The following is a 70,053-nucleotide window of genomic DNA, read 5'->3' as shown; positions in this document are numbered from 1 at the left end:
ATATATCTGAAGATGATTTCTGAGCTTAAGCTTAAAAAGACAAGGAATGCAGTTTGCAAACTGTGGCTATAAAAGTTCATGAACCGATTCAAGTGAATCAAATCATCTTTGCTTCAATTGTGTCTTGTGTAGTACATGAGATTTCCTTGCAATTGAACAACTCTCTAACTAGTTCATCTTGAAGTCATTTTAACTAGTTATGGTGAAGAAGAACGTGGTTGATATGGAATGCTCATTTGTATAACCTTTTGGTTAACTATTGTTGAACCAACAAGTGCATATGTTTGGGTACGGCTAACAAACCTAGAAGCATTGTCAAGTGTGTGTAACAATCTAAGTTTACGATCTAACGGTTGAGATATATTAGCTTGAATCTAAATAAGGTTTTCATCTAACGGTGGATATTGATTGCTTTGTTACCAAGATAACTTAATTGCAAACCCTGATTTGAAATACTATATAAAGGGGACATCTAGTATTGTGCAAAACTAGTCCCCACACCTCACGTGTGATACTAGTTTGCATACTAGAGTCGGTTCCCATTAACCTTTGGTTTTCTTCTTTTAAAACCAGGTTAACGACTTAAAAACTTCATTAGGATTGTGAAGCCAAACCGATACTACTTTTATCGTAGTTGTGTGATCTGATCTTGCATTTTCTATCGTACGAGTACAATCAGATTAATTGGATTGAGATAAATATCTCCGATAGGCAAGATATAAAAAGTAATCACAAACATTTTCGTCTCATTGTTTGTGATTCCGCAACATCTTGTTTCGCTACCATATGATTAAGATTGTTGTGAGGTGATTGATAACTCTAGGCTGTTCTTCGGGAACATATGACCGGATTATCAATTGGTTCCTGTTCACCTTGATTATTATCAAAAGACGTAACAAAACCTTTTAGGTTTTATCTGTGGGAGACAGATTGATCCTTTGATAGACTTGTCTGTGTGAGATAGATTTGTTTATTGTCAAAGCCTGCGATTTTGGGTCGTAGCAAGTCTTAGTTGTGGGCGAGATAAGCTAAGGGAATCAAGTGCGCAGTATCATGCTGGGATCAGATGCGTAGGGAGTACAACTGTACCTTGGATCAGTGGGAGACTGATTGGGGTTCAACTACAGTCCAGTCCGAAGTTAGCTTGGAGTAGGCTAGTGTCTGTAGCAGCTTAATACAGTGTATGTTCAATCTGGACTAGGTCCCGAGGTTTTTCTGCATTTGCGGTTTCCTCGTTAACAAAATTTCTGGTGTTTGTATTATTTCTCTTTCTGAATTATATTGGTTTATCTTTATAGTTGAAATAATACAGGTTATGTGTTAGATCATCAATTAGAGTAATTCAACCTTTGGTTGTTGATTTTCATTGATTGATCCTTGGATATTGGACTTTGGTACCATCCAAGTTATTCCTTGTATTTGATTAGAACTCGCAGTTCTTGCTTGAGTAAATAAAATCAAGAAGAGAGATATGAACTCATTGATATATTTTTAATTGATTGAGTCTTGTTGATTCTCTTAAAAGTATATTCGAGTTTGTCCATACAGATTGCTAAGCGAAATATTGGATGGTGTTGTTAGACCCACGCTTTTTCAGAATGTTCTTGGATACCAAAACTGCACTACCAGCATACGCGAACAATTTTAAAGTAATGTCGTAACCTAATACCGGCATAATATTCAACTTAATTTGAGTGCCGGTATAGAACATTCAGCTTCATGAGACTCCGAGTTTGAAAAGGCATTGTATTCATACTAAAATTAATGTCGTAACCCAATACCGGCACTGCCTTCATTCTAGATTGAATGACGTAATTGAGTACCGGCGTGGTATTCATACAAATTTCAATGTCGGTACTCAATGAAACTCAATTGTTTTAGTTAGGGTTTGCGATTCTAACCAAAACCCATTGTTATAAATCGATTTAAACACTCATAAAGTAGTTCAAAATCACTTACCTTCTCACAGAAGCCATGTTTACGAGAGGTTGATTGTCCGAGTTGGATACTTCCTTTTCTTATTGCTCTTGAGCAATCAAAGCAAGCCTTTCCTATAATTTCTGTTGAGCAATCGAGTTTGATTTCGATTGGGCATTTGGTTTCTTTCGTGGAGGCATTGTTATGATTCGGGTAGGTTAATCGACGAAGAAATTTTTGAATCGACGATTAATCGTCGATGAAGAACGGATGACGAAGAAGATAGAAGGAAAAAAATTCAAAAACCTAAACCTAGAAGAGTGCCGGTACTGATTTGAGAATGGGGATATATGAATTTGGTTTTTGATTTTAAATTTTAGTGTAAAGGGTATTGTGGTCTTTTCATAATGTTTTTTGATTAACCAAAGGGTATTTTGGTATTTTCATACCCAAAAATCATCCCTTAACAGACACTACTGGTTGGGGGAAGTAATCTACATCCCTCAATTATTTTTATATCTCCCAATCACGTGTTCTTTTTTAACCAGCTAAATACCATAATTGTTTAAATTAAAGTTCACTGATCAAAACCAAAAACAGAGTTCACGTCTACTATCGCCAAACTAAACAAACTCTACATATTCCTAAAAGGAAAATCATTTAGTAGATAAGCTAACATATGCACCATCCAATAACAACGAGATCAAGACTTTGATCAATTTGATTATCACCATCAACACCAAAGACAAACACACCGTATTGTTTTGAATGAGTATTAATCGGTGGTTGTGTTGATCCAAATATTCCTAAATATTTGATTATTTTCTTCCTGCTCAAATTCCTTTCAAATCCTAAGTTAAATAGGTCGTAGCTTTTTCTCTTTAAGAGCGTCCACAGTGGTGCGAGTATAACTAAAGACCAAAGACTAAAAAAAAGATCAAATTTGGATTTAATCCGTCCTGTGGTGTAGCGGGTGACGAGTAAATTTGGTCGCGCGTTGATATAAAGTCCGCTTCATCGTCCAGCGTAGATAAAGATTACGTCTGGCATGGGGCGTTGATAAAGATAACGCCTGGTATGGGGCGTTGATAAAGATAACGCCTGGTATGGGACGTGAACTATAGCAACGCCTGGTGTGTGGGACGGAGATTATACGTTCGCCCGGGTTCAAAAAAAAAAAATGGGGCGTTGATAAAGACAACGCCCCAAGCAAATTTCCTAAAGTTTTAAAACTTTAGGCGTTGACTATATAAACGCCTCTCTTTAGGCGTTAAGAATATAAACGCCTGTTGCCCGCGTTAACTTTACGTACGCCCGACGGGGCGTACATTTAACCAACGTCCCATCCAGGCGTACATTTTACCAACGCCTGTTCGTTGGGCGTTAACTGTACGAGTGCCTGATGAGTGGCGTAGACTATATCAACGTCCGTGGTGTAGGCGGAGATTATATAAACGCCTGACTATATTTTGGTTTGGTCTTGGTCCCCGACCAAATTTGGTCTGATTTTTACTCTTTGATCAAATTTTGATCGATAGTCCATCCCACTGCGCCAACCCACTGGACCAAATAATTGGGTTTACTCGTCCACTGCAGTTGCTCTAACGAGAATAAACGTGAGTTACAACCTACAACCTATAATAGATATAAACTTGCGTTGGGTTCCAAAATTTAGTTAAATTCATATGGTAAGGAAGTGGATTTCTTTAAGAATATTAATTTTAATATCCTTTTGAGATTGACTTTGGCCATTTAGTTTTCTTGTTATCTTTTTTTCTTACCGCCATTGTATTTCACAAAGTGGAGATTAAAGATTGAGGGGTTTTAGAGAGAGAGCGAGGGAGACCCAAATATGATATGTGAGAACTAGGTAGAATTTTGGGTCATGGTGTTTAATTGTTTATAAATAAATGGGTAACAAACGTAATAACAAGAAAGAGTTGGGATCGATTTGAACCAACGATTTCGTTTAAGTTTTAGAGGTAATACCTAACCAAACCAAAAGATAAGATCAATTTGTTAACTTCCTCTTCTATAAGTAGGTTCTCAACCTATGATACAGATAACTTATGATAACATATCGTTATTACACAAGGAAGTCTTCTCTCGATCTAACATAGAGAAGTCTGCTTTAAAGCAATTCAACACATTTCCAATCCAATCCATTGATCTCGATACATTCTTAGCTTCCCTCCCTATAGATCGACCATTTTCTTTCCATTGTGACCGAAATGAATCTGGAACGACCATTTCTTGGATTAGACCAAAGTCTTACAGATTGGTCTCTCGAACTCAAAACACTCCCTTGCAATGCATCTGTTAACAGTTTTAGACGATCTGCTTCATCTAACATCTGCATACTCCACCACTTTACATTTTTAACCAATAAATCGTTTTTATCCATCAACACCAGTGTATTAAATTTTTGTAATAGAAATCGTCTGGAAATAACATAGTCATGGATGAAGTCGAGAAGGGCCGCGGAAACTTATGATGGTCCTAACTCCAAATACCATATTGAAATTTTCACATGGGTAAAATATTTCTCAATTTACAATACTACTTAGTTTAGATGTTGAGTCCATATAGAAGAACAAATTTTGTCCTCACTTGAGATACTTGTTAAAGCACTACCACGATATATTTATTGTTTGTGCAAGTTGTACTTTTGTGACATCCGGTGCATGTAGATTTTAAACATTGGTGAAGTCTTGATTTAATATTTATCTCAACAAGGCTTATAATATTGTGTACTAAGTACTAACCAATCATATTTTTTATTTAGTAGTTTCGGATTCAATATATGGACTGCATCATTGAATGGGCCTATATTTGTGCCCGATCTAAGGTAAACTTCTCGGTTCTCATTAGGGTTTGTAACCTCTCTGTGATGTACACATATTGCAACATGTGGTAAAGAATCTGTATGATAGATGTTGTCATACCCATCATCATCTTCTACGAGGGGTGGTGTTGGCAGCAAATAACCTTAATGTGCAGAAGTTGTCTAAGGCATCATGTCACTAGGAGGAAGCTCGTAAAATTTGCTTTAGTAGATCCTCAGCCTCTTCTTGGTTTTACGAAGACCAACGAAGAAGAAGATGGACCAGGATTTCTTGGTTTAGGATGGTAACCTGGAGTATTTGCTTTTGAAATATAAAAAAAAAGGGATGTTCTTACGAGTTGTTTATTTTGAGATTTGAGATACCACAAAATCAATCAAAGGGAATCCACTAGGTTTTTTAGGTTTAAGAAAGGGATAAAGACGATGAAGTTCAAGAAATAATAAAGAAAAAGGCATTTATGAATTAATATTTAGAGCATGTTTGGCAATCAGAAGCAGAAGTTTTCTATACATACGTATAGTCCTCAAAAGTAAGAAGTGGGTTTTTTTTCTCTACAAATACCTTTGTTTTTGCTTAAAGTCATTTTGAAATTTAGTTTCCAGACTAACTTTCGACCTTTTCTTTTTTTTAACAAAATCATGCAACTAAAAGTAACAAAACCGTCCAACAAATAAAAGTAACATAACTGATAAAACTTTAACTTTGTTTCGAACTCTGAAACTTTGTCTTGAGGAATTAAAAGAAATAATCTTCAAGAATTAAAAGAAAAAGTTCCACAGAATTGGTCGGCCGGAGATTAACAGATGACACGTTTGAGAACCACCAACGAACAAAATTGCAACATGATCAATTAGCTGGAGCCGCTGCTGCTTGATTGCAGCTTTGTAAGATTTGGCAAAGTTGCACAGACGGTTGATTAGGACTTTAGGCAAGTGTCCATTGCTTCCGGGGGCACCTACAACATCATCTAGGAAATCATGGAAGTGCTAAACAGTTTCCACATTCTGAACTTGCATATTGTGATTAGATATAAAATTGGTGTAGCCCTGGATATTGTGAACACGTAAATCACGTAGGCATCTATATGTTCACAAACAATATTCAAATTCTAGGTACCAACTCGTGCTGATAATACAATGGCATTGATCCCTTGACTCAAAACTTTCGAGTTTATCATAGCCTCATCTAATAATACTGCGAGTGGCGTTTACGCAAGGGGAGATAAAGAAAACGAAGCATAAACGTAAAGCTCATGAAGCGTTAGACAAAAATAAAGTGTTGAAGTGTAAATGAGACCGGGATTTACGTGGTTCAGCACTAAGGCCTATATCCACGGGGTTGTTGTTTCACTATGTACTTGATGGTTACAAAGATAGTCGAGTGACTTTGTAGTTTACATAGGTCTATCTATTGTAAAGGACTAACTTACACTTACAATCTTTTCTCTCTCTCCTTCCCCAGTTTTTTCGATCCCTTTACTCTTGGTGGAGAGGGGGTATTTATAGGGTTAGAGTGTGGGACCCATCTATGAAGGCCGTTGGAACCTTATGTTCTTGTGTTTTGTGTCCATCACGCATGGGTCTTCGTTCGTAACTTCATCACGCAGAGTCATCCTCGTTCGTTCCACGGGTTGATCGACATGTACGCTGCTCAAAGTGTTTAATGCGGGTAGTTGAGGCGCATGCTCATGTCAGGCAAGTGTTCTCTGCCTCTGTCGCGTCTATGTCATTATATCTTCTCTCCATCGTTGATCTTGGCTTCTTTTGGGGATGAGATAAAGTAACTCTTTGGGAGTTATTTGGTGCTCCGCAGCACCGCGTGTTACCGGAACATCCTTTAACTTCTGCCCTTAGATTTGTTTGGGCAACGATCCAACGTCGGCGGGATGGGCATCTTGGTTGTGGGCACATGTCATCATGCTTTGATGACTTTGTCCGCATGCTCTCCACGTATGTTCCTATATACACGTGTTTGATGATGAAATATGTGCACACAATTTGCCCCTTTTCTTCGGGCTTGAGTGTTTAGCGGGAGCATTGAAGAAAATAGTCGTTACATATTCTTCCTCTCTCCTAATAACTTATCCTAGATACTTGGACATGTTTCTTTATTCGTGCATTAATTGCTCATTTAAAGGGCACGTTTCCCATTCCTCTCTTAACTTCCTCCTCTTTCTTTCAAGTATATTAAGGAAGAGAGAAAATTAATTTCATTCTCTCCGTCTTCATTCCTTGCTCTTCATTCCTTGTTCTTCAGCCCTTAAATTCTCTGTCATTCTTCATTTAAATTCTATGTCAGTCTTCATTCTTTAGTCCTTAAATTCTCTCCGCCTTAGCATTAATCACACTTGCCTCCTCTTTATTTCTGATTTGTTCTTTCTGCTGCTGTTTTTGCTGGTAAGTTTTTTATTTTCTTTGTTTCCACTGTTTTACGCTATGTTGATTTGTAAATTTTCTGCTACTGTTGTCCCTTGTTTGTGATGAAGAACTTCTTTTAATGCTTGCATGCTAGTTTTCCCCTGTTCTTCGTCTTAAATCAAGGAGGCCATTGTTTTGCTTGAGTCTTTCAGGGTAGTGATTTAGGGAGTTTCGAGCATGTATGCTAATTTTAGGGTTTCTGCGTTATCGTGTGTGGATTTCTATTTATGTGGATTTTTTGATCTTATGACGTCCTTGTGTTTGTTTTTGACTTGTTTATGATTAATCTTTTCGCAGCCATGTCTGACCGTCCGCGGCTTCCTTATCAGACTCCTGGTTCTGGTCTATCGAGATCTCCTCCGCGTAGAGAGTCTCAAGATGATGTTCGTAGAAATCGAGTTTCTTCTGGGGCGAAGGCCTCATCTTCTAGGGAAGAGGTTCCTTCGACAAATCCTTCTGGGTCTCGAAAGTTGTCGATCGCGCGGTGTCTCGTCCTCGTGATGATGTTAGGAGTACGCAGCCACCGACTCGTGCTGTCGCTTTTGATGTTCCTCCTCTACGTTCTGTAGAGCCCGAGCGTCATCTGCCGCCCCCTCCTATAAGTTCTTTTAAAGGGAAGAATACCAAAGGTGGTGTTCCGAGGGCTGAGTCTTCAAAAAATCCTTCTTTGAAGAGAAAGGCTTCCGAGGCTTTCATTGGTTCATCCGGTCCCGCCGAGGAGGATGAGGCTGCCCCATTGATACGCAGCGTTTCGGTCAGCAGCAAAAAAAGTAACGTTCAAGCATATTGATCTCGAAATATTCAAGGAAAAGCATGAGCTTCAAGCCTTCGAGGTTCGTTTCTATGCCCCTGAGGATGATATTACTTATGAGCTTATCTCAAGGTATGAGTTCGATGAATTTCATTTGTTGACTACGGTTGGAGCGTTCGAAGCTGGTCTTATGCTGCCGTTATACAAGTCAGGTGATTCCTTCTACTATGATGTGCTTGCTAGTCGTGAAGGCTCTTCCACCAATACTCACAGCCGTTCTGTATCGCAACTATCGGGGAATTATCTCCGTGCACTGAGGGAGTGCTATCTGCGGAGTAAGGGAGAGACGACAATGACTTGTTACGTTCCCAATCCCGCGGAGAAGGAATGGTATACTCCTGAGAATTTCAATAACTCCTTCGGTGATTACGTCAATAGTAGGAACCGTAAGCCGTGGAGTGTTAGCCTTCGGAATTGCTGCTCCTCGGGGCGAAATTCGTCTGTTAAATGAGGTCAGCGATGCCAAGCTGAAGTATGTTCCCGGCACGGAAGGGTCTAGTCAGCGGAAACTTTTTCCGGCACGCGAGAGGATCAAGCGCGACCATGACTACGAGTGGCACGCTACCGTTATCGAAGTTGTTGGTCCTTGGGCGTACGGTTGGATTCCCGGTCCACGCGGTTGGCGTCCTACTGAGAGTAGCAGGCCACGTGAATCTCCTCCTGCTCGTTATGGAGATTTCTGTCCCTGGCGTTTAAACTTCTCAGGTATGAATTTTCCTTATGCCCTTGACGTCGTTGAGGGAGACGAGGAGGAAGGTTCTGGTGCTATACTTCCACCGAGGAGTGCCTCGACTGCCCAGGTATGCGGTTTCTAGCTGCGCTTTTCCTTCTTTAGAAATTCAACTGTTCGGGGAAAAATAACTCTTTTGTGGTGTTGGTTCAGGTGTCGAAGAAGAAAAAGATTAAGTCGAAGCAGTCTTCTACCATTGTGATGGGTGAGGCTGAGGCTCATGAAGAAGTTACCAGTCCGGTGAACGAAGAGTTTGCTGAGGATGAGGAGATTACAGATGGGGAGGAACGTACTGATACTTCCCCTCTCAATGTCGAAGAAGAGGTCCGTGCGGGTCATGATGGTGATGAAGGGAGAAACAACGCCGTGGTAGCTGATGGCGGTGTTAATGGTGATATTTCTGTCCCTGCTGGTGATGCCGCGGATACTCTCCCCACCCTTTCTCAAGAGTTTTTTTTGACCGGATGTATTCCACAGGGGAGTTCTTCGACGATGCCCTCGATTTTCCTGAGGACTTCTCTCTACTTTCCCCCAATGACGATTGGGATGTGCTCGGGGTTGCTGATAACGAAGACGCTGCTGTTCAGGATGGTGGCGCGGAGGAGCATGGTGCGCATGTTGGTGCCGACATTTGTGCTGAAGGGGCCGTATCAGAAAAGGGGAAGTCGGTGATTGATTCGCCTGCCGCGGATCTTCCTCATTCGCCGACATCTGAGGGTGAGGACGCCATAATGGATTGGCTCAAGAAAAAGGATCTGCTATTTGTCCCTCATCCCGCCCCGGTTATTACTGGTGAAAAGGATTCTGATGCGTATACCCGTCGTATGATGGAAATGTCTTCCAAGGCGCGGGTATCTGAGGCCTGGGGAAGAAATTTGAGTGTTCCCGAAGCTACCCTTGTGTCTGAGCCTCCTTCTTCCGTTGCGGATATGATGGCCATAGCCGACGGGTATCAATATGGCTTTCCTCAGCAGCGTGTCTTGGAGGTAAATTTTCGTACATATTTCTTCGTGACGATCGAATTCTTCGGTAAAATAATGTTTGTCGTCTTGATGTGTAGATGATGAGGAGTGAGCATTGTAACCACGTGCTGTATCAGTTCTTCAAAGCGAAATCTCTGAAGCTCGAGGCTAAGCTTCGTCACAGAGAAAAGGAATTATCTGCGGCTGAGGTGGAAATTGAAGAGCTGAAGAAAAACCTCAAAGAGAAAGAAAAGCTGGGTGAAGCGGAGGCTGGTCTTCGTTCAGAGCTTGCAGTCGTTCGCGCCGAGTTAGAACAAACTCGCGGCCAAGTTTCAGCTTTCACAGGTTTGGCTCTTTTTCCTCTTTTTCCCTCGCAATGTGTCATAATTCCTTCATTACTTAGGGTGTTCTGTCTGAGTCTCCCCACGCTATCTTCAGTGGGTGGCATCCCCGAGCTGATATGGCTCCGCAATGAAAGGGCACGGCAGAAATCTCGTATCAAAGAGCTTGTTGAGAAAATTAAAAGCGAAGCCAAAAAGTGGGACGCTCGGGCTGAGGTATGGCGCGCAAGGCATGTTCAGATAGTTGATATGCAGAATCTGTATAACCATGACCGTGCTTTATTCAACGGTACACTGTTGTGGACACGTGAGAATTTGCGGGAATCCCATGAGCGTACTTCCTTGTTGGAGTCTAGGATACAACTTCTGGAAGAGGAATTACAAAAGGCTCGATCCCTCCCTTTTCCAGGAGTTAAGGATAGTGTGTGTGTCTTGCCAGAGAAAGGGACAATGCCCGTGCCGAAGCCGATGCTCTAAGCAAGGCCCTTGCCGCGTCCCGCGCTGAAGTAGCTCGTCAGGCTGAGTCTGAGAGAAATCTTGAAGTGTGTATGTACAGATTGAGCAAGGGGGTATCAGAGATAAACAAAGAGGTCGACCACCTTCGTCACATGGATTCGATGAAGCAGGTAGAATTAGATGCCAGTCAATTTACTCTCACCAACCTTCAACTAGATTATAAGAAATTATCCGCGGAATATGACCATCTTGATGAAGCGCGAGATGCGGTTGTTAATGAGTATGAAGAGGCTTCGGCTTGTGTCGAAGGTATAACTCTATTTCATCGAGTGTGATTGTGTCTTTACTGTGCTAACTCCCTTGTGTTGTCTTTTTCAGAGCTCGAGGGACAACTCCGCGTTGCAAATGAAAAGCTTAAAAAGGCTCAATCTTCCTTAACGCAGCAGGAAGAACAGACTAATCATTTTAAGAGTTTGGCGGCGTCCCGCGAAGAGGCCGTTGGTGCAGCTTCTAAAGAAGTGAATCGTCTGTCTTCATTGTTATCCCAAGCCCAACAGCGGACGATAGTTATTAAGCACAAGGCTCGGTGTCAATTGGCTGAGGAGACAAACAAGATGCTGGAGAAGATTGAGCTTGGCCTTAAGACCGAGCATGGCCTTGTGAAAAGCTATCCACGTCGTCCAGTGCCTGCTTCCCTGCCTGGCTCTTCGGGACCCTCGTCTGGTGGGAGCGTCCCTTCAACTCTTCGGAACAATCCTGCTGATGTGGTGGCCTCTTCTAAGTAGAGACCGCAGCATCGTTATCCTTCCGTTGAGATTCCTTGTAAATTTTTGGTGAAAAGAGAATATTTTTGGTGTGTATTCCTTGTAAATTTTGGATGTGTATATTTACAATCCATGGCCTTGTCGCTTTTTGTAACCAACCTTTATGAAATGGATCTTTTTTTGATACCTGCAATATCAGTTTGTTGTTTTATTTTAGTCATTGTGATGAAAGACTCTAAAAATTAAGAGGATTTGAAGTGTTTGGGTGCGATCCCGAAGGGAGGTACCTTCGTGATCGGCTTGAGACCTGTCACCCCGCTGGCGAACCCTTGGCCAGAGGATTCCCAGACGGTGGGGGCCGAGGCAACGTTCTAGGATATGGGGTTAAAAAATTTACATACACCCATTCCGTCGACCCGTTGCCTTAAGATTGGTTGGGTATCTCTTTCTGCTGGGTGCCTTCCCCCTGGTCTTACACTTATGGACACTGACGGGGGAGCCCTGAGAGATTGTAGATTAACTACTTTCCCCAATATTGTCGATAGGTTTAGTTGATATATGAAAGCTTGTTTGATTGATAGGTTGAGGCCTGCAATTCCTCGTCCAGAGATAGAAACATGTAGAGTGGTCACGCTCCCTTCTTCTTCTGGTACCCTTCACGCAGTTGCAAGGCTGCGTTGCCCCTATGGGAAGTATGGTTTGAGCCACTTAGCATTCCAAGGATGTCGGAGGACTTCGCCTTTCAGATTACGAAGGTAGTAGGAACCGCTTCCCGCAATATCGTGTATTATAAAAGGTCCTCCCCACGTAGGTGCTAACTTTCCCCATCTCTTCTCTCGTTGATACTGTGGGATTGTTCTCAACACATACTGCCCCTCTACAAAATTCCGAAGCTTTACCTTTTTGTTGTACTCCCTTGCAAGTCTTCGTTGGTAATTTTCCATCTTCTGCAATGCTGCTTCCCTTCTTTCTTCTAGGTCGTCCAATCTCTCTAACATCATGTCTGTTGTGAGATTTTTCTCCCACGCTTCGGTCTTTGTGGTTGGCATGAGTATCTCTGTAGGGATGACTGCTTCAGCTCCATAAGTGAGAAGAAACGGGGATTCCCCAGTGGCAGATCTTCGCGTTGTCCTGTATGCCCATAACACATTGTGCAACTGTTCACACCACCGCCCCTTATGTTCGTCTAATTGTTTTTTGAGGATAAGGGCGAGGGTCTTGTTGGTGGCTTCCGCTTGTCCGTTGCTTTGAGGGTATATAGGGGTGGATTTGTTCTTCCTTATTTTGAAAGCATCGAAGAGCATGTCTATGTTTTCCCCTTGTAATTGCTTACCATTATCGGATACGATTTCTGCTGGTATGCCGAACCTGCAGATGATTTTATGGAATATGAAAGTAAACACATCCACGTCTCTGATCCTAGCTAAGGCTTTAGATTCCACCCATTTACTGAAGTAGTCCGTGGCTACTATAAAAAATCGTCTTTTCCCTGATCCTTTGATGAAAGGCCCGACGATATCTATGCCCCATTTTGCGAATGGCCACAGGCTATCTATAGAATTTAACATTGTTGCTGGCGCGTGTATCATTTTGGCGAAACGCTGACATTCTTCGCATCGTCGGGACATTCTTGAGGCATCCTGTATCATCGTGGGCCAGTAATTTCCTTGCGTTTTGGCTTTGTCGGCTAGTGATCTCATACCGATATGATTCCCTGCGTCCCCATAATGGATGTCATTTAGAATTTGGTGCCCCTCTTTTCGAGATAAGCAACGTAGTAACGGTCCGAGGAAGGATTTCTTGTACAGGAACCCATCCCGAAGATCATATCTTCCTGCTTTGGAGATTATTTCCGCGGGTAAACTTCCCTTTTCGAGAAACGCATGGATCACCGTTCTCCAATCATCTTCGTTGCTGAAGTCTTCGTCTTGATTTGCTCTTGACAGGATATCCTCTTCGTCGAAATCGTTATGGATGTCCTCTCCTACCTGGTCTTCGGTATTTTCTTCCACTGTATCTTGATTGGTAGCGAAGGAGAATTGAGGTTTAATCGAAGGCTCGTATACCCTTGTTATTTTAATAGCTTCGATGCTTTCGTCCTTCAGCATGGATGATATATATTCCAGGGCATCTGCGTGCCTGAGATCCCTTCTGCATAAGTGCCGGAACTTGATGTTCGGAATTTGTGACTCCAATGTTTGGACCAAGGCCATGTAAGCTGAGAGGGTGTCATCGTACACGTTGTACTCGAGCCCTATTTGTCGTATGACAAGCTGTGAATCACTTGTTAGTCTTACGCCGGCTACTCCCATCTCTATTATTATTCGGAGGGCATGTACAACTGCTTCGTATTCGACGATGTTGTTGGTATGCTCTTTGAATTCTAACCTGAGTGCCTGTACAATCCTTTCTCCGGTTGGGGTGGTGATGACAATGCCTATTCCTGCTCCTTCCTTATTTTTGGAACCGTAGACGAAGACTTCCCATTGTCTTTGACTCGAGGGTTCGAGGATATCCATTGGATCCTTGCTTTCTTCCTCGACTTCTGGTATTCCCTTAATCTCATCGTCGTTGTCCAGGGGAAGGTCTGCTAAGAAATCCGCCAAAACTTGGGATTTTCGAGAATGTTGAATTTCATGAATGATGTTGAATTGGTCCAGGTGGGTGTTCCACTTGGCTATTCTGCCCACTTTTCCCGCGCTTTTGAGGACTGCTTCCAATGGTGCTTTGCATGGGACCCGGACGAAGTGAGTTAGGAAGTAGGTTCTCAGCTTTTGAGTAGCCCATACCAATGCTAGGATAAGCTGTTCGATCTTTGTGTAGTTCCTTTCCGCAGAATTGAGGGTCTTACTGACGTAATAGATAGGTTGTTCTATCTTCGTATTGGTTTTGACCAACACTGCGCTGACTGCGTCTTCGGTTGCTGCTATGTATAATGCCAAAACCTCATCAGGATCCGGCTTCTGCAGGATCGGAATCGAAGCTAGGTGTTCTTTGATTTTTTGGAAGGCTTCTTCGCATTCTGCGGTCCATTCAAACTTGCTCCCTTTTTTGAGAATATTGAAGAAATGTCTGCATTTGTCCGAAGATAGGGCAATAAATCTGCCCAAGGCTGCTATGGACCCATTGAGCTTCTGAACTTCTTTTAAATTCTTTGGGGATGGCATTTCTACTATGGCCTGAATCTTCACTGGGTCTACCTCGATGCCCCTTTTTGTTACCAAATACCCGAGGAATTTCCCTGAGGTGACACCGAAAGTACATTTATCTGGATTTACTTTCATGCGGTGTTTCCTCATTACTTCGAAGATGTCTCTCAGATCCTTGTGGTGATCTTTGCGCAGCTTGCTTTTGACGAGCATATCGTCAACGTAGACTTCTAAGGTGCTTCCAATCCATGGCCTGAAAATAGCATCGACCATTCTTTGGTATGTTTCCCCTGCGTTTCGAAGTCCGAAAGGCATTCTAGTGTAGCAATAAAGACCATGTGGTGTGTAGAACGCTGTGTGTGGCTGATCCTCTTCTGCCAGGGCCACTTGGTTGTAGCCAGAATGTCCATCCATGAATGACAGTTCTTCATATCCTTCTACTGCTTCTACCAGCTGGTCTATGCTTGGCAATGGATAGCTATCCTTTGGACATGCCTTGTTGAGGTTAGTGAAATCGATGCATATCCTAACCCCCCCATTTTTCTTAGGAACGACGACCATATTGGAGATCCACGTAGGGTACTTGACCTCCTTTGATGAAACCTGCGTCTAGTAGTTTTCGAAGTTCTTTTTCCACTGCCTTATGATATTCCGGCGCGACTTTTCTTATTTTCTGTCTGAAAGGTGGCATGCCTGGTTTGATGCGCAGCTCATGTTGGATTATTTTTGGGTCAATCCCAGGCATATCTCCAAATTTCCAGGCGAATACATATGCGAATTCTTTAAGTAACTTGGTCAGGGAGTCTTCTCTCTTTTCGTCCATTATGGTCCCTACTTTGATCATCTTCGGGTTTTCCTCCGTTCCTATGTTGATTTCTTTTACGGGCTCTACTGGCGTGAAAACCGGCTTCGAATCCCCTAGGACTGGGGCGTTCTTTAATTGCTACTTGGTATGTTTCTGTCCAGCGTTGGCTGCTGAAGTACTTGTCTCTGTGTTCCGGACATTATCATCTTTGGTCAAATCCCTTCCTGTAGTTTCCTTGAGGAACTGGTCTATGGCCTTCTCTTTCGCAGCTTCTTTATTTTTAAGTCTTCGGGTTTTGTGTTGCTTTTCTTGTTCGTTGTTGATGCGATCCTGAGTGGCTTGGCACTCTCTTGCAGAGACCCGATCTCCCTTGATTTCCATTACTCCCTCAGGTGTAGGGAATCTGAGATATTGGTAGTACGTTGCCGCCACCCCCTTGAGTTTATGTAACCATTTTCGTCCAATGATGGCATTGTAGGGGGACGGGGCGTCCACTACGCTGAACCGTGTTTCTACTTTCATGGGTCCAGCGTCAACCTGCAACACGATGTCTCCCAAGGGCTTCGTGGGTGCTCCATTAAATCCGTAGATGGTGTAATAAGAGGTCATTAGCTGTTCTTCATGGAGCTTCATTCGTTTGAATGCATCGTAGAATAGAACGTTCACTGAGCTCCCCCCGTCTATGAGGATCTTTTTAAGGTTACATCCAGCCACGGGTAGTGTGAGGACCAAGGGGTCGTTATGGTCTTCCATATCTTCGTCGATATCTTCAGCATCGAAGATAATAGGTGAGTCCATCCACTCTTCATGTTCGTCCACCTCTATCCCATCGATCTTATACAATTCGCATCGGTCCTCGAACTGCTTCCGTAACCTCTTTCCTATCTGTTGTAAGTGAGGGCCCTGCGGTTTCAGAACATGAGATGGTGTTGATTGTGCGGTTCCCTTCTGGAAGTTGGACTGGCTTGGTTCGTTTAGATCTATCCTCTGCGACATCCTTTCGTATGTAATGTTTGAGCTCGCCCGCATCAATCAATTTCTGGATCATTATTTTGAGGTTTTTACACTTTTCGGTCTGGTGCCCGTTGAAACAGTGGTATTCACAGTAATCTTTGGATTTCTCGGTTCTTGGGGGTTGTTTTCCCTTAGACCATGGCCATTCCAGATTTTCCCTTCCTTTGACCTCTCGCAGGATCCGAGCATAGCTAGCATTGAGCTTTGTGTAAACTTGATCTTCGAACTTCCGATCGTCTTTTCGCCTTTCGTCCCTTCGTTCTTTCCTATCTTCGTGGGGTCGTTCCACCGAGCAATTCCTTTTGGTTCCAGTGGTTTGTTCTGCGGAATTGTACGGTGAGTTCTCTGTGGGTACGCCCTCGGGTTTTCACGCTGGATTTCTTCAAGACGAGCGTGTTTTTCAATAATTATTCGAAGATCCCCCTCTGTCTTGGGCACGCTTCCATGAATCTCAACAAAGAGTGGACTCATTCGGTCTAATCCCCACTTGTAGCAGTTGATACTTACCACCGGGTCCACACTTCCTATGGCTTGGCAGACCTTGTGCCATCTGTTGGTGTATTCCCTCGTGGTTTCCTTATATCCGATTGCCAGTGAAAAAGCTTATCCATTCCAGTATTAACAGCCTTGTTGTACATGTAAGTTCTTAAGAACTTTTCTGCGAGTTGGTCGTAGGAGTGGATGGAGTTTGGCGGCAGATTATCAAACCAAGACAATCGATCCCTTCAGACTCGATGGGAAGTATCTACAGAGTACTGCGTCGTTCTGGCTCCATCTAGCCAGTACACGGTTATAATACCGAATGTGTGCAGCGGGATCGCTGGATCCGTCATAGCATTCGAATGTCGGGACAGGGCATTTGAGTGGAATAGGTGTGTTGGCCAGGCGATGAGTTAAGGGTGTGGAGTTAGCCTCTCTCATGACTTCTTCCAACCTTCCTCCGCCTTGTCTACTTTTTAATTGCCTGATCTCTGCCATCATTTCATCACGCAGCTCTTCCATCGCGCGGTGGTGCCCTACATTCCTCTGCTCGTGATAGCTTGACTCTCCATCGTTATAATCTGGGTCGGATGCGCTACTTCCTCTGGCCGCGTTTCCATTGGCCGCTACGATGACTCTTCGGTCTCGGTTTGGTTCGGGTGCCTTTGAATTTGCTTCATCGAGTTGTTGGCTCGTCTTTGTGCTTAAGGCAATCCGGTCTTTTAAATCCTGGTTTTCTCTGGCCAACAAAGCCACAGCATCCGCGTAAACCTTTTGGCTTTTCTTCAATTCTTCAAGTTCGGCCATCAATCGGTCTGATTGGTTCGACCCTTGATTGGGAGTCCCAGTTCGTGCTATTACGGCCACCGTGCCGCCTTCTTCTATGGTTTGTACTAAATGCGGAGGAGGTTCAGCTTCGATTGTTGGAATTCCCAGATCGGGCGGAGTGCCCATCTGCGGTGTTAGAGACACCTGCACAGTTTGATTCAGCTCATTGGTTGATGGCATTCCGAAGGTTGGCGGGTGCGCGGGTTGGTACGTTCTGGATTCATCCACCCTTTCTTTTGGTTGGTGAAATTGATTTGTAGCAAGAGTTTTCACGGCTTCCGTAGTCTTCGGGACTGCCGCTGTCGTATTATATTTTGTTGCCGCTGCTCTGAGGGCCGCGGCTGCAACGGAATTAGCATTCATAGGCGAAGTGATTTCCGCAGTGTCCTGTCTCTGACTGGTCATTTTGGCTTTGTCTCCTTTCTGCTTGCTCCGGGTGATGACCGGGGTTGTCCTCGGTGCTTCCTTCGACGTGGCTCTGGATTTTCCTACTTCTTGCATCTTTCTGCACAAGGGAATTTCAAACAGCGGGAAACAGAAATGTCCGTGCGGATCGAGTTAGTTTGAGAAAATTCCTAATTCCACGACAGGGAGAAACTGCCCGAGGGACACAGAGAACTCTTAGGGTAGCCCATTTGATTCAAACATGAGTTAAAGTATATGGATTAAATTCTTATTAAAAGTGCGGATTCATTGAAAGTATGAGGAAACGCGAGAAAACCTCTTTTAAAACTGCACGTAAATCCTTTGAAAACTTACGAAAGCCCAACGGAAAGATAGGTCCGTACGAGATCTAGAAAAATGTAGATCCGTGGATCTAAGTAATAAATCTTTTAACCAATAAATGACGATACTGTCGGTAGTACCGAAGACAACGAGTGCGTTTTTGAACATGACAAAGTTAATAAAAGATAAATACTGTTAAAGATAATGAAGCAGAGCAATCTTACGCTAATTTAATTATGAAATCACAGGATAAGATAAATCTTTTACCGGAACGAAGTCCCTGTTTCTAGCGCCAAATTGTGAACACGTAAATCACGTAGGCATCTATATGTTCACAAACAATATTCAAAATCTAGGTACCAACTCGTGCTGATAATACAATGTCATTGATTCCTTGGCTCAAAACCTTCGGGTTTATCATAGCCTCATCTAAGAATACTGCGAGTGGCGTTTACGCAAGGGGAGATAAAGAAAACGAAGCATAAACGTAAAACTCATGAAGCGTTAGACAAAAATAAAGTGCTGAAGTGTAAATGAGACCGAGATTTACGTGGTTCAGCACTAAGGCCTACATCCACGGGGTTGTTGTTTCACTATGTACTTGATGGTTACAAAGATAGTCGAGTGACTTTGTAGTTTACATAGGTCTATCTATTGTAAAGGACTAACTTACACTTACAATCTTTTCTCTCTCTCCTTCCCCAGTTTTTTCGATCCCTTTACTCTTGGTGGAGAGGGGGTATTTATAGGGTTAGAGTGTGGGACCCATCTCTGAAGGCCGTTGGAACCTTATCTTCTTGTGTTTTGTGTCCATCACGCAGGGGTCTTCGTTCGTAACTTCATCACGCAGAGTCATCCTCGTTCGTTCCACGGGTTGATCGACACGTATGCTGCTCAGATTGTTTAATGCGGGTAGTTGAGGCGCCTGCTCATGTCAGGCAAGTGTTCTCTGCCTCTGTCGCGTCTATGTCAGTACATCTTCTCTCCATCGTTGATCTTGGCTTCTTTTGGGGATGAGATAAAGTAACTCTTTGGGAATTATTTGGTGCTCCGCAGCACAGCGTGTTTCCGGAACATCCTTTAACTTCTGTCCTTAGATTTGTTCGGGCAACAATCCAACGTCGGCGGGATGGGTATCTTGGTTGTGGGCACATATCATCATGCTTTGATGACTTTGTCCGCATGCTCTCCACGTATGTTCCTATATACACGTGTTTGATGATGAAATATGTGCAGACAGATACAAGCTATAATTTTTTGACGCAAAGGATCATTAGTCTGAGGAAGCCCTGAACCATACTTCAAGGCGTCATCATACAACTCCTTAATCTCTAAAAGAGCGGCATCCATTGTTATTACCTGGTTTTTTTGATAATACGATGCAAATCTGTATGATCATGTTGACTTTCAAACAGAAAGAGGGAGAGAGACAATAGAGGCGGTCGGAGTGAAGCCTTTTCGATTTAATTAAATCAGGAAGTCATTCATATGGGGTATCCAAAAACTCTTTTAAAAGGCATTTGACTACCAGCAATCAAGGAGAAGAAAGTCTGGTGGTAAATATCAATGCACATGATTTATAAAAACCAAATATTCAACTAGCCTTAATTTACTTTGTTGTTCTTGCTGCTAGCAAGCCAAGAAAGTAACGTTTTTCAGGAAGCAAGTAATAAACACATTTTGTTTTTCTCAAGGTACACTATTTTGGGCTCATAAGCAATTTGTAGAAGTTGTTTATTTTAAAAATTCATACCATATTTTTTATTTTTTATTTTGTTTTTAGGCAGTAACTTCTTCGGAGGTCGCCAATAGAGCGTTTGGATAGCTAGTGTTTCTCCAAAAGCAGAGTCAAAAGTAAAAATATTTTGTTTTACAAAAAATTGATTTTTTTTATTCTGAAATTTTATATCCAAACTAATTATTTGCTTTTATACTTCTAAAAATCGAAAAGCTATTTCTAAATATGTACCCAAAAAGACTAGTAACTGAACTATGAGATCTTTTTGAAATGTTTAAAACCGGGAATAATTTATTAAGTCGGTTTTCAAACTGGAAAACTTTATCAATATTCCCAAAATAAAAATAATCAAGCTATAACTTGTTCCAATGCTGGAATCTAGGTACCCAAGTGTAAATTCTGAATAAAAATTAACATTATTTTAGGTATTATTTGTGGGACTGAGGACGTGCTTTAATTTGCTTCTACTGATCCACCGGTAAGGCTATAGTTTGATGATGTCAAGTGTATTTCCTGATTAACTGTGAAATCATTTATAGTCTAGTTGGATTCATTCCTTAAACTGCGCCTAATCAGCCAACTATACTTTCGGCGGAATCGAGTTAGACATGCTTACACTTACACAATAATTAGGTTGTTGAGTCTTTTTCTTGTCACGTCACACACCCCTGGCATATTGCAATTTTACAATGAATCCTTCTACAGATTGTCCAAGGTATTACTCCTCGTCTTAATATGGAAAAAAAGAAAAAAAATCCTAAGGAAGAACAATGAGATTGATTCATTTGTTACATTACAACGTTAATTGGAGTTTGAGACAAAGACTTGTTGGCCTGGTTAGCAATGCCTATGGCATAGCATCTAAACACTACATAAAATGGAGTAGGTGTGTCTAAAACTACAAAACCTCAAGGGGTGTACTCTCTAATTTAACTCTTTTTAAGAATCTTTTTAACTCGCGGAATAACTATGGATTTGGTCCTAGTTTGAAGTTTCTTTTTGGTTTAGGTCTTTAAGAAAGAAAAAAAAAATAGACAGGGAAAGAAGAAGAACAAATCAGTGGTTCATACGGAGAATAGAAGAAACAGAATATTCACTTTCTTGCCTTCAAATCTCGGTAACTAAAAAGCATCAACCTAATTTACACAACAATTTATTTATTTTTTTGATAAAAGTAATTTTCTTTTGTTTCGAGGAATTAGAAACATCTTCTTCAAAAATTATAAACAACCTATATTTAAGCACCATAAAAACCGCTCTCACAAGAATAATGGGTCCCATGAAATTCAGGTTAGACCCACTGTCCCCAAAAGATTCTTCATTTCATAAACGGGGTATTGTTTTCTAAATTTGATTATATGGTCTTCACGGGTGCTTTTTTTTCATTTTTGGACAGTGAACTAAAATGATATAAGCTATAAATCCTTGAGATGGAAGGGGGGTTTCATATAGAGTAATTAATAACAACTTCAACAAATCTTTTAGGATGGTAGGTCAATCCTGAGCGGCATTCATTAAAATATATATTATGAATTAATATTTAAAGCATGTTTTGCAATAAGAAGTAGAAGTTTCTAGATACATATGTAGTTCCCAGAAATCAGAAATGGATTTTTTAGCTCTACGAATTTTTTTATCTATTTCTAAAAGTTATTTTAAAATTTAATGTCCAAATTAACTTTTAATTTTTTTTATCGAAAATTAATATTGTATGGCATCCAAACAATGTTTTAGAAGGCATTTGGCAGCGAGTCAACCATACTTTTTACTACTCTCTCCGTCCCCGATATATAGGCGGAGAAGTGAGTTTCTTTTATAATAAGAATTTTTTTTGATTTCCTACATTTCCATCCTCTTTCCTGTTTCACCCTTTGTACAATTTCCAACATTAGAGACATTAACTTAATTATAATGATAACTACCTATAATAAATAAGGGTAATATGTGGGAAAACGCATCTTATATCTAATGGGACTACAAATGTTTACAACTCCGTCTATATATTGGAGACGGAAGAAATACTTTCTTTTTTATAGGAAAATTAAGTCCATCGAAGAATTATAGAATTGCACGGGGTAGAGTCTTTCCCCAAATTAAGGAGAAGAAAATCTAGTAGTGAATACCAATACCTAGAATTTACATAACCAAAAATTAAACTGGTCCCGACGTACTTTGTGAAAGCATCAATATTAGAATTTGTTGTTCTTACAGCTAGTATTCCGAGAAACCAATAATTTTCTAAAGGAAAATAGTTTACACATTTTGCTTTTCTCAATTTACATTTTCTGGGCGAAGTTGTTTACTGTAAAAATCCACACTAGAATTTTGTTTTTAGTGGTTAGTAGGCACTCTCTTAATATAGGCAATAAGGGGGGCAATAACTCTTTTGGGCTCATAGCTTAACAACCCTTGGGCCAAAACGTCAAGACCATGTCCAATGAGGGATTTGTTCCTTGTAGTACAACGGAATAGCCATCTCTCATGGGATTGGGATTTTCCGTAAAGCCTTATTCCCTATCCGATATAAGACGTAGTCTTCCCCTATTATTTTACACGTCCAGTATATTTGTTGTCACGTCGGATTTTAAGAGAATTTTTTTCTTCTTATTTGAGATGATCTAAGAAGTTGGAATTTGATGCATAACGTCCCTTGACCAGTAATTGACTTTTTGTTTTCGCTAACCGATAACTTTTGTCCCTTTCGTAAATTTATTTGTCATTGCCAACTAAGTATGTTTGACTATATATCTGACCTCATTTACTTCTTTTTTTTTAAGCATAATGGTTGTTCGTTATTTACCGTTCTTTACGACAAATTCATTCCGTTTTTTTTAATAGGACGGTTTTGGTTTTTGCGAAATTTAAGGAAATTAAGAGAAATAATCATTGAAAGTGGTCCTCATGACACTTGTCAATAAAAGAAGTGAAGTGAAATGGTTCGCGTGACACTTGTTAGCAAAAGAAGTAAAGTGAAGTGGTCCACATGACACTTATCACCAAAAGAAGTTAAGAAAAAAGTGGTCCCAAAAAATTTTCTTTTCTATTTGGCTTCCAGATTAGATAATTCTCACCAGTAACAGATTTATTCATATTCAAAATAGGAGCGGCAGTTTCATGGTTAAAAAGAGAAGTAATTAGGCCAGAGTTCCAAATTCTAGTGTCTGGTAGGTCACAAACAAGATTATCAGTAACGGTGCTAGAAAGACCCATAACTGGGACAGGTGGACTATTTGAGCCTATAATCCAACAATCTAGCCAAATATAATTTTGGTATCACATTTAATAGCCCACATAGAGTATTTTTGAACTACCTTTAATCCAGAATATATACTTCTCCAAAGCCAAGAACAGTCATCTTTCATTTTAACCAAATGCAATATACTACCACTTTTACCATACTTAGCTCTAACAATTTGCATACAAAGAGAATTTTCATCAGTGCAAGCCTTCCAAGCAAGTTTAGTAAGTAAAGCAGTATTAGACATTTCAAGATTTCTAAAACCAAAACCTCCTAAAGCTTTAGAAATACTAAGTTTAGTCCAACTTATTAAGTAGGGACCTCTATATATGTTACAGGGAAAGGGTTAATCGGACTAATTATCCGTGATTTTGCAGGTAATTTTCTAGGAGTCAAAGGTTTGACAATGAAGGATGTTGTGGATGCTGAATTTGGAGTCGAACATTTTTAGTATAAAGCTTTGTTGATGGCAGTGAAATGGATGGAGTTAGTTTTTGAAATGACGTGTGAAACTATAATGAACTCACTTACCAGTGAAGAATTACAAGTGCACTGGTTCAATCATGATTACAAGTTGTTTTGTAAATTAGTTCATAGGTCTTGAAACAATGTTGCTCAAAAATCTAATAAAAAAAGCTATAGTTAAAACAATATCATATTCTCATTATGATTATTATCCTCTTAATATTGGCGAATGGATGGAGTAGGACTATGTAATCATTTTTTTTGAAAAAGGAAAAAAAAATAGAAAACTGACCGGTTGGAAGAATTGTGGCTTATGGCCTAACATCTGAATACAACATAAAACGGTGTAGGTATGTCTAAAACTGCGAAACTTCTAGGGGTGCGTCCTCTAATTTAACTCTTTCAAAAATCTTTTGGCTCGCGAAATGACTATAAATACGAGATTTGGTCATGGACTCCGGTTTGAAGATTCTTCTTGTTTTTAGGTCTTAAACAAAAATCAAAATTAAGAGACGGAGACGGAGACGAAGAATAAATCAGTGGTTCATCGGAAGCAGAAGAAACGGAATATTCACTTTCTTACCCTCAAATCTCGGTAATTAAAAAACATCTGAAACCCTAATTTACACAACAATTCTTTTTCGACAAAAGTAATTTTCTTTGTTATAAATCAAATTAAGAAAAGTAAACTTTCCATAATTGTTCTTGATTTGTGATTTTCCATAATCTGAAACCCTAATTTTGTTAAGTTTTCTGTATTATTAGGAACTGTTTTTTTTTTTTTTGCAGATTTCTTCAATTCCTAAATTTGAATGGTTCCAACATAATCAGGGGTTTTCAGGTTTGTTTTCCTCTTCCAATTTGTCTTCGTCTAAACTTCTTTGTGTGTTTTGTTGTATTGATTGAAACAAAGATGTTTGATTAAAATTCCCTTAAAGAAACCAGCAAATTATTTAGATCCATGGGTTGGGTCATACCCTACTTTAAGAGGAAGACATCTAGGGAACACCCATTAGACATGTTTGATTCGAGAAATTAGAAAATTCAGATTATTATATACTGCCGTTTGTTTTGTGCAGGAATTGTTTTGAAGACAAATTTGGCTCTAGGAAAACAAGTGGTATAGCAGTGAAGGAGAAGAGGGACTGAGATTGGAAGGAAATGGCTGTTGAAGAAGTGGAGGATACAGGAATGTGTAAGGTGAAGTTTTTGTGTAGTCATGGTGGTAAAATATTACCAAGGCCTGCTGATGGTAAGCTCAAATACATTGGAGGCGAAACTCGCCTGGTTGTGGTTCCTCGTAATATCAACTTTGCAGGTATGGACATTAGGTTTTGGATTTTTTTTCCTGTGTACCCTTTTTACCAAACCTCATATCAAATATCTTAACTGTTTACTCCATTTGTTTTCCGTATCAACTTTTTAGCATTTTGGTATCAAAATTGGTTTCTTAATGGAAATGCTTGCTTTGTTTTTAACTCCATTCTGCAGAATTGATGACCAAACTTGCTGGCATATTTGGTGGTGATACAGTTCTGAAGTACCAATTGATCCCAGAAGATTTAGATGCCCTAGTTTCAGTTACAAATGATGATGATCTGCGCTATATGCTAGATGAATATGACCGACACTCTAGAGCATCTGAAAGCAACGAAATCCCAAAACTGCGAGCGTTTCTCTTCCCATCAGATCCAACTGTAATCAAAAGTCAGATATTTCCCACCAATGAAAGTTATGCAATTGAGCAGCGATACATTGATGCCATCAACGGAGTTGTACATTCCTCCTCAACTAATAGGGTTCGTCCATGTTTCAGCATCAGCTCATCATGTGGATCATCTCCAAGGTCAACTGGGCCAGATGTTTTTCCCTCTGAAACTATCAGCCATGACATTTTTGTATCCACCGGACTGCGTCGAGACATGCATAGAGTACACAGTTCCCCCAGTGATTTATGCAACCTTAGCCGCCAACATACAGATCAACAGCAACAGCAGCATCAGCATCAACATCCTCATCCTCCTCCTCCTCATCCCAATCCCCAGCACCACCGACACTTCATTGAACCACCAAAAGGTCGCTCGCATCACCATCAACATTATTCTAGTGAACAACAGCCTTTTCATTCTCACAGGCATCACTATCAGCAACACCCCCCTCCTGATCTTGAAGAACAACATCCTCACTCTAATCACCACCAACACCAACACCGTCACTCGATTGAACAACAGTGTCATCAACCACACATGACATCAAGATTTCACGGTCAGTGCAATGGTGGGATGAGTGGACAGTTTCTATCAAGTATGTCAACAGGGAGAAGCGAGATTAGTAGGCCGCAAATTGGTCATTCTAAGACTAGGTATTATTCCCCAGGTAGGGTCCAGAATGCTGGGTGTATTGGCTGTGGCCATGTTAAAGAATGTAGAATTTGTAGAAATGGAAGGGGGTTTTAGGTTTGAAGATTGATTTCCCAAGTGGCTCATGTGTGTGGGAACAAATATATTTGGACAAACAGGATTTGAAGCATAGCTGCAAATAAAGATTAGGCACTTTTATTTTCACATCTCTCAACCTTTTCCTCTTCCTCTTTTACCTTTTTCTTTTCTTATTTTTGTAGTGGAATTTGTAGACAACAAAGATATACAGATCTCGGAAAATCAGTGAACTCAAAAACTCTTTCTAATATACTAGAAATACTCGAACACTGGGTTCACAAATATGTCGGCTTTACAACCATCTCTTCTTCTTTTTTTTCTCACTTTCTCTGATGAGGAACTTACACATGCGGTATTCAGGTAAAGAGAAGGATACAGAACTTCACACATCTCAATATCAATTATACCAGAAATACTCAAACATTAGGTTCACAAACATGTCGGGAAATTTTTATTTCCATTACGACCATCTCTCTTTTCTTCTCACTTTCTCTAAACGGAAAACTTACACATGAACAAGTTCAGCATTATATACTAACTGTTTAACGCCATGAACAAGTTCAGCTTTCTAGCATGCTCAGGAATTAGTCGACCGAGGATATGAGGTGATATGCCCGAGAGTTCTGCCAGGAAAGAAGGTCCCATGAATATAGGAACTAATAAGAACAAACCATATTTTACACAACAAACAATCATGTGTAGATTTTACCTTGTGGTTTGAAATTGAAGAGTGCAGGAAGAGGGCTACCATTTGGAAGGCGAGTGCTGGGATCTCTCAATTCATCAAAAAAAGGGTGAACACAAGCTTCCAACTATATTGAAGTGTATATACAAGTTTCAGGAACTGGTTAAGAACACTCAACTGAAACGGAGAAAAATTTGGCTGAATTACTGTACAGAATTTAAACTTACAGCAGTGCATCTCAAATTAGGGGAGTACTGCAAAAAATCTCGAGAGAGAAATAGGAAAATGAAACTCATAAGCCCCCTGCTTGTTGCTCTAAATTAGCACGAGACAGGGATATCCCTTACCGTGCATGAAAGCAAGTTATTTCCATGAATTGTGGGAGAGACTGAAGAGACTGACAGATTTACCATTAAAAAGCTAGGTCCTTCTTAGAGAGCTAATTTCCATGGAATCATATTACACATTTACTTTGAAAGGTGACATTAGTCCAAATGAAAGAGGGCTTCTCAGACATAAAAACTCTCCTAGGGCCTAACCCTTGGTCTCCACATTGTAATATAAACTATAGCTAACATGATAAAAAATGATACGGCTACTGTCATACCTCATGCCATGGGTGTGCCTTTATCTGTGGGAACTTAAACTCTATATAACTTGGATTCATGCACTTGATCTCTTCCCTGGTTGGTGTCCCCAGAACCTGCAAGATGTTAATTATGTTAAGACATCGGAGATGTTTCCAAACCCAAAGCCTGTATAGGACATTCGAGAATCATTACCTTGATGATCTCAACTCCGCTTTCTCCGGGAAACAAGGGCTGAAAGCCAGATGAAATTCTCAAAAGTCAAAATAGGTGATAAAATGTTTGAAGGGAAAGGCAGAAAACAAGGAACACACTTGTAAGTTGTAAGTAAAATTATCTGACCAAGGAGTAATTCAGCCATTACACAACCTGTGGACCACAAATCAATAGCCGTAGTGTATTCAGTTGCACCAAATATTAGCTCAGGAGCGCGGTAATATCTTGAGCAAATGTAGGAAATATTAGGTTCTCCTTTAACCTACATAAAATGGAATGAGAGTCAATTTCATATAAATGAACAGATAGTAGCTGCTTTGCAAATGACGAACTCACCAATACTTTTGCACTTCCAAAATCACAAATTTTCAGCTGATGTGTATGTGGGTTCACCTGAAAAAAAAAAAAAAAAAGAGGGACTCAGTCCACTTGGCACATGCAATGACTATTAACAAAGGATCTCAGATATACACCAGCTCTTCTAGTTTGGCAGTGTGAGCCAACTGTAGGAGATAAACTGCATCACAATATTAAAATTACAAACGTTTTAACTACTACGCACTTTTCAAGCCTGAAAATCGTCCTAAAATTTGCATCTAATCCAGCTGCCCTGACCACCAGCAATAGGTCACAGGAGCTCTAGGAATGCAATGTCAGATGAAGAAAGAGGCAGTAGCTTTACTGCATCTACGCGTTAGAACCATATCACAAACGGTCATTTTTTGATCAAAAAGGTCCACCTAATCACATAGGATGATCCCATAGGCAAAAAACACGTAAAGGTACGCTGATAGGTCTTATAAGGCCGCATATCAATTCTTGGATTTCAGCTTTTAGGTTAGGCGTGTCATAACTCACAAACCCCTTGCTCCATACACATGTTACTGTTACCCTTTCTACGTTTGAGCTTTCACAGTAAGACTGCTCTCAAGTTGTGGTATGGTAGATATCCGTGGAGCTGATGGGGTTGTCTATCCACAACGGTACTGACGAGGGTGTAAGTAGTTTAACAACTTTTTGTTGAACACCCAACCTTGAATACCATGGTACTTCTTCCTTTTGACATTTTGATTCTCTAGAGGTTCTATCCATGGGGATGGATGAAAATGAAAATACGAAAGGATCGTAACAGTATAAAAATATTAAAGTGTACGAAGGACTTGTAAATGAAGTATGTAAATGAGTACTTGTTAATTAGAGTAAACAAGACCACTCTTACCAATAGATTCTGTGGCTTAATATCACGGTGACATATGCCAATACAGTTATGAATGTAAGCAAGTGATCTGCAGATTCGCACCAAACATTTTAAACCGGTAAGTAATTTTATTTAAGTCTCCTTGCTGAAGCACTAGCCCACTGTGAACATGTGATATATACAGTAAAATGTTCTCTTTATTTACGATATGACATTTGGATAGCATAATTTCTAACAACTCACATAAGCAGATAGTAATTATTTGTTACTAAGAAACATCATACGTACACTACTACTGTCTCTTATCAATAAAATCCCTGTATATTATCAAACCCAAGCACGACTCCATGTAAGAAACTCCATAGAGAAGATATCAAGAACTTCACAGACCTGATAAGTATAGAGTTTCACGTATATTAGGGGCATGCGCTGGTTCATCCGAGTGTGGTGCTTTGCAACACGATAAACAGTCTCTGGGACGAACTCAAGTACTAGATTTAGGTATAGCTCTTCCTTGTTTGTGGTCGAAAAGAAATTACGCTTTAGAGCTACAATGTTTGGGTGATCCAACATTTGCAAAATTTGCAGCTCCCGATTCTTATAACGCTTGTCTTGAAGAACCTTCTTGATTGCAACTATTTCTCCAGTCTCTCTACATTTGGCCTACAAAATACAACAAGCTATGAGAATCTAAAACAACTCAGGTTTTCCAACTACACCCAGTTCAAGTTCAGTTTACCTGGAAGACAACTCCAAATGAACCTGTTCCAACCACATGCTCTGCTATGTAACTAATATTCTGTAAAGTAAAATCAAAACATTTCAGTGACACTAACTTCAGCACCACATAATCAAGCCAAGCACTAACAACTTATTTCAGTCCTCACCTGCCTCGATTGGCCGTTTCGACCGCCAACTGTAGTTGCTATTACATGCCCTGCTTCGGCACCAACACTATCGATTACTTCTGGTTCACTATCCTGCAAACGATAAGTTAAAAGCCATTACATTTTGGACAAAACACAAACAACCACCCTATGCTTACATGCATGTATGTAGCTGAAGAAAAGCAAACTCATCCTAAATACCATCACCATTGCAAACTATCACTTACTTTATCATCATCCTCTTCCAACGTCTTATCCCTTATATTCATATCAAGCATCTCTCTTTCAAGCCAGTCAACAGAACTCGAGGAGCTCTTGAAGCTGGTAGTTGTCCTGGAACTGCCTATCCCCCCATGACTCAAACCCGTGGATCCCATCTTGTAACTGTTGCGTTGAAATATGAAGAAGCTAATAGTTGTTACACACTTGATGGTTCATTTCCATTCTGCCTTCCATCTCATCCAGGTGCCTATCCTCCTGGAAAAATAAGACTCTACGTCAAAAACGTATACCTCATATGAACAAAAAGTTAAAAACTCAAGAAAATCATTAATTTGTTGGCTTCAATCTCAAACCAACTAATAACTGATGAAGCTATTCATTTCATGGCATAGGCGAGAACCACAAAACTAATTCTAAACTAAAACCCTAGAACCAGAAGCAAAATCAAAGATAATTCACGTTCATTCATTCATTAAAGGTTACATGAAGGTTTAAGAATACTGAACTAAGTACTATAAATGAAATCACTAAACCTATTTCGCTTACATATCTCATTCCTATCACACACCTCAGATTCATTGCCCTAATTCTATCACACAACGTTCAATTTAACATACAGAAATCCCAATTAAAACACTTTAGAAAAAGAGGTAAATAAATGATCAGCATTACATGGAGAGTGAATGAGATACGACTCCTATTGACAACATCCGGTTTTCCAGTGCCTAGATTATAGTGTTTTCACAGTTATACACAAAAAAAAAAGAGTACATCTATTGCACTGTCATCTGCACGTGAAAACCATCAGCCATCTTCAGAACTTCTCCATCTCATTTCTCCTTTTAGAATGAGGAACATAAAGAATACAAAGACCAATCTTCTTACCGACAATTAAACTCATTTGCGAACTATATTACTTCTTCTTCTTCACTCATTGTCTGCTATGAAGTTTGGTAGCTCGCCGTGGCAAAGATATTCATCACAAACTGATGCAGACCCCCAGTCTTTCCGAAGCCTTAATATGTCCTCGGTGAATGTTGACCCTGATGCCCCAATGAAGGCAGAAGCCATGGCACAAATTGCCTTATCCAGCATTGCTTCAACCTGACTATCTCCTTCTATGCCATGTCTGTACAGTAAAGCATCCCATTTCTCAGCAATATTCCGATCTGGTCGCTTAACAAGGGGAACAGTCTTCCCATTCACCACAATTAGTGACTGAAGAAGATCAGTTTCACTTGCTGCTGCATCTGTTGAAAGATAAATGACTGGTGCACCAGCTCTCTCGGCCACTCGTGTAATACAATCCGCTGCTTGAGGAATGGGGAAGAAGCAACTCGGAGTTTTAGCATTGCAGAACTTTAGGAATCCATGTCGACGGAAATGAAGAGCAATGAAGTTCTTTCCCAAGAAAGTCTGGATAAAACGCTGAGCTGTAAGCATAATAAGCTTACTAGGTTCAATCAATGTCTTGCAACTGTGAGCAAGCGGACCGCCAGGCTGCATTACCCACTTTTCTTCCACATCAGCATAAAACACATCTCCTATTGCGAGCACATCATCATTAGAAGAGAACTTCGCTGTAATATCTCCAACAACCTTTTTACTCGGTTTCTTAATATCCTCATCAACCCAAGCAGTTTCAAGCTTCCCCATGGACAACCCCAATCCTTTCAACTTCTTAACACGCTCATCATCCACATAACAAGGCTGAGGCAACGAAACGTAACAAATAAACCTATCTATATGCAAATGATTCTTCTTTGTTTCCGCAAACTCTTCAAACGAAATCACCACTTTTCTCCCAAAACACTTATTAATATGCTCAATATCCAACACCCGGCTATACAGATAATCCACTTTGGAACTGGGAATCACCAGTACCCTGTCTAATAAAGCAGCGAAAAACATATGTTTCTCTAAACAAATCAAATGATTCGACATTTGTCCCGACACACATATCGCAAACAAATACTTATTCGGTTTCGGTTTCGGTTTCCACTCAATCGTCCGTCTCTCAGACGCATAATCCACTTTCCTACACCTACCAACACCCGACCCGGCCCCTTGCACATTCCCATCAAAAACCTCCTCCGACACATTACTACCTACTCGATGCGACGACAACAATGCTTGTTGAATCTCTTTGTTTACTCTAATTTGCTTTAAAATCTCAGATGTAAATTCTTCAAGCTCATTTCTATCCGTGTTATTATCATTACCATTATTATGAATCAATGTCGTGTGATTCCACAAATGTAAAAGCCCTAATTGTTGTTCTCTTAACAAATACAAAGCTCGTAATTCAGCTTCTCTCATTCGATTCGACAAATCACCACCACCACCACCAAATCTCAAATTACTACTGCTACTAACATTACGAAACAAATTTCCAACATTAATCGAAAAATAAAGAATTAAAACAACAGGAAGAAGACAGATCGCTAACAAATACCTCTTATTGAATCGAAAACTACTGGCGGAATGAAAAATCTTGTTCTGAAGATCCCCAATTTCGAAGGTGGATCTTTTGTTCATGTTTTTGGTGGTTCTTTCGTTTGAATGAATTAGGGTTTGTTTATCTTCTTCTTCGTCTGATGATGATGATGGGGATTATCTATCCATTTTGGAATTGGATGCTCAAATTACAGAGAAAAATATCAAGAATTCGGAGGAGATCTGAGGGAATTTGCTTGGTTTGGGAATTTCAGTTTTCGAGTTTTAGGGATTTCAGAAGAAATTGGATGAGTGTGTTAGTTGAGTAGTGTGAATCAATCAATACTCATATCTAAGGAAGGAGTTTTCGAGTTCTAGGGATTCGAAGCATACCAGCAGATAAAGAATAGACACTTTTATTTTCATATCTCTCAACCTTTTCCTCTTCCTCTTTTACCTTTTTCTTTTCTTATTTTTGTAGTGGAATTTGTAGACAACAAAGATATACAGATCTCGGAAAATCAGTGAACTCAAAAACTCTTTCAGAAATACTGGAACACTATGTCGGCTTTACAACCATCAAAAAAAAAAAAAAACTAATGGGGAACTTACACATGCGGCATATGGGTAATGAGAAGGATACAGAACTTCACACATCTGAATACGAAATTTTACTCTTTCATTTATGCTAGAAATACTCAAACATTAGGTTCACAAACATGGCAGGAAATTTTTATTTGCATCACGACCATCTCTTACTTTTTTTCTCACTTTCTCCAACGGAAAACTTACACATGCGGCGTATAGGTAAAGAGAAGGATACAGAAATTTACACATCTCAATATGATCAGACCAATGCAGGGTACAAAACAGTGTATGAAGGAACGTCCAGCAATTTCCAGCATTTATATACTAACTGTTTAACGCCATGAACAAGTTCTGCTTTCTAGCATGCTCGGGAATTAGTCGACCGAGGATGTGAGGTGATATACCCGAGAGTTCTGCCAAGAAAGAATGAGTCCAATTAATATAGGAACTAATAAGAACAAACCATATTTTACACAACAAACAATCGTACATAGGTTTTACCTTGAGGTTTGAAATTGAAGAGTGCAGGAAGAGGGCGACCATTTGGAAGACGGGTGCTGGGATCTCTCAATTCATCAAAGAAAGGGTGAACACAAGCTTCCAACTGTATTGAAGTGTATATACAAGTTTCAGGAACTGGTTAAGAACATTCAACTGAAACAGGGAAAATTTGGTAAATAATACATATTTTGAACTTACAGCAGTGCATCTCAAATTAGGGGAGTACTGCAGAAATCTCGAGACTAAGTCCACTGCTTCTGGGGGCAAACGTTTTTGGAAAACCTGGAGAGAGAAACAGGAAAATGAAACTCATAAGTCTCCTGCTTGTTACTCTAAATTAGCATGAGATAGGGATATCCCCTACCGTTCCATGAATTGTGGGAGAGACTAGAGAGACGGACAGACAGATTTAGTCTCTAAATCTCTAAATTGCCTCATTTACAATTAAAAAGCTAGGTCCTTCTAAGAGAGCTAATTTCCATGGAATCATATTACACATTTACTTTGAAAGGTGACATTAATCCAATGAAAGAGGGCTTCTCAGACATAAATACTCTCCTTGGGCCTAACCCTCGGTTCCCACATTGTAATACAAACTATAGCTAACATGATAAAAAATGATACAGCTACTGTCATACCTTATGCCATGGGTGTGCCTTTATCTGTGGGAACTTAAACTCTATATAACTCGGATTCATGCACTTGATCTCTTCCCTGGTTGGTGTCCCCAGAACCTGCAAAATGTTAATTATGTTAAGACATTGGAGTTCAAACCCAAAGGCCGTATAAGACATCCGAAATCATTACCTTGATGATCTCGACTAGTTGATCAACTCCGCTTTCGCCAGGAAACAAGGGCTGAAAGCCAGATAAAACGCCCAAAAGTCAAAACAGGTGATAAAATGTTGAAGGGGAGGATGAAAACAAGGAACGCGCTTGTAAGTAAAATTACCTGACCAAGGAGTAACTCAGCCATTACACAACCTGTGGACCACAAATCAATAGCCGTTGTGTATTCAGTTGCACCAAAGATTAGCTCAGGGGCACGGTAATATCTTGAGCAAATGTAGGAAATATTAGGTTCTCCTTTAACCTGCGTAAAATGGAATGAGAGTCAATTTCATATAAATGAAGAGATAATAGCTGCTTTGCTAATGATGAACTCACCAATACTTTTGCACTTCCAAAATCACAAATTTTCAGCTGATGTGTATGGGGATTCACCTGAAATAAAAAAACAAAAACAAGAACAAAAACAAAAACTCAGTCCACTTGGCACATCTTATCGAGCTGCCCAGACCACCAATACAAACGTTTTAACTACTACGCATATTTCAGGCTCTGAAAATCGTCTTAAAATCTGCATCTTATCCAGCTGCCCTGAGCACCAGCAATAGGAAACAGGAGCTCTAGGAATGCATTGTGAGATGAAGAAAGAGGCAGATGCTTAGAACCATATCAAAGACGGTCATTTTCTGAACAAAAAGGTCCGCCTAATTACACAGGATGATCCCATAGACAAAAACACGTAAAGGTAGGCCGATAGGTCTTATAAGGCTGCATATGCATTTCCTGGATTGCAGCTTGTTTGAGCTTTTAGAGTAAGACTGCTGTCGGTTTGTGGTATCATAGATATCAATGGAACTGTTGGGGTTGTGTATCCACTGCGGTACTGAGGAGGGTGTAAGTAGTTTAACAACTTTTTGTTGAACACCCAACCTAGAATACCTCGGCACTTCTTCCTTTTGACATTTTGATTCTCTAGAGTTGCTAAACATGGGGGATGGAGCAAATGCAAATACGAAAGGATCGTAACAGTGTAAGAATATTAAACTGTACGAAGGACTTGTAAATGAAGTATGCAAACAAGTACTTGTTAATTAGAGTAAACAAGATGGCTCTTACCAATAGATTCTGTGGCTTAATATCACGGTGACAAATACCAATACAGTTATGAATGTAAGCAAGCGATCTGCAGATCTGCACCAAATATTAACCGGTCATTTAAGTGTCTTTGAAGCACTAGCCCACTATGAACATGCGATATATATAGTATAATGTTCTCTTAATTTACGATATGATAATTGGATAGCAGAATTTCTGACAATTTACATAAGCAGACAGTAACTACTTGTTACTAGGAAACATCATACCTACACTACTACTGTCTCATATCAATAAAATCCCTGTATATTATCAAACCCAAGCACGATTCCATGTAAGAAGAGAAGATATAAAGAATTTCACAAACCTGATAAGTATAGAGTTTCACGTATATTAGGGGCATGCGCTGGTTCATCCGAGTGTAGTGCTTCGCAACACGATAAACAGTCTCTGGGACGAACTCAAGTACTAGATTTAGGTATAGCTCTTCCTTGTCTGTGGTCGAAAAGAAATTATGCTTTAGAGCTACGATGTTTGGGTGATCCAACATTTGCATAATTTGCAGCTCCCGATTCTTATAACGCTTATCTTGAAGAACCTTCTTGATTGCAACTATTTCTCCAGTCTCTCTACATTTGGCCTACAAAATACAACAAGCTATGAGAATTTAAAACAAGGCCAGGTTTTCCAACTACACCCAGTTCAAGTTCAGTTTACCTGGAAGACAACTCCAAATGAACCTGTTCCAACCACATGCTCTGCTATGTAACTAATATTCTGCAAAGTAAAATCGAAACATTTCAGTGACACTAACTTCAGCACCACATAATCAAGCCAAGCACTAACAACTTATTTCAGTCCTCACCTGCCTCGATTGGCCATTTCGACCACCAACTGTAGTTGCTATTACATGCCCTGCTTCGGCACCAACACTATCGATTACTTCTGGTTCACTATCCTGCAAACGATAAGTTAAAAGCCATTACATTTCGGATAAAACACAAACAACCATCCTATGCTTACATGTATTTAGCTGAAGGAAAGCAAACTCATCATAAGTACCATCACCATTGCAAACTATCACTTACTTTATCATCATCCTCTTCCAATGTCTTATCCCTTATATTCATATCAAGCATCTCTCTTCCAAGCCAGTCAACAGAACTCGAGGAGCTCTTGAAGCTGGTAGTTGTCCTGGAACTGCCTATACCCCCATGACTCAAACCCGTGGATCCCATCTTGTAACTGTTGCGTTGAAATATGAAGAAGCTATTACTCGGTACCCGCTTGATGGTTCATTTCCATCCTGCCTTCCATCTCATCCAGGTGCCTATCCTCCTGGAAAAACAAGACTCCATGTCAAAAACGTATACCTCATATGAACAACAAAGTTAAAACATTCAAGAAAATCACTTCTTTGTTAGCTCCAATTTCAAACCACAACTAACAACTGATGAAGCTATTCACTTCATGGCATAGGCGAGAACCACAAAACTAATTCTAAACGAAAACCCTTGAAACAGAAGCAAAATCAAAAACAATTCACATTCATTCATCCATTAAAGGGTCACATGAAGGTTTAAGGATACTGAACAAAGTACTACAAATGAAATCACTAAACCTATTTCGCATACATATCTCATTTCTATAACACACCTCAGATTCATTTCCCTAATTCTAACACATAAAGTAGAATTTAACATACAGAAATCCCAATTAAAACACTTTAGAAAAAGAAAAAAACCATTGAACAATGGAGATGACTAATACTTAAATTAATAAGAAAATTTTAAAGAAACTGCTAGACAAAAACCCAATTCCAACCTCCGGATTAGATCTACATAACTGTTCACTACCAATCAATTTGATCAATTCTCATAAAAAAACTTTATTCAAGAACTTTCAAAAGCTTAAAAATGATTACAGGTTACTCACAGTTTTCTACTCCAAACATTAAAAATGGATCTAAAATTACTTTTATTTAGGGCGACTAACCTGAGTAAATTTGAAGCAGAACTCTTGCATTCTATAAACTTCTCACACCAAGTCTATAAAAGAAGAGAATTCCTAGAGAGAGATTGAGGTTTGAATTCTGAAAATTGCTGCAGTCTTACTAGAGATGATGACAAGTGAGCTGGTGTTTGGATTTTTCTTTAAAATTTCTTCAGTTCTTCTTCTTCTTCTTTACTCTCAGTCTCTCAGTCCTGCTGCTCACAGCTCTGTAGTCTGTTTACTACTACTGTTGGAGTGGTGGTGTTGTTTTGTGTGTGTTCCGTCATATCTGGCCTTGAAAAAGGATTTTCGTTTGGTTTTTCCTGGACCTGCACTCCAGTTTCCTTGGCTGGAGTGCCAGACAGACAAGGCTCATATTTGTTCTCTTCCTTCTCTTTAGTCTGGATGGTAACGTCATTCACCCTGCATCAATCACGTGACAGTTGGGACCTTTTTTTGGAAAAAAATCCAAGCCAGAGCTCTGAATAAACACAGTCATAGTCGGCCTTGGCTACATATGGCCGGAATAACAATGGCGAGTGCTTACACACAAGGCGTCAAATAGCGAATAAAATGGAGAATTCGATTTCCATTAATGATTTTGTTTAGGACTACCTTGCTGTAATTTGTGGCTTACATTATAGATACCATCAACGTCTCATCTAGATGATGATTAAATAAGAAATTGGGCAAATTAATAAAGTGTCCTGCTTCAAACCATATAATTAATAAACCGGTCAAACTTTTAAATTCTTTTAGAAACTGGCCTTTCTGTTAGAGTTGACACCTGGGCCCACCAGATCGGTCAGCTGCGTTGAATAAGTCAAACTCGGTAGGAGAATTTACGACTGTGCCCTTGCCCATTTAAAGACCCGTGTGGTGTAATCTCTCACCACACTTTCTCTTTCTCCCTCGTTCTCTTTCTCCCTCGTTCTCTTCTCCCTCGTTCTGAAACTAGGGTTAGGTATTGAAGCTGTTTGAAGCTGATGTTATTGAAGTTGTTTTTGCTGAAGACATAGATGTTAGCAGAAAGACCAGAGTGTATTTGGAAGAAAAGTTATACATATTTAGGGATTCAGAGATAGTGGTGATACAGTGAAGATGAGGTACAAACCGGGATTGAAACAGTCTGAATCAAGGTAAGATTAACGAAACCCGTGACTTAATATATGATGAAAATCATTGTATTGATAGTTAATTAATTTAATTGATCGATTGATTTTTAGGGTTTATGTTTTTTTTTCCTTTGTAATTAGGGTTTATTTGAAACCAAATTTTTATTGTTTAATTGGGGTTTAATTTTCGTGATTGGGTGTTTGATTTTAAGTAATATTGCTTAATTAGGTTTTCATTGGGTTTTCATAGGTTTATATCTGATTTTGTTTCATTTGTGTTGCAGTCAGTTCAAATTTAGGAATATCAGTGTATATGCGGAGCCAAAGAATGAGACTTTGGTATTTCCTGATTGCCATAGAGATGAAACAGACTTGATGACACTTAAGTATATGGTGTATAAGGGTTTGTCTATGGATGTTAAAGAGAAGTTTAATTTATATTGGTTTAAGGAAGAATGTCTGCCACTGCCATTGTTAAACAATGATGATTTTGATAATTTTTGGGAGGATTCTTTTGTAAATGAGGATGGATGTATATGTTTGTGGATGGGGATGAAAGACACAGTGTTTGGGACTCCAAAGACTACACCAAAGAAGAAGACAGTTAGTAAGGGAACCACCCCTAGAAGATCCCCAAGGCTAAATAGTGTGGATAAATCAGTTGAAGGTGCATCAAGAAAGCTGAGTTTCATGGATGTGCCCATGTCCAAACATTCTCAGGCTAGTAGCAGTGGTTGCAGTCAGTCAAAAGCTACAAATGAAGTTAAGTTTGTTGAAGATGTGGACAATATTCAGCTGGAAAACACCAAAGAAGATGAATGTCACCCAATTGAGAATCCAGAAGCTCCTCCAGTATATGACAGTGATGAAGACATTGAGTATGGGTCAGATGAAGAAGAACAAGAAGAGAAAGAAGAAGAAGAAGAAGAAGGAGAAAAAGAAGGCAAAGAAAAAGGTATATTTCATTTATAACTGATTTCATTTATTATAATTTGTAACTTATTATATGGTACTGATGTTGATCTTGAATGTGAAGGTAAGGATGTGGATGAAAGACCTGCTTACATGGATGACTTTGATGATGATTTTGGTCAGTACATGAAGGGTGAGCATGATGTAGATCTTTTCCCTGAAGAAGAAGTTTTTACTCCAGTAGATCCTAGCAAAATGGAGGTAAAAACTAGATTTGCAAATAAGGAAGCATTTAAGAAACATCTCAGGGGTTATTGTGTTCTTAATAAGTGTCAATATATTTTGGATAGAAGTGCTCCCTCTAGAATTAAGGCTGAGTGTAGGTTTAAAACAGAACATGATTGTCCTTGGTTTGTGTATGCTAGCAAGAAAGAGGGTGAGAAGACTTTTGTTCTTAGGAAAGTGAATTTGGAACATAAGTGTGAAGGGGATCCCCAAAATAGGAATAGATCTGTTGATCCTCATTTTGTAAAGGATTTTGTTCTTGATCAGATGAAGAATAAGCCTAAAAAAGTTGTTCCAGACCCTTATAAAATCAAGGAAGACTTCTTAGCTGAAAAGAGAGTAAATATACCATATCAGTGTGCATGGAAGGCTAGGAATCTAGTTTTAGAGTCATTATATGGGAACTATAAAGAAAGTTACAATGAAGTACCAGCATTCTGCAAGATGTTTACAAAATGCAATGATGGGTCTGTTGCTAAGTTCACTTTTGACACAGTGAATAACACCTTTGAAAGCATGACACTCTCATTTGAACCTGCAATGAGGGGTTGGCGAAAAGCATGCAGGGGAGTTATAGGGCTTGATGCCTGCCATCTAACAGGGGAATATGGGGGAGTATTGATGGCTGCAACTGCACTTGATGGACAGAATGGGTTAGTAATGTTAGGAATTATGGTATGCAGAGCTGAAACAAAGGAAAATTGGATCATTTTTTTGAAGCATTTGAAGGATGCAATATTAGCACATCCAGTGAAAGTGGCTTTCATTTCAGATAGGCAAAAAGGTTTATTGGAAGCTGTTGGTATAGTATTCCCTGGCCATCACCACAGATACTGTTGGAGGTAACTTTCTTGTCTAACTTTGTTTCTTGTTTCTTTTGTTTGTCAGATCAGATAAAGTCCTTATGTTAATTGCAATGTGTTAAAATGCAGACATTTATACAAAAATTTCAAGAAGGATTACAAGGGTCTTGAATTATACAGTTCTTTATGGAATGCAGCAAAAGCATACAAAGAAAAGCATTTTCAGGTTTGACAGTTCACAACAGTTCTTTGTTATTGGTTTTATGCACTATTTGACAGTCAAGTTAGCTAGTTTTTGATTGGCTGTGTAGGAGCATTTTGACAATATTGTGAAACAGAGTGCTGCAGCTGGTGCTTATCTCAGTAGAGAAGATCCTGCTACATGGTCCAGGGCCTTTTTTAACCCTATTCACTGTTGTGAACATATGAACAACAATTTTTCAGAGTCTTTTAACAATATGATCAACAAGATGAGAAATAAACCAATTATAATGATAGGAATAATGTATGCTAACTTAGTGATGGGTACATGGTACAATAGGAGGACTGAATCTGCATCATGGGTAGATGGTAATTTGGTTCCTACTGCTGTTACATTGATTAAGAAAATGTTGGAATTTGTGACTGACTATGGTGCTGACCCTTGTGTGGCTGGAGAGTTATATATGGTGACTAGTCCAAAGAATTCTGTGTTCACAGTGAAGTGGGATCTAATCCAACTGCAAAGAGGCAAAGGACTGAATGTGATGCACAAAGCTTCACCTTCAGCAACATAGAGCCAAGTCAGACCACCGGAGTTAGGGGTGCAGCTAAGTCAAACAAGAAGAAGAGAACGGCATCATTTGTTGGTGAATGTTTTACAGGGCCTGGCAGTCAGCCTTTGGCAACACCATCTTCTACTCCAGCTTCCACAACACCTATGAGTCTGCCATCTATAGCACCATCTTCTACTCCACCCTCTACAATAAATAACCTTTATCAGAACTTCTTTGGCATTGGATCTGTATCTCAGAATATAAAACAAGGAAAGGGAAGGGGAAATGGAAAGGCTAAGAAGAAATGATTTGAGATCCGTTTTCTGATTTTTTGTGTTTAAGAAGACAATATTTTTTTCTTTTGTAGACTTGAATTAATGCTGAATCAAAAGTGGATGGTTGTTTATTAGTACATTTGCAGATTACATTTTCAGATTGTTGAGTTCCTTACATATAGCATTAAGTTGTAAACTTGAATGCATAATTCTGTTTTTTGCAGCAATGAAGACTTCATCTGAGACCCATTTAAAACCGTCACAATCTGTACAAGTGAGGTATGCTATGTTCTTGTTGTGTTCATTCTTGCAAAATTTCATCTCCATTTTTGATTTGCAGTGATCTTTGTTGCAGGTTTGATTTTGCAGTGGGCAGTTTTTGAAGCAATGACCAGATTCTCCGCAAGCGTAACAACCATTCTCTACTGGTAATTTCACCATCTTGCATTTGACAGGATCGATGGCATCGTCAAACCATTCAAAGTACTGACAGGTTGGAATTGAACACTTCAAAAACATTTTTTCGTTTGTTTCTTTTGCTTTTGAACACAATAGTTGCCTTATACCATTACACGGTATATATTTGCACCTGGAATAAATCCAAGGACATACCTTTGGATCATGAATTCCCTGTGCACAGATAGAACATGAAATTAGGGGTTGTTTTAATCTTAATCTTACCTTGCTGCTGCTACTGCTGCCTGGAGAGTTTACTTCATTTTGGCTCATGTCTTATTTATTTTTATTTTTTTGATCTGTTGAGTATGACAAATACTATGGTTCTTCTCTGCAGGGCCTAATTTATATGAATGAAGCTGAATCTGACCTTTACAAATCCAACCGTTACAAATCCGACCGTTGCAATGAGTCACCGAGTTGACTCGATACTGGTTTGGTTACGAACTCAGACGAGGGTTAAGTCGTCTTTTACCTAGCAGGTTAACTGCCACGTAGCCAGTTAACTACCTAAATCCGTTTTTTGAAAAAAAAAACGGGATGGAAAATGTCAATATCGGCCAGTTTATATAAAGATTCAAAAAAACGGCCAGTTTCTTAAATATGGTTCAAAAAGGTGGTTACTTTATTAAAAAGCCCTAAGAAATTACAAGCACTGTTGTTGATTTTGGACAACAAACCAGCAATATTAATTACTTGTTGAAAATCTTGAGTTGAGTGTATTTGTCTAACATATCAATAATTGCGAGGAAAAGCTTTGTCCGAAGGATTGTCAATTTATCGGGAGATTACTGGTGAGGATTGTTTTGTTTTGTTTGGATTTACCAGCAAACTAAGTGCATTCCGAACTTCGAATTTAGATGGCCCCGAGACCTTGACATCGTCACCACCATGTGCATCTTTTCTTTACTTTAGCCCCAACCCCATCGATCAAAAATAAAAACTTTTCTTTAGTTAGAAAGATGTAGGAACCACAATTAAACAACTAGCCAACTCGGGGAAGGCCCCATATCCATATCATATGGATGAGGAAAAAATATGAGAAACCAAACTAGGGATCATGAGAATACAACAAAAAAAAAAAAAAAATCATCATTATTGAGCTAGCTAGGTGCACTTATATCTAACAGATTTAGATGATTTCTTTTTCACTTGTTGTCTACTTTTGCTTAATCACAAAATTGGACCACTGAATTTGAATAAATACACAACAAAACCCATTTCACAATCAATGCAGTAAATAAGTGTGTATGAGAAATGTTGCTTTTTATAGAGAGTGAGAGAGGCGTGGGATTCTACTCTACTGATGAGATTCACCTTTCAAATTTTGAAAACAATGCTCATCCCACAGAATTACAGTTAGCACGTAAAGTTGATTTTGATTTTTTTTTCTTTTTTTCAAGACACTGTCATCTTTTAAAGCATCTTAAAAAATCCCAGGTAATTATTTCACGCCTGCAGAAGCCACAAGAGACTTTCCGCGCTGAGTATCGGCAGACGCATCAAACCAGGACATGGAGTGGAGAACCAAGCTAAAACTTTTAACCCATGCATCAAACTAAAGATGTTTATGAAACAAGCAAAGCCTCCTTTTCATCTACTGATAATAAAAAGCTACTTTATTTGGAAGATGTAGGAGCAGTACACCCCACCATTGTAAACAGGAATTGATGAAATAAAAGTTACACTTTATTCAGCTCGCCTCGCCATTTATTTATTGTAGGCCTGTTTCGCTTTTAGGTTTATTATCTATGGACGGGTCGCAGAATGTAATGACGCAAGTCTACTTATTATACTCTGATAAGAAAAACTACGTACAAAGCCGACACACAACGTAATTCAAACTATGTCTCGAATCGAATAGACATACATGTATCTCCATGATAAACTGATTTCACATGCGCGATACAGCTGCTTCGCTCCTGACTTTCCGCGTGATGCTTGAGACCTGTGAGATGGACTGCTGTTTGAAGCTATTGAGGGGATATTCATTCATTCTTCATTTGGTGCTGGAGAGGCAGCGGTGAGAAAGTAAGAGGTCCAATGAGTTGCTTTCTAGGAGAAGAAGTCTCGAGTAACGGCCTACCGGTCCCGAACTGGGAGGTGGTAATCCTTTTAGGCGACCCCTTTGTGGCAAACAGCAAGCGAAACGTCCATGCAAGAACTTTTGGTGCAAAAACCTTATAGACGAAGAATATATCATACCAACTAGGGAGTTTCACGTACGGCTGGCGTTTGCATGCCCCGGATACTATCATTTTTGCGAACTCTTCTACATGACCACCATTAACTGGAGCCTGAAACAAGAAACCAATGCACAGTAGATGTTAACAAAAACCGGTGCCCCGTAAGTAACAAGTTGTTAACCAATTCATAATATACAGTCTGTTGTCCAATTGAAATAATCCGAGTTCATGCATTTTCCATATATCACTTTTTGTTAACACAAAGCTACACCTTGGGAACAGATTGAGATGATCCGAGTCCCGTTTACACTTCATCATCCAGGTCAATCTTCACAACATACTAGAATGTTATATGTTTTATCCCGTCAAAAGATGATTGAAAATTCAAAGTCAATTAGGAATGTAAAGAATACAAATCAAGTACCCATGAGATGGGGCTAGTTGATCCTCATGAAAACCTTGGATTAGCCAGCCCACTGTAGAGGAACTTTTAATGATTCTCAACAAGTGAGGTCTAACTACGCAACCTAGTGCATTCATTATCAAATTTAACAAAACTAGTCAAGTAATATTCCCAGCTACTCATGTTATTAACTCGGTACAGTGGACATTTATTTTATTCCAAGAACTCGCAAGACTAGTTTATACATATATGCATATATTTGGGAATCGAAATTTGTCAAACAGCTACTTACTTCTCTCTCTTCCCTCCATTGCATCTCAGCTGCCCTGTCCTCCAACATCAACTTGCCTCCAGCCAGTTCACTCCCGATCCAACCATGTGTTGCAATGGTTATCCCAACCTCATCACCCAATTCAAATCTCAACGTCTCATAGAAGTTTATAACAGCCGCTTTTGCTGCCTGATTACACAAATTAAACGTAAAAGAATAAATTAGAAAGGACATACTTTGTCCGACATAAAAGTTAATAGTCAAGACTACTTTTGACAAAGCTGATCTAATTTTATGCAACTCTAAATGCTCTTTTAATCTGCTATGTTTTTTAATGCTTAATATTAGATGAAAAGGTGCAGTTGGTTTAGGATCAAGAAATGCAACTCTTAACGTTTTTCCACGAATGGAAACAGCATGACTAATTAAATGGCGATGTTGCTACTTACTGCATACAGGCTCATTCTAGGCATAGGTAACCAACTCTCAACCGATGCATTGACAATGATTCGACCATTGCTCTGTTTTAGGTAAGGTAGCGCAACGAATGTAGGGTAAACATTCCCCCAAAAATTAATATCCTGCACATTAGCGCCATATGAAAATTACCTCAAAAGGTTTGCACCCATCTCGATATAGGGTAATGCCAGCAATTGGATAATTTAATATGTAAGACTTGAAATACACGAAATGAATACATTGGTCAAACCATCAGACTAATAATTAATCATTCGGAAAACACGCAACTACAAGTAGCAGAAAGCCTTACCATCATATGGGGAAATACGGAGGTGTCAGCGGCTTCCTCAAAGAAGAAGGTGTGTCCTAAGCTTGCTGTGTTTACTAAATGATCCACTGTTGCAAATGTGTGACACGAAAAACATTAAGGTAATTTCAGCAGAACCCCATTTCTTGAGGATTTCAATTAATATTTACCAATTTCAAATCATTTGAAGATTTTTTAGTTCAATAATGAGACTTGGAGCAACCACATTTCTATTTTGGGTCACTTTTACATGCATCGATGAATGAATATACACGATATTAGACCTGCCTGCTTGCCTAACTCATACTCAATAGAAAATATACCACGATTATAAAGTAAGGGGCGAGCCATACCACGGCCATGGAGATCTATAGTTTGATCAATGAATCTTCTACAATCATCTTCCTTGACAACATCTGCAGCAATGAACATGACATGTTTTGCACCAAGAAGTCTTGCGTTGTTGCTTATTCCCCAAAGCCTAAACTCTCTCCTAGCCACCAAAACCAAGTTTGCCCCTCTCTTTGCGTATTCATATGCTATTTGCTGCACTCATCATCAGTACATTTAACATAAGGATTATTTTCTTTATTTGCATGTTTTATTTTTCATGGTCAACGGAAAATTAGAGAATTAAGGTCTACATAATAGGGGACAAGGTAACCCGAACCCCAGAGGGGATTGATCAAGATTTCCACCCTGACATACTTGCTCATAGAGAAGCATGCTCAGGTATCCACAGTATTTAACCAATAAGGTATTTGCAATGGACCATCAATTGAATATGCAGTGCAATGGTAGCTCATCTGACTCCAGATCAGAAGCTTTATCCTGTTCATGAGTCAGGTAGAGGTAACAACAGAAGCTCAAAAGTGCACTTCAGTACACCGTTTTTCAAAAATTCAATTTTGATACTAAGAACTTGTTGGAAAAAATCATGTGCACAATACTCTTTTGCAAATAAAAAATGTTTAACTGACAGAGTGAACAGTAGATATTGATTTTAGAGCAAACTAGAGTTGAATGAAAAAAGACGGACTAACCTCTCCAATTCCAGATGAAGCACCAGTAATCACAACAACTTTGTCTTCCAAGTTTTCACTGTAGAAACTATGATAAACCCATTCACAAGCATGTATGAAAGATAAAGTTGGCCATGCAAAAGCTAACATCACCATACTTGCAGGTGGAACCACTATATTCAGCAGTGAATTCAAGATGTCCATTTCAAAATTCTCTAAATCACAAAGAAGAGACTTTGAAGAGAGAAGTGTTTAAATTGGAGTAGTGGTGAGAGATGACGATGAAATTAAGAGATAAGAATGAAACCAGGGGAAGAAGCTGCTGCTATAACGTTTAGTGCTCAACATTCAACACCAAACAGGCTTCATGCATGGAGAACATTGACACGTGCTTCTACTGCTTGCCAATTCTAATTCAGTTTGAGACAAATGGAAAAGTTTCTTCATTTTCCGTTTCACATTATGGGTCTAACATAATCTAATTAAGTTGTCGAAGCCCTTTTCACGGGAAGGGGAGTCGGTTTCAGTAACCCTGTAAAATCCCAAACTTTTCCTTAAAATCACCAGGGTGGATCAGAAATAGGCAAAAACTAAACATTACTTCAAAGCAAGCCCTGCTATGCATTTAAAACTCAAACGCATGGAAATAGGAGAAAACATACATCTAATACTTCATCAGATAAACAAGGACATAGAAACATAAACCTGTAGTTCATATTACAGAGTGCTGACAAAAATGTTGTAGGCAACATGAAACTCAAGTTAATTCAAATACACCAAACTAACATGGGACAGAAAACCCCCGACTCTACCACTAAATTCCCAACTAATAACAAGTGGTGAGGAGATGAAACCAGATCATTTGAAACACTTAGCATCCAACAAGGCTTCTCCCTCAAAAGGCTCAGCATCTTCGATCATCTGATTGACACGTTCCTTCTGAGCTTCATCAGACAAATCAACCTTAGTCCACTCATAGAGCTCCATGTCGTAACACTCATCAATAATAAATTGGGGGACATCTGGTCCACGGAAGATCCACAATCCCTTCAACTTGTATGGTGGCTCATTGCCGATGATGAGCATCTTTCCAAAAGCGTACTTGCGAGCCAAGTCCATTCTTTGAAGGAAACCACCAACCTTGTTCATGGTGACAAATGAAACAAGATTCTCATCGTTGTATTTGTAATCACAGAACCACAGTGAGTAGCCCTCGGGATCAAACATCTCCCAAAAACCTGCACATGCCAATAAAGGATATTGAGAAAAACTGACAATGTTACACAAGTATAAGTACATTTTTTTTATTGTTAAAATACATTGAATTGCAAGCACCATTCAAACTAGCAAGGAGGTCATGCATAGCTACTCATCTAGCTAAAACCTAGGTGAATCGATTAGTTTAATAAGATGACTTGCAGTTGCTGACTCACAGAAATCCCTATCATCATTTTAGGAAGACCATTGCCACGTTTACAAAACGTAACTTGACGATTAACACAATGAGATACTACTGCCACCACAAGTATATGACCTCTAAACTAACATATGAATCAATGATTCGCAAATATTAATGCCAGAACAGGTTACTGAATGTATAAGAGAAGAAACAAGATAAACCTACCTCCAATTGCAACCTCACGGAAGTTCTTCTTGGTGTTTGAGTACAGCCTCTTCCAGTCGTCCAAAACCATCTTGCTTGGTGGCAAAAGATCAAGGGCGTTCTTAGCCTTGGGCTTAGGTGCCTCCTCCTCTAAATCGGCAACCTCTTCCTTAGCCTTTGGCTTAGGGGCCTCTTTCTTGACTTCTTTTTTAGCTTCGGTCTTAGGCTTTGCAGCACCTGGCTTTTGGGCAGCTTGAACTGGTGGAACGGAATCTGTCTGCTTTACTTCACCCAAAACCTTCTTGATATTTGGTTGATTGACCATGGTCCAGAAATACCTTTCAATGTGAGGGAAATCTTTTGTGAAGGTTGAGGTCATGACTTTACTGAATCCCAATACCAGGTTACATGTCATTATGATGTCAGCAAGAGTCACAGCATGCCCAACAAGGAAAGTGTTGGAAGCAAGGTGAGTGTTCAAGGCATCCAGTGCCCTCTTCAAACTGGTTACGGCATGTTCTTCAGCCTTCATTGAATTGAGAAAGAGCAAAATTCATTAGACTGGTGGATAGGGTCAGAGAGAAATTACAAAAACGAATAAGATTTGGCCTTACTTGAGGGACGTATGGGGCAAACCCAATTCTTGGGATAAACCAGCGCAAGATATTAGCATCAACCTCCATGGCAGAAAAATCAATCCATTGATCAATATGAGCCTGCACCAGACAAGTTAACAAAATGAGAAGAATGAAAGAATTGGAAAAATTCACCAATTATAGAACAAACCTGAAAATATGGCCTTTAAGAAAAATACAATATGGCCTTTAAGAAAATAATAATTGCTTGCTGAATCAACATGTGGTGGACAAAAACACCTACTAAAAGAATTTCAATTTTAGGTATTTGCTGCAAGCAAAAATATATACATTGTTTGACATTTTTACTATTGTTTTAGAAATATTGAACAACGATTTTTCTAACATTTAACAAATGGCAACCACATTTTTACTATTGTTTTGATTTGCCACTTGCAGTAAACAAATCAAACCACTGTACAAATCACATTAACTACAACAGTTCATACAACTATTTACCTTGTCAATGGCTGAACATCCTAAGAGAGGACTGTTTTCGGTCAAAGAAGCAACTGCAACAGAGGAAGAATGAGAACTGATAAGTACCAAAACAGTTCTCTAAACAGCAAAGTAAATAAATGTATAGATGCTCACCATAACGAGCAATAGCATTACTCTCAAATATGGCACCTTCAGGTGTTTCAAGTACTGGAACCTACACAAAATCAAACATGTTCAAGCACCAAAAATATAAAAAGCCAAATGATGGAGAGTATGAGTTAAGGAAAAAATATATGAACATTTAAAGGATAGTACCTTTCCAAGAGGATTCATCTTAAGAAACTCTGGAGCTTTGTTGGAAACCCCCATTTCAAAATCCTTAACAAGATCAACTTTGATCCCGGAGTACTCTCCAACAATAAGTGCCTTGAAGGCATTTTTGTTTGTATTTCCAGCGTGCAAGACCTACAGAGTAGATACAACAGCAAATAAACAGAGCAGTTAAACAAAAGATTGATAATGACAATAAGGCGTTCACATCAAACCAACCATCAAATTGACAGGATATAATTTCGGTTCTTCTCGAAGTCTCCAAAACACAGTTTCGATTTTCCTAGTTCTCCAAAATTAATCTTCTTAAGTAAAAAAGGAAACCAAGGATATAAATCTGGCAGTACTTCCTCCCAACCTCATTAATAATGGATGATAGCATATAAAAAACCAGCATAGAACATCTTTTACTTGAAACAAGTGACAACTTAACTAAGTTTCCTTTTACACACAACTACTCAGTAATAACAACAGTGGTTTCAGAACTGACTGGTTGCTTTGACCACTCAAAAAAGTAACACTAAATCACCAACAACTACAAACTACATTAGGATTGCTGAATAAAACTTAAACCTATTTCAATTTTCTGCCATAGTTGAACATCGATCTAACAAGGCCAATTTAGCAGCAGCAATAAGTAATTCATATCACAATACATGAAAACTAGACATTCAGAGTATAACAGAACAAATTCGTGCTTGTGAACTGAAGTCAGACAACATCGTAGACCTAAATCAAAGATCTCTTAATTCTGATTAACTTATCCATACCCTTGTAATTTCTATCAAAATCCAAGAACAAAAAAACAAATCTATAACAACTAAACGCATGCAGAATTCACATATACAGAATATAAGAAACTTTGAATCCAACAACTGAAAATAGAGAAAGAATACCAACCAGAGCCATGGCTTCACGATTTTCTATTAACTTTGGTGTTAGATCTGATTAAAAGAAGAAAAAAACGATATCAGAATCTGATAATGCTATAAGTAGAACTGACGGAAATAGATCTGCCGCACAAAATAAAAATCCAAAGATGAAAAACTTACATGTAGAAGATCCCAAAACCCTAGCCTTGCTCTGTTGGAGGAGACTAGAGTTTGATGCAACAAGTTTTTTTAGGGTTTCTAGAGAGGTTGCGTACCATAGAATTGAGGGTTTATATAGATGTGGAAAGTGGAGTTAAAAGAATCGCGGATATCCTTTATTAGGGAAAACGTCCATCTATGCACCTTGATTTCATCTTATGTATGGAATACCCCCAACTTATTTTGATTCGGGAATACTGATAAACTACCACACTCTCGATTTCCGGTTTAATAAGTTGTCCCCGTTCTTTTTCAATTTTTCAAAACTGCCCCTACCATTAAGTTTTCCATCTAAATTTTTACTTATTTACCCTTTACTTGTCACGTCTATCTTCTATTTCATTTTTTTCAGGTTAGTCAAGCTGGGTTCATGGATTCAGGGTTCAGGGTTAGGGGTTTAGGGTTCATAGTTCAAGGTTCATGGTTCAGAGTTAGGGGTTCAGGGTTCATAATTCAGGGTTCAGGGTTAGGCGTTTAGCGTCCATAGTTCAAGGTTAGGGGTTCAGGGTTCAAGGTTTAGGGTTCAAGGTTCAGGGTTCATAGTTTAGGGTTCAGGGTTAGGGGTCATAGTTTAGGAGTAAATATGAATTTTAAAAAGGTGAGTTAACTGCTACCTTGCATTTAACTGGATGGAAAGCGTTATTTGAAAAAAAAAACGGGGCAGTTTTGAAAAGTGCAAAAAAACGGGGACACTTTTTTAACCTAATTCAAAACTGGATCATTTTATCAAAATTCCCTTTTGATTTTACTAAAATCAGGACCGCCACATTAGTTATGGGATTGTACGGTTGGTACCGGAACATAAACAACCATGTGGAACAGTTTCTACGATTCTTGGGCCGGTTTTCTATGCACGGTGGCAAACTTTTCCATTTGCTATACCAGGTGGGCTGAGAAACTAGACCGCACCACTATGAGAAAAGGGTTAGTGATAGAGATGTTATCGAATGATCACGTCTATGGCGTTGGTGGTAAAGCCTTTCTTGTCAGCAGTTTAGTCAATCCGCTCATTGGAAACTCTATTTCCAACGGCTTTTTTTTCACTTACAAATAGGTAATTTCAAACTTGATTTTTAATCTCAAAAATTTTCAAACGGCATAATTTGAAACACAACTTGATTTGCTAACGCAACGTGATTTTTCTGAAGTATTACTTGAAGGTGATGTTAACAAGATATATGATAGTTATAAAGAAATAGTAAGTAAAAAGCAAAGAACTCTTCAAGTTTTGGATATTAGTGCAATCAAACCTAAAAAGGAAAATTTCCTCAAGAGCGCATCAAATGGAAGTTTCTTCAAACTAAGAAAACCATGAGGTCAAAAATTGTCAAAGATTTTTATGGAAGTCTTTATTTAACTTTTTCTCGTTCAAGTTTATATCTTGTAAAATTGCATAGTATCACTAATCAATTTGAAGTTTATATCTTGTAAAAAGACGTAGTTGTTAATGAATTCGAAAATTTGACTAATTAAAATAAAAAGTTTCGTTAAAAATTAACCCTATAGTTTAAATCCATCGATACTTAACTACAACTTAGACTAAAATTTTATTTTAATATTTTGTTTTTTTGATAAAATAGAATTTTATTGCTCAAGTAAAAGAAAAAATACAGTCTCTTGCCAGGAGACTACAAATTTCTGCAGGGAAATTATTATAAAGATTTTTGTTTGTAGTTGATTCTCTGACATACTTTGCGACTGCGTTAGCTACTTAATTATCTTCTCAACTGATAAACGAAAAATTACAATGAAAGGAACTTGAACTTAAGTGCTTTATTTCCTTCGGGATGTTTTTGTTTTCCCATTGAACTAGGAGAGCTTCTTATGTGATTGATTGAATGACTAACTTTGCATCAGTCTCTATGTGAATCTTCGTAAACTGCTTCTCTCTTGCCCACACCAAAGCTTCACGTATGACCATGCATTCACCAACTTCGGGACTTAAAACTCCATCTGCGTGTCTCCCTTTAATTCCTTCGCATTTTCCTGCATTTGTACGTAAGACAATGCGATTTCCAAGCTTGTTAGTTTCATAATCATGAGAAGCATCAATATTAAATTTGAAAACTCCAGGCAAGGGTGGTTTCCATTGTGATATCCTGGTAGGATTTGAGTTATTGTTATTAATACAGGTGATAACAAATTTTATGCATAGAGTTAAAAAGGGTTAAGAGTAACTCCCTGAAGTACCACATCGCACCTATATTTCCAAATGATCCAGGCAGTTATCATCATATACAACCATTTTATTCAATATAGTAGTCATTTTCTGAAAACAAGCTTTCAACCTATTTTGAAACACTATTACACCTACTTTGTACTTCATTTATATCCACATTGACTAATCTCCATACTCGCCTTGCATGCCCATAAGAAAACAACAAATGCTCTATAGTCTCTTCGCTTCCTCCACGGATTGCACATTGTGGGTCAATGCTGTCATTATAAAGATCCAACTTATATCTTGTAGAATGCAACTGTCGAATGCATTTCTATGCAAATTTTTTTATCATATGTGTTGTATTGGTTTTCCACAATGAATTCCATAATTTTTTGTGTATAGTTCTCTCATTCACTTGAACATCTGAAGTACTCATATAAAGATTCTAATAGGTACTCTTAACTGAAAATTTCCCATCCTTGGCCGGCATCTAAACATGAGAGGTATCGAGAAATAAACTTTGTATCTTTTGGGAAGTATTATCATTAAATAATTGGTTAAGAAGATCAACATTCCAGTTGTTGGTATTTGGAGGAGTTTTTCAACATCTTAATAGAATCTATGGAAGTCATTGATTGCCAATTGGAGAATTAGGAGAATCCATACCAGGTATCCATTTATCCAGCCAAATTTTTGTTTTCCTTCCATTATTGACTTCCATAAAATAATTATTTTGAACAACTTGTAAACCCTTAACAATGTCATTCCAAGTGTAAGAACCATTATCTGCTTTAAGATTTTGGTGAAGTATATCCCCTTGTTTGAAGTATTTACTACCCATAATTTTCGTCCAGTATGCATCTGATTCAGTGCATAATCTCCATACCAACTTAGCGATCAACGCTAAATTGAGCTTCTCTAAATCTAAAAAAGCCAATCCGTCTAAGTTTTTAGGTTTATACATTTTTCACCTTTCTATTGGGTTTGAGCCCCTGTTGGAATTGTATCTCCAAAAGAAATTTCTTTGACTTGTTGTAAGCTTGTTAATGAGCTGATTTGGAAGCTTGAAATTACCCATTTGGTAAACTGGCACTGATTTAAGAACATGTTTAATCATAGTTGATCTGCCAGCTTGAGTAAGATGTAGATGACCATGTGGAGTATATGTTCATGAAATTTTCTTCAATAGCTTTAAAGGCTTTTTGTTTTGAGTGCCCTAGTAGGAGCAGGGAACCAAGATATCTTTATTTGGAACTCATAGGTTTAACACCTAATAATTGAATGAGTGTATCAACAACTTCAGGTTTGGTTTTCTTGTTGAAATCAACTGATGATTTCTCAAAATTGATGAACTGACCTAATTGAGTGCCGAAGTTATGGAGAATCCAAAAGATTATTAGCTGAAGAAATATTTGCTTGAGTAAATATCAAGCAGTCATCTGCAAAAGGCAAATGATTAATGGCTGTAAAATTTGCAGACTCTTTAATACCTTTAATGATGTTGTTTTGTTGAGCATAAGAAAGATGTCTTGATAAGAATTTCATTGCAAGAATAAATAGATATGGTGATAAAGGATCACCCTACCTAACTCCTCTTGTTGGATGAAATTCTTCACAAGGGGAACCATTGAGTATGACAGAAAGAGATATTGTGTTGATGCATCGATGTATAAGGTCACAAAAAACTTCACTGAAGCCAAAATACTTGAGAACTTTGATCAAGAAATCTCATTCTAGTATGTCAAAAGCCTTGGACATGTCTAGTTTTAGATTCATCCATCCAGTCTAACCTTTTTTATTTTTCGTAAAATGCATAGTTTCTTGAGCAATTATGGTATTGTCACTTAATAATCTCCCAGATACATAAGCAGCCTGATAAGGAGATATGATTTTCTCCATTAGAGGTTTTAATCTTTTAACAATAAGCTTGGAAATAATCTTGTAGGAAGTATCGCATAAACCAATTGGTCTATAATCAGCTGCACATGTAGGCTTTTTCTTCTTAGGAATAAGGGAGATATAAGTTTTATTTATCTGCTTTAAAATATGCTTGGTTTCAAGGAATCTAGTGACCATCTGACAAACACCTTCACCTATAATACTCTATTGGCTTTTATAGAAGCATGTTTGAAACCCCTCAGATCATGGAGCACTCCAGTTCTCCATACTTTTAAGAGTATCATGAATTTGTTGATGAGTAGGAACTCTTGTGAATAGAAGATTATAATTTTCCGTGATAATGGTAGAAAGAAGCATAAACAGATTTTCGTTATGATTCACTATTACAGAAGTACTTATATCTTTGAAATGAGAAGTGAGATGATGAGATATTTTCTCTCTACTATGAAGCCAATTGTTGTTATGATCTTGTAGAGAATCTATGTTGTTTATAGCCTTCCTTCTGTTTGTTTTGTTATGAAAGTATTTGTTGTTGTTGTCCATGTCTTTGATAAAAGAATCCCTGGATTTTTGATGATAGAACTCACTTTTGCTTTTGTACCATTTGTTCAAGTATTTACTGATGTTGAGAATCTTATGATGATTAACATCAGATGGAGGCTGAGCTTGTAAGACATCAAGTTCCTGTTGGAACTCATCCACCCTTTGGTTGATATTACCAAAGCGACTCTTATTCTACAAATATAGTTTATTTCTTGCTGTTGGAGATTCTTAACAAATTTATATCCAGGTGAACCAAAAACATCTATTTTACAAGATTTCTCAATAACAGAAACACAAAACTCATCATTCAACTAGGTAAGAAAAAACTTAAAAGGTTTCCAACAGTTAGGTGCAGTGGAGTCAGTGACAAGCATAATAGGACCATGGTTGTTAGAGCACTACTCGGTCGAACTCGCAAGCGTTGCTATATCAAGCTTGTTTGTTAAGTTTATTTTATCAAAACTATAGTCTTGATTTCTAGTATACTTATACCTATGTCTCGGATTAGGATAGAATGCGTAGTTAAGCGTTATACTTCACGGTGTTCATCGATTGAAGACGAAGATCTACTGAGGAGAGCTTGGAGGAACTTTATCAACAAAAGGTATGTGGAGACTAAAACTTATTTATCACTCGGAAGTCTATTCTATTTTATCTTCTAATGAGACTAAATCGTATAGCTATATAGACTTTTACATTATACACATTTGATATTTCGAGCTGAGTTTATCTCGATTATCTATTTATCGAAATATGTGTTGGAAGCTTTTTGCTTTAACTATGTTCATCATTATTCTTGACAAGTTTAGTTGCAAACAATTTATTTGTTACAAACTAAATACTAAGTCAAAAGATGATCATGTGAAATTTGCCTTGAAACATCTTACTGATTTGTGTGAGACAATCATTTGATGTCGACTTGGAAAGTTTCGTATTGATCATTCGATCACTTGAAAATTACTTGAAGTTAATATTTTGTGTGAGACAGTTATTGTCATCTTCTAAGGATGTTTTTATGATTGAAATGAGAGTTTAGAACAATTATGTCTAGATACAACATGGTATGCATACCTAGTATGCGAACTATATTGTTATGATTGAGGTTCGGGAACCTTGTTTGCGTACCTAGTATGCGAACGGTTTTACATGTAAAGATCTGGGAACCTTGTTTGCATAACTAGTATGCGAACAGTTCTACTTGAGGGACAGTTGTTTGCATACCTGGTTTGCGAACGGTTTGATAAGGCCAAGGTACAGAGCTGTTGTTTGCATACCTGGTTTGCGAACACAGTGGTTTAAGTTCTAAAATCGGTTAAGTATGATTCTCATACTCATGAACTAAACATTTATGAATTAAGGAATGCAGTCTTTGCAAACCGTGGCTTAATATTCATGAATTGATTCTTGTATAAGTACTTTGTACAATTACGAATCAATCCGATTTTGGTTCAATTCGTTCATATATATTTCTATGAGATAGTGAAAAATTGAACAACTCTATTTGAAACATAATTAGATTCATTTGATTATCTTTCATGATTGATTGATCATCATATTTGATCTAGAAGTGTAAGATGAATCTGGTTAAGACAAAAGTGTTCATATGGATAACTTCGGTTAACTTTTATTGAGCCAACTCAATATACACGTTTAGGTACGGTTACCCATATCTAAATTAAGGTATGTTTCATTTGTGTGTAACAAGTTAAGACCATCTAACGGTGGAGATTGATTACCTTGTTTTTAAGCAGACTTAACTTGAATATTAAATCATAAGTTCATCTAACGGTGAATATTGAATGCTTTGTTACTAAGCTATCTTAGCTTTGATTGTAAGCAAACCCGGATTTGAAAGATTATATAAGGGAGAACTCTAGCAACTGGAAAACCTAATCCCGGCACTTTCATGTATCCTAGTTGCAAACTAGAGTCGGTTCTCCTTTAACCTAGGTATTTCCAAGACCATATTAGGTGAACGACTTGAAGACTTCATTTGGGATTCGTGAAGCCATATACAACTATTTTCTTTGTAGTTGCGTATTCTGATCTTACATGTTCTATCATGTTGACTACTATCTTCTCTAAGATTTTCTCGAGATTTATCTCCGATAGGTAAGATATAAAAGTAATCACAAATTTTTTCGTCTCAGATTTTGTAATTTCACATTAACTTCTTATACTACCATATAGTTAAGTTATTGTGAGGTGATTGATATTTATAGGTTGCTCTTCGGGAGTACAACACCAAATTATCAATTGGTTGTTTTTCACCTTGATTTATCATAAGACAGAACAAAACTTCATAGGTACTTTCGTGGGAGACAGATTTATCAATTAGAATAGACATATTTGTGTGAGACAGGTTTGTTTATAAGTCTTCAACTTTGGGTCGTAGCAACTCTTAGTTGTGGGTAAGATCAGCTAAGGGAATTAAGTGCGCAGAACCCGGCGTAGTTCTAGAGGCGTATGGAACGCGACTGTACCTTAATCAGTGTGAGACTTGGTTAGAGCTCAACTACATTCCAATCCGAAGTTAACTTGTAGTAGGCTAGTGTCTGTAGCGGCTTAATATAGTGTGGTGTTCAATATGGACTAGGTCCCAGGGTTTTTCTGCATTTGCAGTTTCCTCGTTAAGAAAATTTATGGTATATATGTTATTTCTTTTCCGCATTATATTTGTTTATATAATTGAAATATCACAGGTTGTGTGTAGTTCAATCAGTTGGTAAATCCGACCTTGTTTGTTGGATATAAATCGATTGACACTTGGGCATTGGTCTTTGGTACCGTCCAAGTTATTTCTCTTATCAATCAGCCTCACAGATTTATATCTGTTTGATTTGCTGATTGGATTAAGAAATAAGAGATAAAGCTCTTTGATATATCTCTTGATTGAGCTCGCTTTTAAGTTGGTGCTCTCGGAATTACATTGGATTTTGTCCATACAGATTGTCGAACGAATTTTTGGGTGTGGTTGTTATACCCCCGCTTTTTCAATGGTCACTGCCTACTTGGGTAAGATGCATAAGTTTAGAATAAGGGAAATTTAGACTCCGGTCTACATTTCCTATATATGGTCATATCTATCCTAGATGTTCTAATACCAGTACCTAGAATGTTACTTGTCCAAGTATAATCTTTTCCTACATACCCAAAGCCTTAAAGGCCACAAGTATTGATAATACAATTGACAAAGCCATCTGCAGAAGAAGATGCTCTACTATTGTCATCTAAAAGATGAAAATTTAGATGACCAATATGTATCCAAGGACCATTATGATTTCTACCAATTTGTTGGATGTAATCCCACTGATTTTTTTTCCTAGAAAAATTAAGGATATCCATACATACATGTGAATAAAAATTCAGGTCTGCTAGGATCATATCGAACAACTAGATTAAACATGTTTTGGCTAGCATCTAATAACTCACAAGTAAAACCACTTTTCCATAAAATGACTAAACCGCCTGATAAACCTATTAGTTCAATTAGGGCTTGATTTGGGTATTGATAATGGAATATGAAGGGTTTACTTTTGTCTTGGCTGATTTTTTTTCACAGAGAAAAATATTAATTATCCTAATAAGATCAGAAAGATGATTCCTAATGGCAGCGGTTTTTAAACCTTGAACGTTCCAGGAGATAATCTTCATAGTGCCAAAAAATTAGGTTTTGAAGATCAAAAATAAATAAGAAAAAACAATAATGCAAAAACCGTATTTTATAAGTTTATGAAAAAATTTACGTAAACCCTAATATGATAATAAATGCATGCAGAGATATAATCAAATGAATGAAAATGATGCTTTTAATTTGATTTGCATAAAACATATATATAATGATTTAGGAAATAATGATGCTAGAAAGTGGAATAATGTGAAAATACTTTAAAAGTGTAAGAATTAGCCGACTCTTCATTAATGCATTTGCAGTTTGTTCACCTCGTGTTGTGCACCTTTGAGATTCCTGAGAGTCTGTGATGGAATCAGAAGAGGAATTGATAGAAGAAGACTCGACTTCACCGGCCTTGGGAGTAGGGTCACTAAAAATCTTAATTCATTTCCCTAGTCTAGTAGCATCGTCACCACTTGAGTCACTCTGCTTCAACAAGAAATCCATATTAACAGGCATGTCATCCTTAGGTGGAATGAAAACTGTGGATTTAGTAAAAAAAATTGGGTCTTCCTTGGTGCTGGAGCATTATAGTAAGATTAGACGAGATTGATTGTTTTTCATGAGCTTTTACCAGAAAGTTGGCCGCATCTTTACAGGCACCCTTATAATGTTTGATTATATAATAGTTGGTACAAATTCCACTTGGTTGCCTTTCATAAAAGAATTTAGTCCAGCGAGTTAAGCCTGCATTAGTTATAGATTTTACAGCCCTTCTAAGCGGATTCGTCAAGTCAATATTGACACGGACCTTAACAGGATCCCCTCCAACTAGTATAACATCTTTTGGTTCAATATCCACCACTTCACCCATGATTTCTCCAATTTTTGTCACAGATGCTACATTCATATGCTCGGGTAAGATAAATTTCAGTTGAATCCAGAATTGCTAGAATCCCCAATTAATGCTTTTCTGTGTACACCATGTCAGATATATAATCATGGACTACCAGTAGTTTCTTATTGATACTCCAAGGACATTCATCAATAACTTTGTTCAGCAGAATACATGTGCTAAACTTGAAGATGAAAGTGTTTAGATCAGTCTCGAAAATTCTGAGATCCTCTTAAGTCATAAAAGGCCATGTGAACTGGACATATTTCTCAACGATATCATGATTCATTCTTCCCTTAATAATAACTCTACCAATAGCACTAGCTTCCCATGCATTTTCTTCTTCTTCCTTGTCATTGTTATTATCTTGTTGAAAGATAACCATTTCATTAGTGTTACCAGACCAAGAGTGGCTTGCTTAAACTTGTTAACCAAATCTCCAACTTGAGTTGTGCCTTCTTCTTCCATCTTGATTAAGCTGTCAGGATTAGGGTTTACAGAACTTTGTTGATGAGAAAAACCTATATGGACTGGGAAAATTAACCTAGTAGTAGTTTAGGTAATTGATAACAAAATATTATTAACTTTTACCGTGTTATACGTATTAATTATATGAGCTATTTGACTCGTGTAACTAAGGGAACTACATATAGCTATTACAATACTGAGAATGAGGAATAACCAAATTACCCGACTGATTTGGTGATTATAATTTTTGATTTTTTTGAAAATAAGGAAAGGCGGGCTATAATTCTATACCTAGTTACTGAGTTGAGTCGAATATGAGTCTTCTTCCACCAAATTCCGAGAAAACCATCACAGATATTCCATACAATCAAACGATTGATAAGAGTAAGCTCGAAAAATGCCATGAACGCAACAAAACAAGTGGAGAAACAAACTGTAAACACATCTTAGAAGAATATATGATTGATTAGTTACACATGGTAAAACTGAAAAATGTGATGCAATGTTAAACAAGGCGATTAATAAATCAAAAAACATAAAACAAACCTTTAAACAACTATTAGACTACCATAAAAGCTAAAGACAATAAAAGAATTTTAAAAGAGTACTCATTTGTGATCAAAACTTGTGAGAATGAAGAAATTTGATATTACTGAGTCAACACATCAATGTCGCCCGATTCGCGGAGAGGAGAGAGAAAGAATGCTTTTCCAGGTTACTAAATGAAAGAATCCTCAGACTTAAATGAGACTTAACTTTGACTAAAATATACATTTAATTAAATCTTTAAGAAAAAAATAAAACTTACATTTAAACGGAAGTTGAGATTAAGATCTAAAAACTTTACTTAATAAAATAACAAGAATAAATTATATTTAGATAACAACTTCCATATTTGAAATCTTTTCCGTTCATTTGGAGTCACTCCGCCTGACACTCATGTTCAGTGTCCGTCAGATTCTCACCATTCCTTAGGTTTCAACGGTCGCATTATCCGAACAACATACATGCTTACTTTTTGATTGCTTACGATGAAGATGCCACTCAACGTACTCGTGTTACCATTATAAAAGTTCATTTTTTCTTTTTCAAATTTTTGAAATATGTTTTCTCGCAAATATCTTCGATAACCGTAGTTTTTAAATGTCACTTTCTTATTGGATTTTGCACATTGGCTCGGTCAAGACATCCTTGATTTTTGTGGCATGTCGGTTTTCAATGAACTCGGCCATTTTAGAACTCATATTACGAAAAATTAAAAAAGTTTTGAGAGATATGGAAGAGGTGTGAAATTATCAAAAGTATGGAAGAGGTGTGAGGTGAAATGAGTTTGGAATTGAGCAATTATAGGGGATGAATTTTTGATTGTTGGATGATGAACCATTGAGCCACGATCATAACGTCGAGCGATATTCTTCATATTACTGGAGATCTATTGAATATTGAGAGATATAGTGACACCGAACGATGGAGTCTCTATCGCCCGGTAGAGTCTGTACCGCACTACCACTTAGTCGGTTATGTTTGACACTTTTTCATGCCCATAGCGGGTGCCAAAGTGGAAAACTATCTCAAAAACCTTATGCATAAGATTCAGCCTTAAACCAATTGAGTTTGCAAATCAGTTATGTTGGGGTTAGAGTGTCAGTTTTTGGTCATCGGTTTTCTATCCTAACAACATCATTTTATTTTTTTCCGCTTCACATAACCAAAAATTCGATATTATAGCTTATATTAATGGTTATTAGTTATTCCTTATATATATGAGAGTTGATGTGACATACCATAAATTTTATCTACGACGCGCAGATGCGCCGGCCGAAACTCCCAAATGCGTCGTTCATGATGTAGTGACCAGACTTAAAATTTCACTTCTCGCCAGGAAAATGCACGTCCATGCCATTACAAGCATGCTTCACAAGCTCGACGCCTTAAATGTAGCTTCCACACCTCATATTGCGTGCATCGCTAACTTTTCCATCCTTTCCAGTCATAGTGCATGCCTCAAATTTGCACTAAATTATTACAAGCCTATCTCGAACTTCCTTACTTGGCTTCGACATTGCTGAAATCATGCACTGATCTTGATCGTGCCAAGGGTACACCAGTAAGGCTCATGTCGTCCTTTCCTTGCATCATCCTTTTGATGTAAGTGTCTTATGTAAGCTCCCTTAACTTGCATGCTAATGTAGCTTCCTTCCTTGGTTATGACCAATTGGTAATTGTGCATGTCTATGTTGAACGGATTGATAGAAAGTATGAGCATTCAAGAATAGGCTACAACTTACCTCATCAAGTATGGCAACAATCATATCTTGCATCACATTGCCGAGCCAGGTGATAATTATTATAATATTGCAATCACCTCGCAATTAGGTGATATGAGCGAGAAAGTGTTGGACCACAAATGTTACAACTCATTGCGGCTGCCTACATATCCCTCTTTATACCTTGAAGCGATCGATCACGAACCACTGTTCATCATCTTCAGGACATGCAACAAAAGCCAACTCATGTTACAAGGCCAAAGCTAAGCAAAGCTTAGTTCGCATAGGCCAAAGGGTCCTTATAACGAATGAAGCACAAGAGTATGCATCATTGGGACACCTAGTTCACAAGTATGTGTTCTCTATCTCGGACTATGTGAAATATCACAACATTCACCTTTCCTTCATTTTGTACTATTGTGGTGCATTCTTGGTCTAGCACCCCAACAACGATGATTTTTACACATCATGAAGCTCTCTCGAGTAAACAACGTGGTATAAGGATGCTTTATCATAATTTGTGCTATACATGCTAAGTTTTATAGCTTATTGGTGCAATGGACCCTTAATGCACTTTCGAACAAAACCCCTTCCTTATATAAGTCTTACTGACATTTTTTAAAGTGGAAAAAAGGGGAAAGGATGGACATGTACCAAGTTTACCAGATTTCGCGACAACGAGTTCCGGGAATAGCGTCGTACTTCTGGCCCGATGGCCAACTGGAGTACTGCATCATAGTGGTGCAATATCACACTTGGCCAGCCTCCCGCTGGCGTGATGCATTATTGTGGTGCAATATCGTACTTGGCCAGCCTTCCGCTGGCGTGATGCACCATGGTGGCGCAACTTCTATCATGGGACAACTTGCGCTTAACATGCAACACAAGATTTGAGATAAATCTTTAATTATCTCATTCAATGACGCATCTTTAAGCATACATCATGCAAAAATTTACGGCTGTTATAGTTGATAATGAACTAATCTAATAAAGTTGATTAATCTTTTAAAGATAACAATCATTGGTTAGATTTATGACAGTGCTAAACTGAAATCATGAAGAACGATTTCTATTATTCTTATTGACCCAAACTTGGAAATTCGCTTCACTTCAAAACCGACTGTGTTATATAAAGGTTTTGTTTTTTGTCAGTTTCCTGTAACGGACAATTTAATATTTTAAAAGTGAAAAAGCAGGGGTCTAACAACCACACCCAATATTTCATTTAGGTAATCTGTATGGACAACTCGAATACAATTCCAAGAGAATCAACTATACAGTCAGACTCAATCACAAAAAAGTATCCAAAAGTTATATCTCAATTTCTCAAATCAATCTGCAATCAAACAGATAGAAGTCTGTGAACCGGATCAATATGAGAAATAACTTGGATGGTACCAAAGACCAATATCCAAGCGTCAATCAGTTTCAATCAATAACCAAAGGTTGGATTTACTAATTGATTGAACTACGCACAACCTGTGATATTTCAATTATATAGAAAATATAATGTGAAAAGGAATAACACAAACACCAAAAGTTTTGTTAACGAGGAAACCGCAAATGCAGAAAAACCCCGGGACCTAGTTGATCCCTAACCAATCTCACATTGATTAAGGTACAGTCGTGTTCCTTATGCCTATGAATCCCAGCAGGACTCTACACACTTGATTCCCTTAGCTAATCTCACCCATAACTAAGAATTGCTACGACCCAAAGTCGAAGACTTGATAAACAAATCTGTCTCCCAAAAAAAAGTCTATTTTAATAGATAAATCTGTCTCCCACGGAATTACCTACAAAGTTTTGTTCCGTCTTTTGATAAATCAAGGTGAACAGGAACCAATTGATAATCCAGTTTTATATCGTCGAACAACCTAGAAATATCAATCACCTCACAATAACTTAACTATATGGTAATAGAACAAGTTATCGTGGAATCACAAAGAATGAGACGAAGAGCTTTGCGATTACTTTTTATATCTTACCTATCGGAGATAAATCTCGAGCAAATATTAGAGAAGATGGTACTCAATATGATAGAACAAGTAAGATCAGAACACGCAACTACAAAGAAAATAGTTGGGTCTGGCTTCAGAATCCCAATGAATTCTTTAAGTCGTTAACCTATAATGGTTTTAGGAAAAACCTAGGTTAAAAGAGAATCGACTCTAGTCGCAACTAGTATCACACAGGAGGTATGGGAATTAGATTTCCCAGTTGCTAGAGTTCCCCTTTATATAGTCTTCAAATCATGGTTTGATAACTTTGGAACAAAGTAATCAATATTCACTGTTAGATGAAACCTGATTCAAGATTAAAGCTAATATATTTCCACCGTTAGATGGTCTTAGCTTGTTACACACAAATGAAATATACGTTCATTTAGATATGGGTAACCGTACCTAACGTGTATATTGAGTTGGCTCAATAACAGTTAACCTAAGTTAGCCATATGAACACTTTTCTCTTAACCATGTTCATCTTAACACTTCTAGATCAATTGATAATCAAATGAATCTAATTGTGCTACTCATAGATTTGTTCAATTTTTTATATTCTCATAGAAGTATACAAGACACAACTGAAGCAAAATCAGACTGATTCAAAAGAATCAGTTCATAAACATATTAGCCACGGTTTGCACAGATTGCATTCCTTAATTTATAAATGTATTTGTTCATGGGTATGAAGTCATAATTAACCGATTTAGAACTTGAACCACTTAAGTTTGCAAACAGATACGCAAACTTAAGTTCCGGACATCGGTCACAAGCCGACAGTTTGCAAACGGGTATGCAAACTTTAGCTCCGGACCGAACTCAGTTGAAACCGTTTGCGAACGGGTACGCAAACTTGGTTCCCAGAATTCAACAATTAAATCAATTTGCGAACGGGTATGCAAACTGAAGTAACCTAACTTAAATAGTTGAATAAGTTTGCGAACGGGTATGCAAACTTCCGGTCCTGAATTCCGTTAAAACAGTCTGTACACTAAGTACACAAACCATAATGTATCCAGACATGGGTTTTAGCTCTTAACTCCCATTTCAATCATTAAAACATTCTTAAAAGACGAAAATAAATGTCTCACACAAACCATTAGCTTATAAGCAATTTTCAAGTGATCAAATGATTAATACGAAACATTCCGAGTCTACATCAAATGACTGTCTCACACAAATCATGTAAGATGTTACCAGATGATTTTTACATGATCATCTTTTGACTTTCATCAAGAATAATGATGAACGTAGTTAAAGCAAAAATATTTCCAACACATGTTTCGAGAAAGATATAAGCGAGTTAAACTCAGCTCGAAATATCAAATGTGTACAATATCAAAGTCTATATAGTTATACGACTTAGTCTCAAAAGGAGATAGAATAGAATAAAGTTCAAGTCTCCACATACCTTTTGTTAATGAAGTTCCACAAGCTCCCCTTAGTAGTTCTTCGTCTTCAATCGATGAACGTCGTGAAGTCTAAAGCTCAACTACACATTCTATCCTAATCCGAGACATAACTATAAGTAGACTAAAAATCAAGACTTATAGTTTTGACAACTAAACTTGATAAACAAGCTTGAGGTAGCAACGCTTGCGAGTTCGACCAAGCAGTGCTCTAACAATCTCCCCTTTTGTTAATTTTCGTGACAAAACTATCAATACATTGGATTACAAAATAAATAAACTTTGTAGCTTCTCATCCAAATGCTTGATTTCCTTGGTTCTTCAACATTCCTTGAATTCTTCGTCACTCCAATTACTCCAGTGATTCTGAACGTGTTCAACTCAGCATCATAGTTGTTGAAGATCCGTAGCCATAACAATAATCAACAAGATTGTTTTCATATTACTATACAGTGTCATAGTATTATTAGACATCATCAAAGTTCAATTATATCACAACTTAGACAATGATAATACTGCGATATGTATCACTCCCCCTTAGTCAATACTTCATTTCACAATGAAAACCACTCCTGCTTACATAATGATCTGTAAACCATATGTATATGTAGTGTGAACTACAAAATAATTCTCCCTTTTTTTCAATATAAATTGGCGAAGGTACGAAAACTACAGAGATCATAATGAAATTCTCAAATAGATACTTCATGACTAAAAAAGAACTGTAGATGTGGAAAATGATTTGCTGGTTTTTATGGGGTTGAGTAGATGACCGTGCGGAGGAAACTCCTTGAACCGAGCAAATGATCAACCTTCCACAGATGCACTGCAAGAAGGGAGTGCTTTAAGTTCGAGAGATCAACCTGTAGGACTCCTTCCTAAACCAAGACAATGGACGTTCCAGAGTCAATTCGGTCACAAGAGAGGATGGGTGGATCTGTATGAGGGAAGTTGAGAAATGTGTGAGATCAATGGTGATCAAATATTGTAGGTGTGTTGTGTATTATGCGTAAATAAATAAAATAAGTTCTGATTGATTGAATTGGCTCCTTTGAGAGTAATTTCTCAGACGTTGAGTTGTTAATCTCGTGTATTTGCTTGACCAGGGATTGTCTTGTCCTTTCAATCATGATCCAGAGACTTATTTATATTGTCAGAATGGTAAACACCTTGATCCCATGAAGTGTGACAGTTGCTAGAATCAAAGAGTGGGGAAGTGGGAAATCATGTCAAAACCAGTTGCTCATCGTGCGGAGAATTGGTTAATTTTTCACCCACTACTTTGATAACTCCTCCAACTTATTGCACGACTTACTCACATTCCCATCGTGTGTATGAACACACGTGCCGCAGACCGCCAGACCAAAACCCTAATTAATATACCCAATGTGACATGATTGACATCTCGTGATTGTGGAGTCAGTTGCTGACTTTATGAGAGGTCCTTGTATTGTTGAGTCGAACGTGATTTGCAAATATTATGAGACTCATGAATTGAACATGTCTGCTGTGACGAAGATATATTGTTGAATAAATGTTGATAACTTAAGGAGAGCAAATGTTGCTGAATCGTTGAATATTGATAGTTGAACCAATATTCCTTAATCTGAACAAATATTGCTCGTCTGAGAAAATATTGCTCGTTTGACGAATTGTTCGTATCGTTGAATATTGATAGTTGAACCAATATTCCCTAAATGAGAAAATATTGCTCGGCTGAGCAAATATTGCTTGTCTGAGCAAAATGCTAATTTAAGATGCTGACATCTGAGCTGAGCATAATTATTAAAGTGTTGATCACGGGATCAACGTAAAATTATTAGTGTTTGAATCTACTCAGAAATATGTTTTTGCAGAGCTCTGGATTCGAAACCCTAATTTTTGATCAATTGATGATTTATTGAAAATCAACCACAGAGTGAAGGAGGGACCACGACCAATCACGCCTATATGCTCAAGGGAGCAAAATACCAAAATCTCTTGAAGATCAGTTGGTAAAAGAATGATTAAATGCTGGTTTAATCATTTATTAAAATAGTGCTCGTGTGAGCATTAAGTGATGAAAACCTAATTATGAAGAGATGAGGGACCGTCCAAGAGGGCATGAGACGGTCCTTGGTGGTCGTGGGACCAGCTGATGGTCGTTTGAGCAAACTCCAAGTTGTTTGAGAAGAGTTTGGACCCAATATGAGCAATTGGGCAAATTAGGTCAAAATTGTTAAAACACGTGGGACCGGATCTTTGCAAGCCTCAGGACCGGCCTTGGTCGGTCAAGGAGACATGCCCGTGTCATCATAATTTCCGTGTCTCTGTCCTGAGAGTTTCAATATTTTCTGATGTGCGTTTGAGTAACATTTTGAGAAAATATGAAAGATTCAGGGTTTTGCTGAAACTAGGGAATCTTCATGAGATGATGAAAAATAATAAATAAAATAAGGAATTGCAAGGTGTGGGACCGGCCACAGCTAGGGCATGGCCGTCCGTCTAGCAACCCCGGTCCCGCAACACCTTCCCAATTTTATGTATTTTCCCTGATGTGAGCGAAATACCATAGAACTGAGGAATTTCATGAAGTCAAGGAATTTTCATGAAATTATGGAAATAATAATAATAAAATAGGGATTCATGAAGTATGGGACCAGATATGGCCAAGGCATGACCGGCCGGCCAATGAGCACGGTCCCATGGCACTTTTCCTAATTTTATAATATTTTTCATGATTTTAGGGAAATATCATGAGATCAGGGAGTTTGTTGAAACTAAGGATTTTCTTGAAGCGAAGGAGTTTCCATGAGATGTGGGAAACAAATAATATTAAAATAATATGATGAGGGCATATGGGACCGGCCACGGCTAGGGCATGGCCGGACGGCCAATGAGCCCGGTCCCGTGAGCTTTTCCCTAATTTTATATTATTTTCATGAGTTGAGGGAAATATCATGAAATCAGGGAATTTTCATGGGATGAGAGAAATAATAAAATAATAAGGAATCATGATGTGTGGGACCGGCCATGGCTGGGGCATGGATGGACGGCTAGTGGGCCCGTTCCCGTAACACCTTTCCTAAATTTTATTATTTCTCTGATACGAGGAAACACCATGAGACTGGGGAGTTTCCTTGAGACGAATGAGATTTGTTCAAATGAAGGGATTTTCATGAGATCGGGAAAAATAATAAAATATGATAAAATATAAAATTGGGCGTGGGACTGGCCACGGCTTGACTGGCCGTCCGGTAGGCCCAGTCCCCTGACGCCTTTGCTAATATTTTTTTATTATTATTTTTCTTCATATTTTGCATAGGTTCATCGTTCCTTCGTGTTTTTGAATGCTCGTTCGTGCATTCAGGTGCTCGTTTGTACATTATTGCTGAGTACACTTGCACCATTTTAATCGGGGCTTACTCGATAGCGGCTCAGACGCCCGTATGTTGAATATTTGTCACTAACCCGTGGAATTCTGCTGGGAAGAACCACGAATTGAAGTGACGAAATATTATGAATAATGTAGAATATTTTTCAGGGATTCAGTTAATGAATCTAATAATTTAGGAATAATTAATTGATAACTCTATACTAGTACGACCGCCTAGGAGCATTAATTATTCAGGAATTGAGTGATATGAGCTTGTTGAAGCGTCATATTTCTTTCATATAATCAGGGAAAACATTGTTACATCCTGAAGACGTTATTGCTCTATACTAGCAGGTAAGTCGTCTAGGAGCCGTCTAATCTTTCGATTCTATGTAGAAGTAATTACTGAAATTGCTCAGCATTCATGAGATATGTCGTTGCCTCAGCTGAGAGACTGGACATCTGTATATACTCTGAGAGATAGTATTCTCAGACAGAGATTCATGCGGCATGAGCTTTCATGCTTCGAAGAGAGACATGAGATTCAATACTCATCTGATTGTTGGATCAAGAGCATTAAGATTATGGTTTTACGATTTTAAACCTTGTTGAAAATCCACCATCTACATTAAGTCCCCTGCTTAGTGAGGCACAGTCATGTTCCTCAGTCATCACTGAATGGTGATTTTCCAGTCATGAACAAAATAAGTAATTGAACTTAGTCATAAGATATGATGTTACCGGATTTTCTATTGCACGAGAAAACCACG

The 70,053-nt window shown here is 38.4% G+C and overlaps 7 protein-coding genes and 1 long non-coding RNA gene across 11 annotated transcripts; 2 read left to right on the top strand and 6 right to left on the bottom strand.

The window, feature by feature from the left end:
- Positions 1-24,063: 24,063 nt before the first annotated feature.
- Positions 24,064-26,253, top strand: LOC113283351 (homeotic protein proboscipedia-like). Of its 3 annotated transcripts, none has more exons than XM_026532580.1 (4): positions 24,064-24,282; positions 24,477-24,528; positions 24,767-25,005; positions 25,179-26,253. In XM_026532580.1, exons 3-4 carry the CDS (start codon positions 24,849-24,851, stop codon positions 26,141-26,143), a joined length of 1,122 nt encoding a protein of 373 aa, XP_026388365.1. In that variant the 5' UTR covers positions 24,064-24,282; positions 24,477-24,528; positions 24,767-24,848; the 3' UTR covers positions 26,144-26,253. The 3 variants fall into 3 exon arrangements, with proteins under 3 accessions (XP_026388365.1, XP_026388366.1, XP_026388367.1); XM_026532581.1 differs by having other exon boundaries at positions 24,453-24,528; XM_026532582.1 differs by lacking the exon at positions 24,477-24,528.
- A 183-nt stretch (positions 26,254-26,436) lies between these two features.
- LOC113283352 lies at positions 26,437-27,031 on the bottom strand. The gene is made up of 2 exons (XR_003327440.1): positions 26,835-27,031; positions 26,437-26,748 (listed from the first exon to the last, which is right to left on the bottom strand). It is a non-coding gene; the product is annotated as an uncharacterized LOC113283352 (long non-coding RNA).
- Positions 27,032-27,602: 571 nt separating this feature from the next.
- Positions 27,603-30,112, bottom strand: LOC113279931 (shaggy-related protein kinase delta-like). Its single transcript, XM_026528569.1, has 7 exons — positions 29,926-30,112; positions 29,699-29,791; positions 29,551-29,610; positions 29,203-29,474; positions 28,833-28,908; positions 27,950-28,006; positions 27,603-27,875 (listed from the first exon to the last, which is right to left on the bottom strand). The coding sequence occupies exons 1-7, from the start codon at positions 30,073-30,075 to the stop codon at positions 27,603-27,605; spliced, it is 981 nt and encodes a 326-aa protein (XP_026384354.1). The 5' UTR covers positions 30,076-30,112.
- Positions 30,113-30,811: 699 nt separating this feature from the next.
- Positions 30,812-32,877, bottom strand: LOC113283349 (O-fucosyltransferase 36-like). 2 transcript variants are annotated; one of them, XM_026532578.1, is made up of 2 exons: positions 32,376-32,877; positions 30,812-32,291 (listed from the first exon to the last, which is right to left on the bottom strand). In XM_026532578.1, the coding sequence occupies exons 1-2, from the start codon at positions 32,456-32,458 to the stop codon at positions 30,848-30,850; spliced, it is 1,527 nt and encodes a 508-aa protein (XP_026388363.1). In that variant the 5' UTR covers positions 32,459-32,877; the 3' UTR covers positions 30,812-30,847. The 2 variants fall into 2 exon arrangements, with proteins under 2 accessions (XP_026388363.1, XP_026388362.1); XM_026532577.1 differs by having other exon boundaries at positions 30,812-32,877.
- A 141-nt stretch (positions 32,878-33,018) lies between these two features.
- On the bottom strand, positions 33,019-37,672 carry LOC113283350 (shaggy-related protein kinase kappa-like). Its single transcript, XM_026532579.1, has 13 exons — positions 37,325-37,672; positions 36,418-36,667; positions 36,195-36,287; positions 36,047-36,106; positions 35,697-35,969; positions 35,351-35,425; positions 34,613-34,669; positions 34,398-34,538; positions 34,253-34,303; positions 34,084-34,179; positions 33,644-33,727; positions 33,446-33,548; positions 33,019-33,357 (listed from the first exon to the last, which is right to left on the bottom strand). Exons 2-13 carry the CDS (start codon positions 36,565-36,567, stop codon positions 33,269-33,271), a joined length of 1,272 nt encoding a protein of 423 aa, XP_026388364.1. The 5' UTR covers positions 36,568-36,667; positions 37,325-37,672; the 3' UTR covers positions 33,019-33,268.
- Positions 37,673-39,353: 1,681 nt separating this feature from the next.
- On the top strand, positions 39,354-40,441 carry LOC113279929. The gene is made up of 3 exons (XM_026528568.1): positions 39,354-39,391; positions 39,473-40,308; positions 40,406-40,441. Exons 2-3 carry the CDS (start codon positions 39,502-39,504, stop codon positions 40,439-40,441), a joined length of 843 nt encoding a protein of 280 aa, XP_026384353.1. The 5' UTR covers positions 39,354-39,391; positions 39,473-39,501.
- A 3,249-nt stretch (positions 40,442-43,690) lies between these two features.
- On the bottom strand, positions 43,691-46,774 carry LOC113278022 (11-beta-hydroxysteroid dehydrogenase-like 5). The gene is made up of 6 exons (XM_026526969.1): positions 46,592-46,774; positions 45,902-46,094; positions 45,552-45,637; positions 45,232-45,363; positions 44,804-44,971; positions 43,691-44,219 (listed from the first exon to the last, which is right to left on the bottom strand). Exons 1-6 carry the CDS (start codon positions 46,772-46,774, stop codon positions 43,911-43,913), a joined length of 1,071 nt encoding a protein of 356 aa, XP_026382754.1. The 3' UTR covers positions 43,691-43,910.
- Positions 46,775-47,217: 443 nt separating this feature from the next.
- LOC113283348 (elongation factor 1-gamma 3-like) lies at positions 47,218-50,790 on the bottom strand. The gene is made up of 8 exons (XM_026532575.1): positions 50,632-50,790; positions 50,480-50,523; positions 49,565-49,714; positions 49,403-49,463; positions 49,268-49,320; positions 48,788-48,889; positions 48,195-48,699; positions 47,218-47,808 (listed from the first exon to the last, which is right to left on the bottom strand). The coding sequence occupies exons 2-8, from the start codon at positions 50,486-50,488 to the stop codon at positions 47,429-47,431; spliced, it is 1,260 nt and encodes a 419-aa protein (XP_026388360.1). The 5' UTR covers positions 50,489-50,523; positions 50,632-50,790; the 3' UTR covers positions 47,218-47,428.
- Between the last annotated feature and the right edge of the window lie 19,263 nt (positions 50,791-70,053).

Source organism: Papaver somniferum, chromosome 5 (genome assembly GCF_003573695.1).
Source record: "Papaver somniferum cultivar HN1 chromosome 5, ASM357369v1, whole genome shotgun sequence".
NCBI lineage: Eukaryota > Viridiplantae > Streptophyta > Magnoliopsida > Ranunculales > Papaveraceae > Papaver > Papaver somniferum.
Note: the sequence above shows the minus strand (reverse complement) of the source record. Positions and strands in the feature narration are given on the sequence as shown.

What these genes read in the sequence shown, in the direction of transcription:
- LOC113283351 (XM_026532582.1), top strand. Translation starts at nt 24,849, where the DNA reads ATGGCTGTTGAAGAAGTGGAGGATACAGGAATGTGTAAGGTGAAGTTT. An exon ending in TCGTAATATCAACTTTGCAG is followed by an intron (nt 25,006 to 25,178) that starts GTATGGACATTA and finishes TCCATTCTGCAG; the next exon opens with AATTGATGACCAAACTTGCT.
- LOC113279931 (XM_026528569.1), bottom strand. Translation starts at nt 30,075, where the DNA reads ATGGGATCCACGGGTTTGAGTCATGGGGGGATAGGCAGTTCCAGGACA. An exon ending in TGGAAGAGGATGATGATAAA is followed by an intron (nt 29,792 to 29,925) that starts GTAAGTGATAGT and finishes TATCGTTTGCAG; the next exon opens with GATAGTGAACCAGAAGTAAT. An exon ending in GTGAAACTCTATACTTATCA is followed by an intron (nt 28,909 to 29,202) that starts GGTCTGTGAAGT and finishes ATGTTTGGTGCG; the next exon opens with AATCTGCAGATCACTTGCTT.
- LOC113283349 (XM_026532577.1), bottom strand. Translation starts at nt 32,458, where the DNA reads ATGAACAAAAGATCCACCTTCGAAATTGGGGATCTTCAGAACAAGATT.
- LOC113283350 (XM_026532579.1), bottom strand. Translation starts at nt 36,567, where the DNA reads ATGGGATCCACGGGTTTGAGTCATGGGGGTATAGGCAGTTCCAGGACA. An exon ending in TGAAACTCTATACTTATCAG is followed by an intron (nt 35,426 to 35,696) that starts GTTTGTGAAATT and finishes TATTTGGTGCAG; the next exon opens with ATCTGCAGATCGCTTGCTTA. An exon ending in AACTAGTCGAGATCATCAAG is followed by an intron (nt 34,180 to 34,252) that starts GTAATGATTTCG and finishes AACATTTTGCAG; the next exon opens with GTTCTGGGGACACCAACCAG.
- LOC113279929 (XM_026528568.1), top strand. Translation starts at nt 39,502, where the DNA reads ATGGATGACTTTGATGATGATTTTGGTCAGTACATGAAGGGTGAGCAT. An exon ending in TAGTAATGTTAGGAATTATG is followed by an intron (nt 40,309 to 40,405) that starts GTATGCAGAGCT and finishes CTTTCATTTCAG; the next exon opens with ATAGGCAAAAAGGTTTATTG.
- LOC113278022 (XM_026526969.1), bottom strand. Translation starts at nt 46,774, where the DNA reads ATGGACATCTTGAATTCACTGCTGAATATAGTGGTTCCACCTGCAAGT. An exon ending in CCGTATTTCCCCATATGATG is followed by an intron (nt 45,364 to 45,551) that starts GTAAGGCTTTCT and finishes GCTAATGTGCAG; the next exon opens with GATATTAATTTTTGGGGGAA. An exon ending in AATGGAGGGAAGAGAGAGAA is followed by an intron (nt 44,220 to 44,803) that starts GTAAGTAGCTGT and finishes TTCTTGTTTCAG; the next exon opens with GCTCCAGTTAATGGTGGTCA.
- LOC113283348 (XM_026532575.1), bottom strand. An exon ending in AGATGAATCCTCTTGGAAAG is followed by an intron (nt 49,464 to 49,564) that starts GTACTATCCTTT and finishes GATTTTGTGTAG; the next exon opens with GTTCCAGTACTTGAAACACC. An exon ending in TAATGCTATTGCTCGTTATG is followed by an intron (nt 49,321 to 49,402) that starts GTGAGCATCTAT and finishes CCTCTGTTGCAG; the next exon opens with TTGCTTCTTTGACCGAAAAC.